Source organism: Crinia signifera, chromosome 6 (genome assembly GCF_055691185.1).
Source record: "Crinia signifera chromosome 6, ASM5569118v1, whole genome shotgun sequence".
In the NCBI taxonomy this organism is placed as follows: Eukaryota; Metazoa; Chordata; class Amphibia; order Anura; family Myobatrachidae; genus Crinia; species Crinia signifera.
The window spans coordinates 261208629-261280717 of record NC_139222.1 but is presented as its reverse complement, the minus strand read 5'-3'; positions in this window follow the sequence as shown (position 1 = coordinate 261280717).

Below are 72089 nucleotides of genomic sequence, written 5' to 3'. Positions count from 1 at the left end.
TATGCCCCCACACAGTGCCAGATATGCCCCCACACAGTGCCAGATATGCCCCCACAGTGACAGAAACACATATGCTGGGGTGAGGGAGGGGGGGGGGGGGGGGGAGAGCGCTTACCCACTCGCTAGCTGCGGGCCGTGCTGCGGCTGGATCAGGTTCTCCAGCCCTCCTGCGCTGGCCGCGGCTTCCAGAACACGGCCGCGGCTACAGGAAAATGGCCGCCGGCCTCCTGCACTGAGAACATGTCCTCAGTGCAGGGGGCCGGCGGCCATTTTCCTGTAGCCGCGGCCGTGTTCTGGAAGCCGCGGCCAGTGCAGGAGGGCTGGAGAAGCTGATCCAGCCGCAGCACGGCCCGCAGCCAGTGGGTGGGTAAGCGGCCCGGGGGGCATATGGCACTCTGCCCCCCGGCCCAGCCCGCCCCTGCATGTCAGCATAATGAATGTTGGCATTTTGAAAATGTCAGGATTTTGAACCCTCTGTGCTGGTGAAACTGGTTCTCAAGATCTACTAACAGTTCCAAAGAACCTGGCTTTAGGCCTTGCACTTAGGCCGCCCCTGGTCCATGTTTTTCAAATCGCCTAGCTGCTGCACAGCTGTAGTCATTACTAACTGTCACATTCCCCAGAACACCTAACTGGTGCACAGCTGTAGTCATTACTGTCACAGTCCACAGACCGCCTAGCTGATGCGCAGCTGTAGTCATTACTAACCATCACATTCCCCAGACCACCTGGCTGGTGCACAGCTGTAGTCTTTACTAACTGTCACATTCCCCAGACCACCTGGCTGCTGCACAGCTGTAGTCATTACTAACTGTCACATTCCCCAGACCACCTAGCTGGTGCACAGATGTAGTCATTACTAACTGTCATATTCCCCAGACCACCTTACTGGTGCGCAGCTGTAGTCATTATTAACCATCACATTCCCCAGACCACCTGGCTGGTGCACAGCTGTAGTCATTACTAACTGTCACATTCCCCAGACCACCTGGCTGCTGCACAGCTGTAGTCATTACTAACTGTCACATTCCCCAGACCACCTAGCTGGTGCACAGCTGTAGTCATTACTGTCACAGTCCCCAGACTGTCTAGCTGGTGCACAGCTGTGGTCATTACTAACTGTCACATTCCTTAGACCACCTAGCTGCTGCTTAGAAGGTGCCAAATAAATAAGTAGATTATGATTGGTTGCACAAAGAACATCTAATCTTCAATAGAACCCTCATCTAAGTAACTAAACCCAGAAGTGTTTGTTATACCTCTGTAGCCATTTTATTTAGTATGACTGTAGTGAGTAATGTTACACTTCTGCAGCTCTCCCGTGTCCTGTGGTGATTTGCTCATAGACCACTTTACATACATGATGTATAATGATTGCCCACGTGATATGTTTTGTGTCATCAAAACATGTCCCCATGTTACAGGAAGGCAAGCATCCATGCAGAATTGTTCTCATTGGTGTACAAGATGTCTCCCCTAATGTGTGTGTCTGCAGTAATATTATTAGTAGCTGTTAAATGTGTGTAATAGTGAAGAATCCACTTTGCTGCAAATGTTTCTTAGCTGCTATCTATCTACCAAATATTCTCTATTTACCAATAATCTACCAAACTGATTGACCACTCACTGTTACTTTCCCGGCTTGACTACTGCAGCCTTCTCATTTTTCTCTCAGGTTCTCAACTCGCTCCACTCTGATCTGTTCTCCGCGTTGCAGCTAGACTCATCTTCCTCTCCCATCTTTCCTCATTCACCACTCACTTCCACCAAAACAAAGTCTACCAGTCCACCACATACACTTGTCTCCAGGTTGCTCGCCTCACCCTTTTACCTCAGCCATGCCTACCTCCTGCTCTCAGGGATCCACCCACATGCTCACCCCTCAGTCTTTTTCATTCTCCCTCTCCCTTAGGTTGTAAACTCCTAGGAGAATGTCAATTAATATTTCCCACTCTCCTATAGGATAATGGGCACTGTCTCTTGTTGCATAGGACAGAATGGACAGTTTTAGTCACAGCAGCAGCATTCTATAAGCAACCTCAGTTCCGCCGTGTGACATCCCAGTTGTCCCAGAAATATTACCAGATAGGAGGGGTACAGATGTCGGTGCCAATTCAGCGGTGTCCCATCTCTACAGCAGAGTCACAGTTATCTCACCTGTCCAGGTATTTTAATCTGAAGGCAACCAATTATGTTGTATGTGGGAGCCCCTAATATGTGGGGGTCCCGGCACAGCCACTCCTATCGCCCCTCCCTTAATCAGGTCCTGCTTCCAGTGACTCTACTACTACTATTAATGCCATCACCATTGGCAGTGGCATAACTATGTAAATTGCGCCCCCCCTGTCGAATTTCACAGTACCCCCCAGATTTTGTCTGCGGTCCCGGCTCCCCTCCTGCCCTGGCTTCTGCTGATGTGAAAATGGACCATCACAAAATGTCCACCCCCATACAGCAGAAAGTTTTAGAGAACTGTCTGCTGTATGGGGGCGGACATTTTATGATGGTCCATTTTCATTTCACCACTGCAAAAGCCAGGGCAGGAGGGGAACCGGGACTGCAGCGCAGACAGGCAAATCTGTGGGTCCCGGCCACAGCACAGCGGCATTATAATAGCCCCGCAGACCCCCGGCACCTGCACTTACACAGCGCCCCCCACGACCGCGGGGTCTGCGGGCCTATTGTTGCGCCGCTGACTATTGGAGAAAGGTTACGCTCACCTTGCTTTCTCACTGTACCGTTCTGTGTATCCCGTACTGTCTTATTGTTGACATATGTACTGCGCCGCGGACCTATCACTTTATAAAGAAAATGTAATAATATTAATAATAATTCTCTAGATAATACATTTTTCAATAGACATCGGAATTACAATCTCAGTCTGTTAGATGGGGAAGATATATATTATTAAGCCAGCCTTCTTTCATCAATTAAGCATAAAGCTTATGAATGTAAATGCTACAGATTCTCGGTAGGAGAGAAGAGTTCAATACTGACAACTTCCCGCTGCTATTTATAAGCATCTTTTGAAGGCTGTGAAATTGAACTAAACCTCACAATTGCTATAAAAGAATCAGAGACCACTTGTTCTGATATACTGCCATTGTAAAAGCAATTAGCTGCACAATGTTTTCTAGAATGATGGGGAAAATGATCCTTCCAAGGGTTTCAATCACTACCTGCATGCGCACAGTTTAAATAAATGACAGTTTGATCTGCTTTGTAAATCTGTATAATACAATTAAAAAAGGCAACACTGGATAAACAAAATACTCCCCTGTAGGAGGCATGGAAAGGAACACAAAATGAATTACAAAATGAAAAAGTTTGAAAAGTCTTTTATGTCGCTGTCCAGAGTGCAGAACTGAAGGTGCATCAAAATCTCTGACCCAGTGTCACCTGTCTCTGGATTATGGGGCACCGCCGCACCTGGAGGGGTACAGCCGGAACTTAATCCTCCCCGCTAGTGCCTAATCCTAACCCCTGTTCCTCAATGCATAAACCTAACCCCCCTCCCCCATCCTAACCCTAACCCCATCTTGTAAGTGCATAAGCCTGACTCCACCTCCCTGCAGACTAATCCTACCCCCCCCCCCCGCGCGAGGCCTAACCTTAAATTCCCCTGTTAGTGCCTAAACGTCATCTTACATTCACCAAGCACATGCAGTTCTTCCAGTATACGTACCAGTTGGGATGCCAGCTGTAAGTATTCCAGCATCGGCATCCTGATCTTTTCTGAACCGGTATTCTAATGGCAGTCATAATACCAGCATCAGTATAATGAATGCCAACATCTTGAACTTGTCACCCACACAGTACTGTACAGTACCCCCCCCCCCTCCCCCAGTTGTCTACCAAACGCCGGCACAAAGGACAAATCATTTGATGTTTACTTACCATTGAATGATCTTTCCTCCTCTCCCTGCCGCTTGCAGTTGCCGCATAACCCAGGAGTCACTCGTCAGCTGTGAGGATTTCAGTGATTTCCGGGCAGGTGCTGATTTCATGAAGGCACCGGGAGTGTGTCAGGCACTCCAGTGTTTCTATGGGTGCACTTAGTGGCAAACGCAGGATTTCTATAGGGGGGTTTCCAATTGCAGTCCACATTCTCCCACTCTCCAGAATATTGGAGTATGAGCGAGAGTCTGTGGGAGCGGTGTTCGATATTAGTGTTAAGGAGCCCATACACACTCCGTTGTCGCCTGCTCCGTTCTGTACTATGCGATGCGCGCTCCCGCGCATCACATAGTACGGTACAAAAAGTATGCGCTGCACATACTTTTTGTACTAGGTACACATCGTATCGGATCGCAGTGCATGCACAATGCACGCACAAGGGATGCGATCCGATACGATGTGTACTTTAAAAGTACAGAACGGAGCTTTAAAACGGACCGTGTATGGGCTCCTTTAGATATTAATACTATATACCATACAGCAACCAGTGTATAAAAAGACAGGTGTGTACATTAATGTCCAGGGATTGTTATTTGGAAGAACCAAATAACGATCCCTGGACAATAATGTAAACACTGGTCTTTTTATACACTGGGTGCTCTATGGAATACAGTATTAATATCTAACATTATAGATGGGCACTACTCTCTGGTCCAGTGCACTGATGGTGGACTCACACACTGCAAACTTTCTAGAAGCTGCTACCACTGGCCATGTGCAGCAGCTCTGTTCACACTATTTCCATTGTTTTCATTTTAGCCACTTGCCAAAAGGAGGGGGGTTTCCCAGCAACCAGAAACCCCCTCCCCACCTGCGTTTGCCTATGGCTCCTACTGTTTTTGTCAATCAGGCTGCCAGCGCAGTGATGACGCACATCTTCACCGCTCCTCGACCACAGAAGCACAAGGAGAGGTACTCCCAGAAGCGTCAGGGGAACAAGCGCGGGCGGAGACAAGGTACACGCCTCTTATGCCTTCAGTGAAGTGAGAGTCTATTGCAGGTATTTTGATAATGGACCATCATCGTAGGCCTATGGTTGTACAGAATGGGTGTGGGTAGTGAGATGCAAGCAGGGTTATCATTGTAGGCTGAGATATTCCCCCGAAAATCCTTATTGGCTGTCAGATCTGCCCCTCTGCCTGTCACTCATGGGTGCGGGCGCCTCGTGAAGCCCCAGTGCTGCAATTCAAGGGTCTTCGAGGAGGGGGTGGTGCTAAATTATGCAATTTGCATCCTTAGCCACGTACCTCCCCAGGAAAACCCCATGAACAGTGGGAAATTAACGCTGCTATGTGGGAGATGCAGGGGGGGGGGGGGGGGCGGTATCTTAGAGGGTTGCCCACCTTTCCGGGGGGGCTGTGAGGTGAGATAGCTGCGGAAATATCGACATAGCGTACAAGTCTAAATCAAGCCCCCTTTTCATTGATTGCTTTTCAAAGAAGCTCAGATGAAAACACATTTTGGAAAAGACTACACTGTGTTTTTGTTTCAGCTCCAACCACATTACCTTTAGCCTACTGGGGATGGAAATGTACAAGGCTTATTCTCATTTTACACAAATATCTCCTTATGATTAGTAGCTTAATGCAGCAGTTTAATGTTCGGCGATATTGACAAAGGAAGATGCCTTGCCGTAAACTGCAGTAATTCAGAACACCATTTATACACAAAGGAGATGGATAATTAAGAACGCTTCCTGCAGAACAGATGAGATCTGCTTTCCTTCATATAAAGTTAAATACGAGCAAAAGTATTTGCACCAGTAATACAGTTACCTACAGGATCTCACTGTATTCTGTAACCAGAATCTGCATTCCTGCGAAATTCTCTAACTGAATAATAATCATGTGAAGTGATATTGGCAACAAATGTTTGATATCTTAGACAAACTATTGCTGAAGAAATTAAATCTACAAATCCGTCAAACAAAAACCATGGTCAGGTTTCACTTAATAACATTAAGCGTCTGATTACTGACTTGGAAGCAACAGAACAGGTACTGCGAATTTTCACCTGGAACAAACCATAGGCGTGATTCAGTTCTGTTTGCTAGGCTGCGTATACTTGCCGCTGATTTCCCTCACTAGCATGGGAGGGGATGTGGACTGTAACACATCCCCTCGCCTGCACCCGAAGAGGAGAGAAATCATTGGATGGATGCTGGCCATCGAATGATTTTTCCTCCATTCGGTAATAAAAGTCAGTCTAAACTGAATCTCATTTCCACCGTTATTGCAGAATACGGCAGCCTCCCACTCCAAGCAGGAAATGCCATGCCTGTATTCCCAGGGGAACACCCAGCATATTTCTGGGGACGCTCGTAAACACTGGAGGGAGCGGGCAATTTATACCCGGCCCGGTTTTCATAGAGGGGCCGGGGACCTGCTCCCCCCTTCTCTGTTGCAGGGAACTGGGAAGTCAGTGAGAGAGGACAGGCTGCCCCTGCAGCACAGCATCTCTCCCTCTCTCAGCACATGCTGCTCAGTGCTGTGTGCTATGGATGCAGTCAAAATGCAGTCGGAATCCCGGCGTTCAGACACCGATGCTGGAATCCCGACCGCCGAAATTCCGAAACTTTCTCCCTCCGTGGGTGTCCACGACACCCATAGAGAGAGAATAAATTAGCGTGCCGATTGTAGCGAGGCACCGGGCCCGCTGCGTGGCGAGCGCTGGCTCCACGTCCCCCCCCCTTGTCCGGGATTTTGGCAGTCGGGATTCCAGCGTTGGGATTTGGAACACCGGGATTCTGACCGCTGGGATTCCATACCAAATCCGTGTGCTGAGTGGGGGAGAAAGGGAGCAGCCTGTCCTCTCTCTGTCTCTCCTCTTTCTCCCTGGTTGACCACCTGTACCTGCTAAATTGTTAAAGTTTTTTTTTTTTTTTACAGGTGAGTGACTCCCCCCACCACCACCACCCTCCGGTGGCCATACCCCATGTTTCAAAGCAAGGAGCTCCCATACATGTATTTTGCTATTTATTCATTGTGCATGTAGGGTAAATACTGCCTGCTTCAGCATGTAGCACACACAGCTTTATGCTGCAGTTCAGATTGGATGCCCCCCCCCCCTTCCTCTCACATCTAAATCTCAATACACATATTACCTCTTCCCCCCCCCCCCCCCCCTGCGGTTCAGTTTTACCTTGGTGCAAGTCATTCTCTTTGTATTATTTTCCAATTATCCCTATACAGTATGTGCAAAAAGGTACTGTAACCCATATCATCTGTTCCAGGGCCACCACAATATTCTTTGGTTGAGGGGCAGGATATCAATTAATATTAGACACCCCAAGCCCACTTAGGGGTAACTGGAATTGCCAACCACACCACTTACCTGATGACACATATAAATAACAAAGTGCAGGAGGGCTGAGGGTCCTGGAGGTGGGTGGAGGACTATAGGGGGGTGGTGGAACAGCCAGAAAGCATACCTCCCCATTACAGCGGACAAACCCACTATTTGGAGACTGTCCCGCTGTCCCTCCTGCAGCTGCCAATGTCACGTGGGCGGACGAGCAGTAGGGGAACTGGAGGTCACCGCTACTCTGTTCTGTGTGGCAGGTTACCTATGTCGGGAGGTACAGTATGCAGGAAGGAGAATATCTGCATCCTGACACTGCTCATAGAAACCTTAGAATGCAGCTGTACTGCGCCCCAAGAATCAGTATACTGACTTTCGCTTCTCAAATTGTTGACCTTCCCCAACATTCCGACCCTCGCGGTCCATTCAGTTGTCAGATCCCATTTTCCAATCTATACTATGAAAATGTCATAAAACAGGCATGTTATAGGTTATTATTTATGTCATAGCACCATTTAAATAAGCACCACTTGAAATAGTGAATTCAGGTATGTGTGGACCAATGGAAGTAAAGTTTTCTTTGGATACAGATACTTCATACCATTTATAGATACCGTCGCCAAATTGACATATGAAGAATTCATAAAGGAGAAATCTGAAGTAGCAAAGAAAATCGCAATGCACTTGTAGAGAACCAAACTGGCTGCACGCTCAGTATTACGATTCGATCATTGTGAAAACATCAGCGTTTCTATAACGGGTGCAGTGTGGGCCTCTCTCAAAACAGGGACACACACTGCACCCGTACATTATATTTACCCCTCTGGAGTCTGGCGTGATTTGCCCACTGGAGATGTCCTTGGGAACAGATGGTTCTGTCCATTTGAGAAGGAATTTGTATTTGCGATTGACCCAGAATATGGCATGGTGATGGCGAGGACACTTCCAAGAAGTGGCCAACGCCCCCCCCCCCCCCCCCCCCCCCCGAAGGCAGGACTGACCAGCCGTCCTGACAAAGAGGGGCAATACCACACAGCGACCACGTGACACCTCACTTGACCGCTGGTCAAGAGCGCATTCTTGCCGATTTTAATTCAATTTATTGAAGCTGAATCAGGTGATAGCCCAAAGGTCAGGTGGCATAGAGGTAGAAAGGGAATAGGGAGGGTGGGATTCCAGACTCAATGAGGAAGTAGCTTCCCAGACTTCTCCTAATATACCCCTCTCTAAACTAACGCCCCTAGGCTACCTGATTGGCTACCACACCTGCCACTCTCTACCTGAGTTTTTTTGGGTAATCTGTTTTCTTCAATAACTTTATTTAAAATATCACTAAATTCACAGGCTCTTAAATGCACTTGTGCCTATGCAGCCCTCATTCAGTGGAGCATTGCAAGGCCCGGCTGGTGGTGAAGGGTTGTACCCAGCAGTCAGAGACTGACTATAGAGTGTGATTATCATTTACTCACTATATATAGAGGTCGGCCCGTCCCGATGTTTGGGGACTGTGCATGCGGATACTCTATGATTCGCATGTGCAGCTCCCCTTTGCGAACGGCTTTGGTGACTTGCATAGTCGCCGTGCCTGACCTTCGGGGCGGGAGAGGACGGCGGCGGGAATGGGGCTCGCCCATGGGAACACCAGTGTTGTATGGCCATCCTCATGAAAGCACTGGCCATTCCCTTGGGTACGCGGGCAGGCCAATGCTTGTCAGGGGCTGTCGGCTGATGTCACCGGATGTTAGCCGCCCGCCCAGTCTCCGTCTAGCCACAGGCAAATTAAAGTCAGTTTTTACTGACTGCTATTGTGAAGGCAGGAGAAATCATTCGATGGTCGGACCATCGGATGGTTTATCCTGCAGCGGAGGCATGCGAGGAGATGTGTTTTCGATACACACATACCCTCTCACGGTACTGAGGGGAATCGGTGACAGAGGGGCATGAATCAGGCCCTTAGTCTTTAGGACAGCACTCTTGGGCTTGTTACAGCCACAGTATATCAGCCCTACAAACCCGCTTACACCAGCTGGACTTACCACGGCTTAGTACATGTCTCCTTCTGCACGGGTATGGATCATAGGATAGACAGCAACTAGTCGACAAGCAATATTTCGACACCATTAGGTCGACATGCATGAAGGTCAACATGACTGAAGGTCGACATGCAGGAAGGTCGACATGCCGGAAGGTCGACATGCAGGAAGGTCGACAGGGCCATTAGGTCGACTTGGGGAAGGTCGACAGTCAATAGGCTGACATGAGCCTTTCACTTTTTTGTCCCAATTGTCGAAACAGTCGACATGGCCATTGAAACCTAGCACCGTGTCCCCTCACATGGCTCGCTATGCTCGGCACACTGTTTTATTCTCCCACCACGCCCTAGTGGATGGTAGGGCATGAAATACCGCCTGTGGTCACATGTTGGCTCAAAAAAACCTTGAAAAAACCCATGTTGACCTTTTTTACTGTCGACCTTCCCCCTGTCGACCTAATGTTTGTGTCGACCTAATGACACGGTTGACCTAACCCATGTTGACCTTCAGTCATGGCGACCTTCCTGCATGTCGACATTCAGTCATGTCGACATTCATGCATATTGACCTAGTCAACTTAATGCTTGTAGACCTGGTTACCATATCCCTTCTACCCAGCCGGAACTTGTGTATTATCACGGCGCCCCCGATTTCCATCGCAGGGCATTGTACGATGAAAAATCGATACCCGATTTCTAATTGTACAGGCACCCAGATGCCTTATTACCATGTTAAATGCCCCCCAGACCCGATTTTTAATGGTATACCCTCCCTCATGGGTCATGAGTATGTGAAATGCCCCCCCCCCCCATTGTTAACGCCACCCCACTATGAACGCCAACCCAAAGCATGGCGAGCGCAGCGGTCCTCCGACCTTTTCATACCCCCACTATCCACGTTGGCGTGGAGTTGATTTTATAAAGTGCGGCGAGCCACCGAGCCCGAAGCGTGGCGAGCGCACCAAGCCCCACGAGGGGACGCGTATACCTGTGAAGTAATGCGCGTGCGCTCGCCGCGCTTCGGGCTCGATGGCTCGCCGCACTTTATAAAATCAACTCCACGCCGACGTGGATAGTGGGGGTATGAAAAGGTCGGAGGACGCGTACCGCCGACCCTCGCGGGCTCGCTGCGCTCGCCATGCTTCGGGTTGCCGTTGATAGTGAGGGGCCGTTAACAATGTGGGGGCATTTTACATATTTATTACCCATCAGGGTGGGTATACAATTAAAAATCGGGTCTGGGGGTGCCATTTAACATGGGACTCAATGGGAAATCGCGTCGCATCGCATGCCATTGTAATGACATGCGATGTGACCCGATTTTAAAATTGTATACTCAGCCCGGGAAAAGGCTGAAATCGGGTCCATCGCATGCCATCGTATACCTTAATTAGTGGTATGCGATGCGATGTGATGGGCGCCGTGATAATACACAAGTACCGCACAGCACGCACCTCACCAGGGCACCCCCCCAACTATTTTCTGGCTGCAAGCTCACCCATCTGGGATCCCATGCTGGCTCTGGTATTCTGTATTGGTGCTCCACCCCTTTCTCTACACCACTACTAGCGCCCCCACCTGTCACTCAGAGGTAAGACTTTCCATTGCCCCTTGGAGTAACACTACTGTGTACGTGCTAAGTCACAGGCAACGACTAACAGAAGCTGAGTGGGCGATTATTTCTGATTTTACTTCTCAGGTGATCCTAAAACATTCCGTAATTACGAATACTTTGAAGTTTTCATGGAAGATCAGACGGGAAGAACCTGCTACTCTGAGAAAAAAATAATTTTACTTCCTCAGCTCTTTCTGTTCTACGATTTCATATCCGTCATTTTTTTATGTTTTTTTTTTATTTGGTACTTTTTATAGGACAATAAATTCCGGTGTCTATTGAAGGAGACGCTGTCAGTTTGAAATATTTAAGCCTTGCGCTACGAATACTCCAAAATCCAACCCAACTCTGAATGATCATAAATAGATCTCCGACATTTAATGTGGTAATTTGATTCTGATTGCATTGCTCTTGAGATGTTATTTGTGACCAATCGAGCGCTGGCTGGCTCACCGGCAATTAATGAGTTAAGGCTTCCGGTATCTGCATTATGGCGCACAATCCGGTTCTCCTGTTCTAATCCGCCTCTGGAGACCAACATCAGATTTATGGGGAAGAGCTGTCTTGTTGTTATTATGATAGGTTATGAGAAGCCTAGTAAAGGATGGCTTTAAAACCTAAGTGATTCAATATTTCCTGTCGGCTGCTAGATTCAAACCAATATTCCCGTTATCTGTCCTTTCACACACTGTAAATAAAGTGCTTTGCTAGAGAACTGGGTTGTTCTTCGTATTAGAGGCCAGAACTTGGAGTATGATTTATTGCTGAGTTATACCCAGTCACAATGGACATTTTCAATCCCCTAAGATTGGCTTAGGCAGGCAAAGGCTGTCGGCTGATCGCATTATGCACCGTATTAACCCTATCAAGTCTGTAGTTACTATAGACAGTATTGGTTCCTCATGCCAGCAGTATGCACAGATTTAGGACTGAAATTTACTGTCAATACAGTCAGTAAAGGTTAATGTTATATATAGTGGTGGTTTTTAACCCCCCCCCCCCCCCCCCTCACACACACCCAATTAAAATCTGCCACTGTCCTCTTACTAAGGACGGGATGTATTAATATACATTGCCGCCCTTCGCCTGACAGCCGCCGCGATGCTGCCGCATATGTACTAACATAAGCGGCTAGCATCGGGTTGCGGTGACGGAGACCCCCGCGATACCTGTGATGTGGTCTGCGGGGGTCTCCGTCACATCCCGGCGGCTGCCAGTGTCCCCCTGCGTCTCCTCCTCCCCCCTGCAGCCGGATGTCCTGCCGGCTGTGACACCTGCTGGGGGAGGAGGAGATCAAAGGAGGACGGGAGGGGGGGGGGCGCGCGGACGGCGATAGAAGCCCATAGGCTTCTATAGGGTACCGCCACCCAGAGGGTGGACCTGCCAGTGAAGGAACCATTCGTTTTGCTACACTGTGGAGATTGTTTTTTTTTTTCGTTTGGGAGAAAATTTTCCCTGCCGGGAAACCACCTGACCGAATATTATAAAAAGGTGCATACAATGGAGTGGTTTTATACGACCTACATAATTAAAGGATCTAAGAATCCGCTCTGAAAAATCAGGCCGAAAAAACCTCCCTACTTTGATTTTACCTTTACTTAAAGGAATACCATTTGCTGTCATTTGCTGTGCAGGCTTAATTATAAAATCTTTGTCTAAACCCTGAAGAAGTCGTTCTGACGAAACGTGTTGGGTTTCAATAAAGAACTTTTTATTCAAACGAAGCTTACATTTTATTTCAGAAAAACAACAGAGAGCTGCTATAAGAAGTGTGATTGGACATCACGTGGTTACAATCTCACTATGGACTGAGTGGTACCAAGTCCAGCGCTCTCCGATAACAACTTTTTTCTTTCTTGTACTTACTATCAGACTTTCACTAACAGGAGAGTCTTATCAGAGTGGCAGCTTACTATATTGAGTCTTAGCGCATAACAGTGGCCATATACTTGACATATTAGGTTATATATAACTCCAGTTCGCTGGTGACTACCTACTGCTGTATATACTGTATAATTCCAGTCTGCTGGTGACGACCTACTGCTGTATATAATTGCACTCCGCTGGTGCTGTCCTGTGGTGTAAAATATTGTATGACTCTACAAAATTAATGGAGAACCAAAATGTGGAGGATAAAATAGGGAAAGATGAAGAGCTGATTCCTCCTAGTTCTGGAGCTGCTGCCACTAGTCATGACATACAGGGCCAGTGCAAGCCCTTTCAGCACCCCAGGCGACCCCTTCCCCCACCCGCTACCCGCCGATGATTGCCGCTGACTTGGGGGGGGGGGGGGAGTAACACACACATGGACGGGCGCCAGTCAGGGGGGGCCGGGGACTGAGGTATATGGCTCACTCCCCTGAATAACTTGGCAGGTGCGTGCAGCTTTCCTCCTCCTGCTCTCCCCGGTGCCGGCAGGACCTTTCCTGCAGCTCATTACTGCCCTCCAGTGGCCGGCGCCCTAGGATAATGCCTAAAGCTGCCTAGTGGTGGTGCCGGCCCTGATGACATAGAACATGAAATGCCATTAACGTCGTCTGCCAAGGCTGATGCCTTGTTGGAGTTTGTCCCGCCCACTTGTGTCACTTATCATAGTCATCTAGCTACCTTGGTGCAACCTTTTGGCCTAAAAACAATATTGTGAGGTGTTCGGAATAGACTGGAAATTAGTGAAAATTAATGTTATTGAGGTCAATAATAGCGTAGGCGCAAAAAAAAACCTATAATTCTGCGATTTTAGTGGTTTTTATGCTTTTTTCAAATAAATCAGGACCCAAAACCCCAAAACAGTAGTTTTGTCAAAACCCATTAGATCCTAAATTCCAAAAGTAATCCAGGACCCAAAACCCAAAAAGCTGAACAGTGGCCGATGCACATCCCTAATAATTGCACATTCCTGAACAGTACTAGAACCCGGCCGGCCTCTCTACTGTCCTGCAAACAGGCCTTGGTAAAGTTGAAAATAATTATGCCGATCATCTCTCGTTGCTGAGGAAGTATCAGCATTGCTGTAATCCTTATTCTGTTACAACTGCGAATATTACCAGGACCAGCGTAGCGACTATAAATGAGCTGGTGTATAATTTTCACGCGAGTCTTACATATTTTCATTTCAGAGATATTTTTTTTACCTAACAAGTGAAATCTTCAAAGCACGGATTACGGCGCGCTGGCGGCGTTATCCTGCTCTAGTACAGATGGATTTGCTGAGTCTATGGAAATCTGCACTATTTTGTTGCTGAGCTGATACACACAACATAATCACATTATGCATAATGGTGCATGAATGGAACACGGGTAAGTATGCTGCTAATACACAGCCGCTACAATTCCAGTACTAGGATAAATCCGCCTTCTGTTCTATTTCCCAGTATAGCACATTATGTGCTGGGCTAATATCACAATGAGGATTTACACTGGGATAGAAGTCAATCAGTGACAGGTATAAATCAGATGTGAACATAATAATTACACTTGCAGTGCATCCGTATTTGCATTGTGTATATAGTTGCAGTTAAGGGTGCCGACAGGTTGGCCGGGCCCAGTTAAAATAAAGGGGGCATGGCCACAGGGAGGGGCATGGCTACTGGAAGGGGGTGTGGCCACACAGCCATTATTAAACTGGGGCTCGGCCGACCTGTCAGTAACCCTGACTGCAACTATATACACAATGTAAAATACGGAAGTGTAAAAAAAAAAAAGTGTGTGGGTGGTGGGAGCCTCCTCACGCACAGAGAAAGAGAGAGGTGATAGGCTGCACCTGTCTCCCTTCTCAGGTCAGCACATGGCACTGAGCAGCATGTGCTGAGCTGGGGAGAGAAGCTGTGCTGTGGTGGCAGCCGGTCATCTCTCTCCCCACTGCTCAGCTCTCTGCAAGGAGGGAGGGGTGAGCTGGATCCCACAGCAGATCTGGGCCAGGGTGAAAAGTACCTGCTCCCCCCCCCCCCCCTTGCATGAGACTGCGCATTTTATTGAACCTTCTGTCAGTCATCTGCAATTTGGGTTTTTCCTGTAATTGATTGCTGCAAGCACAGGAAAATAACAAATTTTGCAGGTAAATCACCCAGTGTATGGGGGGGGGAAGGGTCAGCCTCGGGGGTCCCCCAGATTCTGGAGTTCCTAGGCAGCTGCCCATTGGTGGAGCTGGTCATGGGTGGACAGTGGGTATTCACATTTAGTACAGCTAAGGTGTTGTGTAGACAGGTCAGTCAGTGGCCCCGGGGATGGGCAGATGTTGACTTACGCACATTACGCAATATGTATAGTGACTTACACACATTACGCAATATGTATAGTGACTTACGCACATTACGCAATATGTATAGTGACTTACGCACATTACGCAATATGTATAGTGACTTACGCACATTACGCAATGTGCATATTGACTTACACACATTACGCAATATGCATTTTGTTTTAAGCACATTAATCAGAAAAAAAGAACCTGCAGGTTCACACAAAGGGCCCGATTCAGACCTGCAAATTCCCTGCCCATCCGAACATCGATAAACAGTGCATGTCCACGGTATGCTCTGCGCATGCTTGGGGTCCCCTTGCATACGGACCATGTGAAGGCTCATTCTTCGCTGGCCGAACACTAGGTGATTGACTAGCAGGGGGCGTTCCAGGGTGGATGCAACGTTTCATGGGCGTGTCCACAAAAATGGTGGGTGCCCCCAGAGAAATACTGAGCAAGCCCCAGCGAACACAGGGCCGGTGCATGATGTTGGCGCCCGCCTTTAAATCGCGTCCATACAAGCAGCTGCCAAGTGACTCCTGGGTTAGGCGGTGGCTGCGTGGACGATGTGTGCAACATCCCTTGTGGAGTTGAACTCTCATCTTAGTAAATGTCCCCCTAAGAGCAATAGTAATCAGAACAATTCTAAAACACCTATTTCCCCTAGGCATTGCATAGTACTAAGCTACAATGCTATGGGAAGTAAACATGTGTGCTCTTCTAGGCCTATTAAAAGTTGATAATGATGACCACATCTACAGTATATATATAATTAGGTCATAGGGTAACTGAAAGTCAAAATAATGACTATTTTTCTGGAAAAATAGGTGCAGGAACTCCAGGTCTGGGGGTGGATCAATTAAATAAAAAATAATATATATAATAAAGAGAGGGAGGGAGAGATAGATGTATATATTGTATTTATAAACAAAGGCACTCACAGGTGACTTTAAAATAATACTTATCTTATGGAAAGTACATTTTTAGTTCCTGATGATGTCATATTTAATTAGAGGTTCAGGAACTGAGTTCCTGCTGGTTCCTGCTGAAAAATAGCACTGAGTACACTGTATGTAACCCTACAGGGCAGAAGTACTAAAGCCTTGGAGAGTATAAATATGGAGAGAGATATAGTAGGCAATATCGCCCGCAGGTCTGCGATATTGAGTGTACACACTGAACGATATTGGTTATTGATATCGTTCAGTGAAGTCGGCGGGACCTGCTGGGACATGTGGGTCATTTGGCAATATAGTCAAATTGACCCTGCATGTTCAGCAGACGGGAAGGGTCAGTAACTATGCGTGTGAGCGCACATCATTAACGATACTGAGTGTACTGTACACACTAGATGATATGGTGAAAGATACAATATCCTCTAGTGTGTATGGGGCTTTACTCAGAAGGATGAATAACGATCTGCGGTTGCGCTGTGTCTTTTTACTAGCAGAGCCACCATTGGGCGTCTCAATTCAGATCCCGCATGCTGATTTGCATTTTTTCACAGAGGGTCGCAGCTGTTAGAGCCATAGCGTACATCTCTGATCCAGGCCCGCAGTAAGTAATCTGGAGAGTTTACGTGTCTAACTTTATTCTTGTCAGACAGTTTGACCTTCTATAGCATTTATCTATTACACGAAAACCACGGGGATTAAAATGTATGGATTTCTTGAAGTGCATTCATTATCAAAGGGCATCAGTTTTGTGGCTGCAGCAGATCCATTAACTATATAGAGAAGAGAATATTTGAGACGCTACAAATCCATCAGAATCACCGGATGGAGTACGAACCTGCTTAGTTCTACGTAAAGAAAATAGAGTTCCTAAAACTGTTCTCCACGGTTCGGAGAACAAATGTAAAAAAATTTTAGCAATGATTTAACAATTTTTGGGTTGATTTTTAAACAGATCAAAAACTGAATCTGAACCAAAGCACAATGATAAATAAGAACCAAAACCAAAGCATTGGGTTCCCTGCACATCTCTACATTATATATATATTACTGGTTAAAAGTCCTTCAAAATGATGACTAGGCCCTTATCTGTTCTAATGCTGGTAACACACCAGAACGATATGGCCTCAATTCCCCCATATTTCCCCCAAGTTGGGCATGTTTTGGCGTGTTTTAGAACCCATTTCAACAAGTGTGAATCAGGCCCATGATGCATACTAATAAGATGTGTGACTCACATACAGGGATTTAATGTAATAGGTTTTGAGTTTGCCGGAGGTCCAGATGTTTTTTTTTTTTTAAGGTGGCAATCATTTACAAGCCAAAACTATGCCTAAATAAATTATTACCGATTTAAGAACAAGTCTGAGATCGTCCGCCATCCTGCACCTCTTACTAACTCGGAGCCTATTACATATGCCGCACAACCTCTATACTATAGACATGTGCCTGGCTAATGTAGTGTATACCCCTGTGTATACCAATCAGCAGAAAACATTTAGGAGTGTTAGGAAAAGTTAGCTGTCTGCAGAATGGGAATAGCAAATACTGTATGGCGCTGTTATATTAACAAGTGCTTCCGTAGTCTGAGGTTCCAGCTCTACAAACACCCTGTGTACTAATATAGATAAAGATCTCCTCCAAAACCACTTTAATAATTCCCGGAGATACTTGATCGAATGGCAATTATGTAAAAACATTTGTTCCCGGTGTAGAATTGAATAATAAATCTGCCCTTAAATGTTGAATCAGATTGGCGGATGTGTAGAAGAATAGCATAAAGAAGCGGTTCACAAATATCATTACCCTTTATAGACCGCATACTCACCCCAGTTTATTGGAGGCTCATTACGTCACCAACCCGAGGTGCGGTGTGAAAGGGTAACCTGGGTCGAGCGACCCTGGTCTTGTTCACAGTATGGAGGAGGCAGCTCTTTCAGCTTCAATCGCTGCCTCAGCCCCGCCCTCATGTGACATCACCGACCCGGCATCCAAGGTGGGTTGGATGCTGTGCTTTCAGACCACAAATGTCGGGTCACTCCTGGGACAAACCCGTGTCATAATCCCGATTCTATAAAGCATAAGCTGTTTGGCAGGCATAGAAAGTTAAAGGGGAAGTACAGTATAGGGGAGAGTGGTGACAGTTATTCTTCACTTTGCTTGTGATGGCCAACCGGCCAAACGGTTAATGTAAGCTGTTGCTATTGAACATCAAAGGGTAGGACTTGTATGAAGTGACCAACAGCAATCGTGTCCATTGAAAACAATGAATAGTTCAGTTTAAAATCAATATCGTTTGAGCCATTGATTGGTGCGTACCTATAGCTGCAGTATTATTTCCAATGGTATACAGTCATTACGACTTTTTAGTCATGTCAAATTTTTGACTGAACCATCCCACTGTCGACCTAATGCTTGTGTCAACATTCCGACTCTGTCTACCTCTCCCATGTTGACCTTATTCAGGTGTCGACCTAAGGCCTGTCAACCTTCATCGGATGACCCAATGTATGTCGACCCAATGACCCAAACCCTTTCCAGCAAAATGTTCTTATCTATACACTGTTATCCCAAAAAGAATTTGGGTTAACACAAGTAACGTTACTCTAAAGGGGTTATTCTGTTTGATTCATAAGGCCGTGAATCCGCAGCCTTGCGAGTCCACCAAACCCCGCCTTGCGAATGGTGGCGCGGCCGCCACCCATTCGCATGGTCGATTCGCTCGCAGGGCCTACGAATAGATGTTACACAGTATCGTCCATTCGCAGCCTTGGGGAATCCTCATAAATCATTCGATGGGCGGCGACCATCGAATGATGACGAAGGTGCACGCATATAAAAGTGACTCTCAAGTCACTTATATACTGTATGTGTGGATGCTCGGGAGGAAGTGGATGGGCAACTGACATCCGGTGATGTCATCTGCCCGCCATCCGTGTCATCGGCTCATTAGCATGAGAATACCGAGTGCTCTCATGGGAACGCCCATGAAAATCTGGGCATTCCAATATGCAAATGAGCTGGCCCTCTCTCCGCCCCCCACCTGCACACTTGGGTGCTTGCACCTGCCGAACGCCATGTTCCCGTGAACACATACACCCAGTGTATGCACATGCACAGAAATGACCCTGGGCAAGTGCATATGCAACCATCGATGGCCTTGCGATGATTCTGGTCTGTGCCAAGGATGCAAACATAAAATGGTTCTAGCATTGTCACCGGTTATTTGGGACAGACTGAGGTGTAATTTGGGATAACACAAACTACATCTGTATGCCTGCCAGCAGCAGTGTGTAACTTAAACATCCCTACTCTCCACTTCACTTTAGATCTGGCTCTGGGGAGCAATACGCATCTTCAAATTGGTGAGAATTATCTGAAAACTGGCAGAGATAAATGCAGTACAAGGATGGGATTGATGGTATAAAAGACTGAATTGCACATTTAAATATGCGAGGCCGGGAAAGTGATCTTTTTCTTCAGCAGAATCTTCCTGTGCAGAACAATCCCAAGCCCTGCGGGTCAGCATTGACTGCTTCAGTTCTTGATGGAGGCCATTGTATTATGCAGGTGAGGTCATCCAAGCCTCTTAATCATTACGTTAAAACAATCTGAATCACCCAGGGGCCTGAAATGCAGCCAATCTTGTTCAATTATTCCTTAAACAACTAAGTCAATAAAACTTTAGAGAATTATCACATTAAATAGGTACAGTTAAATAGACTGTACTTAATTGATCTCGGCAATTTCCTGGGCAGTCTTTCCCATTAATATTACATATCTGGGGGACTTACATGAGCTTTCTTTGCAAATTACTTCTACTTATTCCGGACAGTTTCATTGTGTAATATTAATGTTCTAGATTAAAACAGCTCTCTATATTGTAGGCTAAACTCAGGGCAGTATTGCTGGTGACTGGTGCTGGTATTGAGGGCACAAGGCCAAGAGGACAGTTTAGCTACTCATTACTTGTAACTGTAGGCTCCTGGCTCTCTGCTCAATACAGAACTGCAAGTCACAATGCTGCCAGCAGGGTGGCGCCATAGAGATAGAAGACTAGCAGCTGATTGGAGCTGAGCAGATAAGTTTAGGTTGTGAAGAGGCAGGTACAGCACTGGCCTAAGTGGGATGCATACGGATGACCGGCAGACAGGATGCTGGAAGTCAGAACACGACGTTGGCATCTCAATAGATAGATACATATTGAGTTGATGCCCACCCCTGTGGACAGCTGGGAATATGTTTGTAGCTGTGAACACAGGGGAAACACCATTTGCAATCACTCATCATCAAATGCCTTTGCCCCTGTTGACAGCCATTGAGTACAGACGGAGTGCCTCTCATTTGGCGAGTTCCGTCAGAGCCCACCATCGCCCTTTCGCCACTTTCCTGCCACTCCCCCGTCGATGCACGCAGCCCCCCGCAACCCACCCCTCCCCAACCCGGCCCTTCTGCCTGAAGTGGACATGGGAAGGGATTACGGTCCCCGCTGCCAAGAAACGTAGACGTGTGTGCGATGCTTGCGCATCTCCGTCAAATGGAGCGCCTCTCTGCCAGCTCTCTCCGGCGGAGGGGATCTTGCGAGGGCTGGTGCTGAATGAGAGGTGCTCCATCTGTAGCCCTCCCTCCAAAATGTATGTATGTATTGTGGCTGGGGGTGTACAGGAAACTGTCCACCCCCAATACATCACTGTCCACACCCACACGGCTCAGGCCACACCCTCACAGAACTTATCACTGTCCACACCCACATGGCTCAGGCCAAACCCACACAGAGCTTATCACTGTCCACACCCACACGGCTCAGGCCACACCCACGCAGAACTTGTCCCTTTACATTTTCAGCCCATGGCCCTGTGCTGAAGAGTAATGTAGGATCTTAAAATAGATTATTTTTTACTAAAATTCATGTTGAGATGATTTAAAATAACATGTAATTGTGCCCTATTTTTACTCGAGACATTTTTATGGACGTATCCTACAATGAGAGGGGGAGGGAGCAGAAGAGTTGATAAGTGAAATTGTCTGTGGCAGGCTAATAAAATGATAGTATTCAGGAGCAGAGCTAGATGGCTGAGCAATGATTGTACCCTGCTTAGCACTAATGTAACAATAAGTCAGTGGAGCTCCCTGATAGCTGAGTGGAGCAGATATTAACAGCCATTGTCTGCTGCCATTTAAATCTGAATCTCTAATTAATTGCAGATGCTGGTTTTGTAGTCTTTCTCGCATTATCAGGCAGAACATGTTGCTTTGCAAAAAACGAACCCATTCCTGCCATATTGTCCTTCTAGGCATACACGATGCATTTTACACTGATATACTGTAGTGTTAGCTTTTTGGATGAGAGAACACAAGAGGTACATACTGCATGCAATGGTAGGCAAACTGCTAGAATATTATTTGCATTACATGCCACAGATATGGGGACAGGAATGTTGATTCAGTATATTACTATTTGCTCCTTATTCACAGGCGGATGTTAACAGCAGTTTGCTCCCCCCCCCCTTCCCAAGAGCACTATAATGTTATGTAATAAGAACCGAGCCACTGAAATGTGGCATAATAGGAACAGGGGCACTGTATGTCATGGGGCATTATGTTAACTAGTGCACTACTTTGTGTCAGAAAATGAACTAGGGCACTGAAACTGTTGCATAAAGGTGTCTCCCAAGAAGCACTTGGACAAGGGTCTCTTCATTATGTTGCTATGGGGCCCTTAAAGTCCTGGTAACACCCCTGGATAGAGATAACCTCTAGCATTTGGTTTATCCTATTCACACGTGTCCCTGTCCCCAGCTCTCCCCCTTTGTTCTCCTCCTTCTCATGCTTAAATTGTAATGGACCACTCCTGCTGCTTTCACAGCAATAGAAGCAATAGAGACACACAGCCTCTGATCACCCTTCCCATATGTGCTTCTTACTTCCCCTCCCTATATGTGCCACTGCCTCCCTCCCCTAACATGTCTCTTGTCCGTTTTTCATCCTTCCCATGAGTTTTTCTGCCCTATCCCCATAAATCCCTGTACCCCTTCACCATGAGATATTCTTCCCTTCCTTACCATGAGTTCCTCTGCCTCTACTTCCCATTAGTTCCTTTGCCCCCCCCCCCACAAGTTTCTCTGCCCCCATCCACATGAGTTCCTTTTATCCTCCTTCCCATTAAATTCCTCTTCCCCTCCTCCCCATTAGTTCCGCTTTCCATCCTGCCCATGTGTTCATCTTCTCCTCCCCATGAGTTCCTCTTTCCCTCCTCCTCATGAGTTCATCTTCTCCTCCTCACAAGTTTGTCTTCTCCTACCCATGAGTTCATCTTCTCCCCATGAGTTCCTCTTCCCCTCCTCCCCATTAGTTCCTCTTTCCCTACTCCTCATGAGTTCATCTTCTCCTCCTCACCAGTTTGTATTCTCCTACCCATGAGTTCATCTTCTCCCCATGAGTTCCTCTTCCCCTCCTCCCCATTAGTCCCTCTTTCCCTACTCCTCATGAGTTCATCTTCTCCTCCTCACAAGTTTGTATTCTCCTACCCATGAGTTCATCTTCTCCTCCCCATGAGTTCCTCTTTCCCTCCTCCCCATGAGTTTCTCTTCTCCTCCTCATGAATTCCTCTTTCCCTCCTCCCCATGTGTTCATTGTCTCCTCCCCATGAGTTACACTTTCCCTCCTCCCCATGCATTCATCTTCTCTCCCAATGAGTTCTTCTTTCGCTAATCCCCATGAGTTCATCTTCTCATCCTCCTGATGATGTCCAACAATTGGCAGAAGGATGAAATGCATTAAGGCAATACCCTCAACCTCATTGTGGCTTTTAGATCTATATGTGCTAATTTGCCACATACGTACTTGTGGTTATATACATGTTCTTAGCTGAAATTTTGCACGGCAGTATTTGTTATTGGGTCTGACTGTGTACGATATCAATACTCTCAGCCTCCTGGGACATAAAGAATTGGCCAGTCCTGTGTCTTAATTTGATTTGATCAATATTAACGGCATTTATCATTTTTCATGTTTCATTAAATGGTGTCATTGTGTTACACTATTGTGTTTTCTCTCTATTGTCTTTTGTAACATATGTGGCATAATATGTAATAGGCATTACGGTGTGTAGCATAATATGTAATGGGCATTATGGTGTGCGGCATGATATGTAATAAGTATTGCGGTGTGTAGCATAATATGTAATGGGCATTATGGTGTGCAGCATAATATGTAATGGCCATTATGGTGTGCAGCATAATGTGTAATGGGCATTACAGTGTGCATCATAATGTGTAATGGGCATTACGTTGTGCTTAATCCTGGTGGAGTGTTTCTATAGAGGTTCTACCTGGAACAGGGTGTCTAAGGAGCTCTAGCTGGCACTATACTATTATGTGGCCACGCTCCTTCCCCACAAAGCCACACCCTACATTTTTGACTTGCGCCATTGGCACTACCACTACAGGCATTATACACCTTTTTTTCAGGGTGTGCCTTCGGCCCTTGCTGTCTCTTTGTAGAGTATGGGAAGGCACCTTTTTTACTGTGGACTTAGATATTGGCGACCTAATACTTGTGTCGACCTTCCAACACTGCTGACCTCAGCCATGCTGACCTATTTAATGCATCGACACAAGGCATGTCGACCTTCTGCGGTAAAAGCACTTTGCTGGGATTCTCTAAGCCTTGTCTCGGCAAGTGAACGTTGTTAAATCTTTCTCTATCTATCTTTCTCTGTCTATCTACAGTATCTATCTATCTATCTATCTATCTATATATATATACACTTAACATCGGCACTCACCTTTCCTAGTTTTGGGGTGCCCTATGGCTTGTGACCACATTGTTTAAACAGACATTGGATGGGCTCTGCACACACTAAATTAACTGATAATAAATAGTGGAGATTTGGTTCATGAATTGATCAATGCATTTAAGCCTGCAGCCCCCGTCAAGGGACCCCACTGTTCTGCAGGTCCTACCACTATCGCTGAAAATGGCTGCAATACACATAGCTATCACATCAATGTTTGATACCAGGCATGCTATCTGGTCTGAAGCTCACAGCAGACTGTGCTTTTATAGGTGAGCAGCTACCAACACACCTGTCACTAATCATCTAGGGAAATGGTTAACACAAGCTATGGAATCTTAGTTAAAAACAGGGTGCATGAGAGAATGTTACCACAATAAGACTAATTAAAAAATTAATCTAATAAACAATATATACACTTAACATCGGCACTCACCTTTCCTAGTTTTGGGGTGCCCTATGGCTTGTGACCACATTGTTTAAACAGACATTGGATGGGCTCTGCACACACTAAATTAACTGATAATAAATAGTGGAGATTTGGTTCATGAATTGATCAATGCATTTAAGCCTGCAGCCCCCGTCAAGGGACCCCACTGTTCTGCAGGTCCTAGCACTATCGCTCAATATGGCTACAATACACATAGCTATCACATCAATGTTTGAATCCAGGCATGCTATCTGGTCTGAAGCTCACAGCAGACTGTGCTTTTATAGGTGTAAGCCTGACGAAGAGGCTTTAGGCCTCAAAACTGTTGCTAATAAAAGTAACTTCTTTCATCACAAATCCTGGAGTGCCGTGTGATGTTCTACCTCTGGGGGTTCTTCATCTGATCTATGTACATATTCCTGCAAAGGCACCCAGGTGATTGATTACTGCTATTGGAAGTGCCGGGTCGTCCACTCTCTCTCTCTCTCTCTCTCTCTCTCTCTCTCTCTCTCTCTCTCTCTCTCTCTCTATATATATATATATATATATATATATATATATATATATATATATATATATATATAACCCTAGCTACTCTTTACCTTTTTTAGGTCAAGTTCCACCAGTGACCACTAAAGGCCACTGAGGGACCAAATTACTCCTTAACACAATCGCCCTTATTCAGATCTGATCAATGCTCATTCTCTCCATATACTGCAAGTTCGAAACAGATCATTTTGCTTTCACATTCGCCCTTATCCAGATCTGATCGCAGTTCTCAAAATGTGCAAAACCATGTGCGCTGCAGGTGGGGCAGATGTAACGCTCAGAGAGAGTTAGATTTGTGTGAGTTATTTTGTTTCTCTGCAGGGTATATACAGGCTGCATTATTTTTACACTGCAAATTAGATTTCAGTTTCAACACACCCCACCCAAATTTAACTCTCTCTGCACATGTTACATCTGCCCCACCTGCAGTGCACATGGTTTTGCCCATTTTGAGAAAATATTTGTACTGTGATCAGATCTGAATAAGGGCCAATATGAAAGCAAAATGATCTGATTCAAACTTTCTGCATATGGAGAGAAGGATCTGTAAAGACAGAGATTGGAGGTACAGTAGGAGTAGACTAAGCCGCCATTTTGACGGGCTTTAAACTAGTAGCTCCATAATAACCCTTTTCCACTGACTTCACAATCAAACGTGCAAATTTGGTCATTGTAATTGCAATCAACCCAATTCCACGGTCCAGCTCCCAACCAGGATCACCTTGAGACCTTGGAATTTGGCAGCAATTGACCCACAATGTGCCAGGTCACAGTGGAAAAAGGTGTATAAAATAGAGGCTAAACAATGCATGGGGGGAGGGGAAACCATGATAAATAAATAATAAAAACAGTCCTCTATATAATTACTAGCTAATTAGTTCTTAATTGTTGTGTTACGCAGTTGCACTTTAATGGCAATTTCAAAGCACTGCCTTATAGTAAGGGAAATACAGATTGTTCCTTTTTCGTGAGCAGCGCAGGAGTTAAAGTGTTTCCATTTAATCAAATATGCCACCCTTGTATTTTGCCTTTCAGATGATGTTAAAGTAATTTGTTGCCGGTGCCTTTGGGGCATAAACAATCTGTATTCATGAGTGGTGGGAACCAAGGCGAGAGAGAAGCAAGTAAAACACATTTTTAGGAAAAGTGTTGACAATTACAGACTTTCTTTCCTCAGTGCAGAATGATTCTGATGGTTCCACGAAGGAGGTGAGTGCATCTTGCGGACTCCTGATAGGACAGCCTGGCGTTGTATCAGGTAAAGAGTCATCATCTGTATACAATTAGGCTAGCCCTGATTAATTGTATGCAGCAGATGTGGTATAACGGTCCGACAGTCGGGATTCCAACGGTCAGTATACCGACATCGGAATCCCGACTGCCGGTACTCCGACAGGGGTGAGCGCACTGAATCCCCTTGCGGGCTTGTTGGCCCGCCGCAGGTTCTATCCCCCCTATGAGGGTTGTGGACCCCCACGAGGTCCTATAAATTGGGATCCCGGCTGTCAGGCATTTAACAGTGGGGATTCTGATGTTGGTGACCATCAAAATCATAACTGTCGGGAGATCATCCGGCACCCATATGCAGTGACCACTGAAGCTCCTGGGCTGCATACAGTACATGCAGAGATTAATGCAATATATGTGCCGGCTGCAGGTCCCTAGGGATCAGCAGCACTTTGTCTGTCACAGCCACTGCTGTGAGACACAGCATTCAGCTGCTGATTCAGATACAGCATTTAGATGCAGCATTCAGCTTCACTCTCCTTCAAGGCCTCCCTGCACCATGACTCCTGTGAATCCTAGCCAATGGGATTCTGGGGGCAGGCTTAGAAGGAGACCTATGTAGAATACTGAGTCCAGGTTGCTGCTAGGTGCATGGGTGCTGCGCACACAGGGAGGGGATGTCATGCTCGTCATGCCACACCTATCACCATGGCAGACCATCCAATTGGCACCCCTGCTAAATACTGTCTTTTTAGTATTTATGCAAGGAGGGGTCTGGGCACACCTCCTTAAGTTGGGTATGCCCCCTCACAATATCAGGGCCCAGCAGAGCTTTTTCTACTCTGCACCTATAATCCCATTATAGATAAGCCACTGAGTAAGAAGCGGTGACAAATGCATCTTTATTTGTTATACATGCCACAGGATGGCGCTAGACATTGGAATTTTATTTCTACTAAAACAGTATTATAGAGGTTTTCAAATACATGTTTCTGGCCTAATATACAGGTAGTAATAATAATAGTAATAATAATACATCACATTCTAAACAATTTTTTGGGAGAAACTAATACCCCTTTCACACCAGAAATGCAGGGACAAACCCGGGAATTCAGTTCCCGGGACAAGCAGGGACATTCCCGGGTTTGGACCCATTCACACCAGAAAAGTCCCTGCATTTTCTGGTGCGTGAAGGGGGCGGGAAGGAGGCCGGCAGGAGGTGAGGAGGAGGCGGGCAGTCGGCGGGATTGCGGCGGAGTTGGGCAGGAGGTGGGGAGAATACTCACCCCTGTTGCTGGTCCTCTGCGCAGGCCAGAGATCCACACAGGCGGCGGCGAAAATGACGGGACAGGCGGCGGATGAAAATGACGCAGCTCTCCGTCGCCCTCACTGCCGCCGGAGAGCTGCGTCATCATCATCCACCGGCTGTCCCGTCATTTGCGCCCGCCGCCTGCATCAATTCCCGGCCGGACAGGACACCGTGGACCGGCAACCCGGGTAAATATACCCTAACCCATTCACACCAGCCAGGTATCCGGATTGAACCCGGGAACAACCCTGCTACCCAGCAAATTAGCCCGGTAATTTGTCCCAGGTACCTTTCACACCAGAGGTAGTACCGGGTTGTTCCCGGACTCAACCCGGGAATTTAGGCTGGTGTGAAAGGGGTATAAATTAGTTAACTGGTTAAAGACCAGTAGCCCTCTTAGGAACATAACTCAGAGCTGTTTCAGCTATTCTTCCTTTATGTGGCCTTCCGTCGGCCTCTGCTCTGGCCCCAGATAATATGCCCCCTCCAATGCCTATGTACTCTGGGTATAGGGGAGGGGCAGGGCTTAAAGTGGTCCTAGAGAGGTGGTGGAACTAATTTCGATCTGCCACCGAATTACCCCCCCTCTCCCCATTAGGCAGAGGCAGGGCCAGCGGTAGGGTTCTTAGCATCTCCTGCAAACGTTAATTATTTTCTGCTGGAATTATTGTGCAAGGCCAAGGTGGAGATTGATCTAGTCTCACCACGCTATTACAGGTGGTGGAACTCAGTTCCACCCCATCCTCCACCACTTTAACCCCTGGGGCGGAAGAATAATTAGAATGATAATTTACATTGGTAGCCCTAATCTCCAGAGGCTTGATAGCTAGAAGCTCATTGGTTACTATGGCCAACATCTCTACTTCTCCTCTGAAGAAGGTCTGATAAAGTGTGTGGAGATAAAGTACCAACCAAACAGCTCCTAACTGTATTTTCTTCAAACACTGGGCCAGATAGACTGTATTAAGCCTCAACAAGAGATAAAGTGGAGGGTGATAAATATTGATAAATGTTCAGCCAATCATCTCCTAACTGTCATTTCTCAAACCCAACCTGCAACATGACAGTTAGGAGCCGATGGGCTGGTATTTTATCTTAATCCTCTTCATCTCTATCCAAATCTTAGTACATGTAGACCGCCATAGTTACATCTCGAGCTGCAATTGCAGAGGGTGGCAATAAAGAAAATAATGAGGATTTTGACAGTCCCTGACAAGCAAGGGCTCCATTTTTGGATTAATCCCTTACAGCCTATTTCTTGATTAACCACTTGATCGGCAATTTGTCTGTGAGGCTGGTCCTAGAGTGTGGAGGTAAGAATCAGTGGCTGGAGCACTTGGACATACCTGAAAGGAACCTTATAAGAGCAAACGCCTCAGGGTCAGTGGCATAACTATACATTTGTATGCCCCATTGCAAAGGTTTTAAGGGCCCCAATGGTGAACAATCTATATAGCACATGTTATTTTGACAGGTAAGGTGGCCCCTCTCAGCTCTGGGCCCCATAGCAGCTGCATCCCCTGTGGGTGGAGACTCTGCAGAAGTGAGCTGTGTGTGCAAGGAGCAGGTTGTGTGGAGGTGAGCTGTAGGGAGTGTTACACAGGGGGCTTTCCCTGCTGGCTTCCCCAGGGGAGAAAGCTCCCAGGATATGGACTGTGCCTGGGGCACTGAAAGTACTATTATGAAGCTGCTGCCTGCCTGACTGTTTTACCCCTTTTACACCAAAACGCTGGGTCGCACCCGGCTTTTTTAGACCCAGGTTCATGCGACCCGGCGTTAAGTGCCATTTACACCGGGCGGACAGCCCCCCCCCCCCCCCCCCCCCGGAGCTTGGAGATGACAGCGCGATGTCATCTCCAAGCGCCAATCACCGCCGCGTGCCGCCGCCGGACCGGAATGCTGCTGGGGGCAGCCCAGCACTAAGGTAAGCTGCTAGGCTGCCCCCAGTCCCCGCGCACACTCCCCCCGCCGTCGCACAGGAGGTGAATGGATGCCGCACACAGGCATCCGTTCACCTCCCTCCCCCGCCGCCGCTGCTGCTGCTGTCTGCAGGGTATAGCAGACAGCAGCGCCGGCTGTCAGTGACTGTCAGGCTGACAACCCGTCCAACCTGCGGACGCTGCGGTCCGCAGGTTGGACGTTCCCCATTCATGTAAATGGGAGCCGGGTCATCCGACCCGCCGTTCCCATTTACACCGCCCTCTACCCAGGTCCTAGCCGTGTTCTACCAAGGTCAGGACCTGGGTAGAAGTCCCGTGTAAAGGGACACGGCGTTAGGGATTTACACCGCCGAAGATCCGGGTCTGACCCGCCGCTGACCCGGATTTTTCGGTGGTGTAAAAGGGGTATTAGTGAAGCGGGGTAGCCCCGGCCTTTAGATGCTGGGGAGAATGTGCCGGAATCTCCGGGAGAGACAGAGGAGGAGGAGGAGATGCTGACATATGAGAACTATACGCTTAAAGAGCTGCAGTGGCAAAACCTCTCTCTGAACTACAAAATAGCATGTAAGAAGCAGAACAGAAATACTTGTTATTAATGGGAGAAGCCGTTTGTGAAAGCAGAGCTCCTTACACTAACATCCGCCCTGGAAAGGGTTAAAGCTCAGATGGCAGTGAAGAGGTTAAAAGAGAGAAATAAAGTTTATGCCTGTTTCCAGTGAGGATATGGAGAAATTGAGGTGGTTTCCCTGGCCGCGGGGATTGGGGTGGCGTCTCTCGAGATTCAACTGTGACGCAGGCAGGAAAGGGTGCACAGGACACTGAAAATGGGGCAGGTATAGCAATGATTGCTTTTGATGGTGCTGGGCCGGCACCCATATTGTGTGACCCGGCACCCATTCCGTGTGACCCGACACCCATACCGTGTGACCCGGCACCCATTCCGTGTGACCTGACACCCATACCGTGTGACCCGGCACCCATTCCGTGTGACCCGACACCCATACCGTGTGACCCGGCACCCGGGGGCCCCTAGATAGAGGGGAGCCCAGGGGTACTGACCCCTTGTGCCCCCATTATAATCCAGCCCTGAGTTACACCCTTGCTTTGGGTGGATGTCATTTTTCTGTGATCATTTTACAATGTAAACACAACATTAACCTTATGTACCAAACACATGTCACAAATGAGGAAACAAATGCAGTGGCGTAATAACAAATGCTGCTCACGCTTCACTCTAATATGTAACAATCAGTCTAATAGTTGTTATTGTCAGAATCTCTTCTGTCGGCCATTTGACAAAAATTACAGCCAATTAGGATATTTATCAACGTAATTGGAAATAATTACCTCTCCATTATAAACTGTATATTAAAAACTGTCATTTTAATTTGCCTTGCACAAAAGCAATAATCTTAAAATGCTAAAAATAATTTTTACATATAATTGCAGAATTCACAATAAGCCCTGTAACGTCTCTGGTCTTGTTCGTGGTGCATAAAGGGACTAATTTGTGTTTGCATGAAATGAGACATTCAGGCACAATTATTAGTAGATCGCACGCGCCAAGATAACTCTGCGATTTCGCTTATTTTGAGGATTTAAAGTTAAACACAGATTTATTGACCAGAAAAGACCATTCTGGAAAGTAACAAGGAGCGGTGGCAAACATGGTGGAATGACGTGGGTTTTTTTTGGGATGTTTCTCTGCCTTCGGATAAACATAGCACCAGTGTTGCAGCCGCGGACAGTCTGCGCCACCAGGGCCACCGACCGGGGGTGCTGGGCCCCGGCCTCTGGAGGGGCCCCGGCAGCTGCCCACAGCGACAACCCCCGCACACAGCCTCCCCCACCCAGCAGGCCCCCAGCCAGGCATGCACGATACACAGTGCAGCCTCCAGAGCGCCGAGCCTAGGACACAGAGGGGCTCGGCGCTCTGCAGGCTGCACTGTGCACTGCAGTGTGCGCTCCTGAGGAGACGTGGGATGCCGCAGCTAGGTAAGTGTGAATGAAGGTCAGTTCCGGGGAAGGTGGGGTGCGGGGGCGTGGCGGGGGGGGGGAGAGTGCGAGTGCAGGGGGGAGGGGGATGGGCCGGACTGAAGGGCAGTTCCAGGACCCAAAATTACTAGTGGCAGCCCTGTGCGCCACCATAGATGCACTCGAGGAGTGAATGTTCCAAACTGCGTATGTGTAAGCAGCTGCTGAGGACCAGGGCTGCCGCTAGGAGTTTTGGGGCCCGGGACTGATTTTCTGTCCATGCACCCCCAATTGCAAAGTGCAGCCTGCAGAGCGCCGAGCCTAGTACACAAGCCCAGGACACAGAGCTCCATGTCTGTGTCCTGGGCTCGGTGCTCTGCGGGCTGCCCTGTGTGGTGTGCGTACCTGGCTGGCTGGGGAGCCGCAGAGTGGAAGGCAATGTGCAGGCGAGGTGGGAGGGTTACGGGTGACGCTGTGGGCAAAATGAGCTGCCCGGGACAGCTGCGCTCACGGCACCCCCGTCGGCAGCCCTGCTGAGGACATGGATACGGCCCCAGTGGGTATCCGGTCAATGGGTCGACATACTGTAGGTCGGCAGTCAATAGGTTGTCCACTATTGGTCGACATGCAATAGGTCGACATTGACAAAGGTCGACACAAGCAAAAGGTTAACACACCTATAGTCATCACAGGAAAAGGTCGACACAAGTTTCTCCTGATTTTTTTTTCTCAATTTGACTTGTACCAAAATGCTATGGGGGGGGGGGGGGGGGGGCTGAAACTTTTTGGCTTGGGTGGAGCAAATTTTATAGTTACGCCACTGCTGGCGATGCCCCCCGTCGCGGCAACCCCGGCAGGGGGTCTTTAGTGCATCCCCTCACATGTTAGAGAGGGGATTCACAGCGCAAAGATGATCCCTGACTCGTCTGTAGACCCAAACATAAATAAATATGGGGAAATGGGGAGTCTCTGAACCCCCTAAGATGCCTCCCCAAAATATCCGATCGGGTGCCACTAATTGACAGCCCTGATGGGGAAGCTATTGAAGTAAAATTAATTCTTGGCCTATTTAAATAAATAGCCGTCTAAAGTGTGAACTAAGATGACCAGTCCTAGCGGCTTCATGCCTGGTGCTTCCACGTCTGGTTTTGTAATGTGGAGCGGGAGAGGTCATTTGTCCTCATTGCGCTGTACCTGAGTAACAAATATAATATATTCAATCATTTATATTGTCACAGAAGCGTAATGCGGAGCAGCAGTTTTAGGACTGCTCAAAGATTAGCTGGTCCTACGTGGCACATATTTTACTCACGGGGACAATAAATGTTACAGCTTGGTGATGGTTGAAGGTTTCAGCTTGCGAGACAGAGTTGATTACATTAGAATTATATGTGGTACAATGCAGGATACTGATACCTTGGATGAAATCACATTAACTCTTAAAATAACATTAACCCTGTAACAGTCCATGACCTGATTGCATGGAATATCTTAACATTTGAAATAAAGGTGATGACATAGTCAATCATGGTGAAATAGAACAAGGGGGTTATTTGAATTTTGCATAAATCACTGAATTTGACACCATAGTCAGCCATTCACCAATAGGTGTTGAACCATGGGGCCGATTCAGGACCACTGCAGCGGGCCGAATTCGTCCCCGTCCCCGATGGTCAGGGAATATTTACATGTGCAATCCCTGGGAGCAAACGGCTTTGGTGAGTTCCACACTCGCCGAGCCGTTCACTTCATAGTGGGCAGACAGGGGGTGAATGCAGGGGACCGCACAGTGTTTCATGGGCGTGACCACAAAATGCTGGGTGTGCCCAAGTAAATGTTGCAAACACAGGTGTGTCAATGCCTGCTTGGGGCAGGTGGGTGATGTCACATGATGTCAGCACCCGCCCCCATCTTGGTGGATAGGCCAGGCTGACTTTTCTTAGTGAAGGCAGGAGAAATCATTCGATGGTGACCGATAATTAGCGTCCGTTTAGTAAATTAGGAATCGCCATTCTTTTGAATGGTGATTCCTATTCGTATTCTATCGATGGTGTATCCATTCATATTTGTAAATAAAAATACGAATGTGGCATCAATACGAATAGTCGTATTTTCGGGCTAGTAAAACCCGAAAATACGAATGTGTAAAAAAAGGTGTATTTCTGGATACGACTACACCTATTTTTTACAAATTTCCTTTAGTAAATTTCCCCCTTAGTGTCTGCAGATGATGTAATGCCACCATGTGCATTCATCTTCAGGCGCCACCCGCAGTCGCACCATCAGAACTGGCACCACAATGTGGCAGGTGCGGCTGTTCCCTCTGAGCGCGACCTCCAATATAAACCATCTGTGTTCAGAAACACTTTGGCAACGTGCAAATAAGACATGACACTATTGGTGACACTATTTAGCCACCTCCCCAGGGGCGTAACCTCTGGGCTCCAAGCCCTGAAATGGCAACTGCATTTACAGCTGCACCTGTGTGGTTCACGGCAGGATCCAAGTGGGACTGCTGATCTTCCTGCTGCATAGTAAAATGGCTCTCTCCCTCTAGCACAGCAGTTACCAAAATTTTTTCTCCTGTACCCCTTGAGTAGGAGTGGAAGTGAGCGGTTTGCGCAGGTGTAGTGTGCGGTCAGGAATTGGGTCCCTCTGCGTCTGGCCGCTGGCTGTGCACTGTCTCCAGGGTTCCCCTTAACACCTGTACGATTAATGCCACTGCTTCTTCCACCCGTGTCAGGACGGGGCGGGTGATGTCTGAAGGCAGCGCGGGTAGCTGCCACTGGATTGCTGGTCGGCCAAAAGCATGAGGAGACGCGAGGACGGAACTGGAAGTGACACTATGTGGTTCATCTCTTTGGCAATAGGAGGCTTCTTCTGGCAAGTACCCAAAACCAGTCTGCAAGTACCCCAGGTTTGGAATCAATAGGGGACAGGCCAGCTTCAGCCTGGAAATGCTCAGCCCGCTCTGCCGCTGCTGCTGGACTGTGAGATGGGACCTCAGACGCTGATTCTGCCTCTTGCAGATGAATAAATCTTGGTCCCTGTTGACCGGCAGAGAGCATCTATTTAATTCTGTAAGGTGTATAAAACCATATTTGGTTTACGTATTTTTTAAGGAGGCGACATCAAACTCCAACTTCCCTCCAGTTGACTGGGGTGAGTTTACGCTCCTACACCTCTCAGTAACCACCCAGGAACGCCCAGCATTTTCATGAATATTGGCAGTGCACATGACTCTGAATCGGGCCATAAGTTTCTAGACACATTATTTTAAACATAGAAAAAGGCTAATGGTGCCAAGAAGGAGGGAACTCTTTCCCTGAGCCCGGACCATAACAGGCAGCAGCGTGGTGCTTCAGGAAGGACTGCTACTACAGCTGCCTCTCTCCCAAGCCCAGCACCAGGCTGTTATGTGCTAGGCTGTGGAGAGATTCTGCTATAGCAGCAGTCAGTCCTCTTGCTCCCTTTGTGATGCGTGGTGGCAGAAGGGGGAGCGATTGCACTTGACACCCCACTCTAACATCCGCCCCATCTGCCCCTGGTTGACCATCAACTGGTGCCCAGCATAGTCTATTTTTTTTTTTTTTGCACAGAGGGCATAGATATACCTCCCAGTGTTGGCCAGCGACAATGTCGGGGAGAGCGAGCGACAGTGTCAGGGAGAGCGAGTGACAGTGTCGGGAAGAGTGGGTAAGCGACATTGTCAGGGAGAGCGAGAGACAGTGTCGGGAAGAGTGGGTGAGCGACAGTGTCAGGGAGAGCGAGTGACAGTGTCGGTAAAGTGGGTGAGCAACAGTGTTGGGTAGAGCCAGTGACAGTGTCGGTAAAGTGGGTGAGAGACAGTGACGGGGAAAGCAGAAGTGTTGGGGAGAGCCAGCGAGTGTCATTGTCAGAGAGAGTGAGCAACAGTGTCGGAGAGAGCGGGTAAGTGCCACTGTCAACATGGACCCCCAATTAATGTAACGCCTAAGCACAGGGCCGGTGCAAGCCCCCCGCCCGCCCCAGGCAAAAAAAACGCGCGCCGCCCGCCCGCCCACCCGCCTGCCGGGGGGGGGGGTGGGGTGGCGGGCGATACTGCGGTGGGCGATTCACCCCCCCCCACCCGGAACGCAGGTGGTGCTGCTGCACAGAAATCTCCTTGGCGGGGAGCGGGCGGCGCGGGGGGAGTAGCTTAGTAGTTTCATGTTCATGGCACGGGCGGGATGGGAGCGGGCGGCGCGAGCAGCGTTTTTTTATAACACGGGGATAGGAGAGAGGAGAGGGGAGCGGGCGGCGCGGGGGGAGTAGCTTAGTAGTTTTATGTTCATGGCACGGGCGGGATGGGAGCGGGCGGCGCGAGCAGCGTTTTTTTATAACACGGGGATAGGAGAGAGGAGAGGGGAGCGGGCGGCGCGGGGGGAGCAGCATTATTTCATGCCACGGGCGGGATGGGAGCGGGGAGCGGGGGGAGGAAGGATGAAGAATCACAGACTTACCTGCTCCCTGCTCCCTGCTTTCGGGTACCTCGGCGGCTCACTACCGCCCTCCAGCGGCCGGCGCCCTAGGCAAATGCCTAGTTCTGCCTAGTGGTGGCGCCGGCCCTGCCTAAGCATGCCATTCTTCGGGCTCGTTGCCTCCCTGTGCTCCGCACACTACTACAGTATATTCACCCTCTATCCCGACAAGGATGGTGCAGTAAGAACAAGGAGGTTTAAAAAAAATCATAGTCAACTCATGTTGACCTTGTCATGAATCTATTTTTTTTTGTCGACCTTTGACCATATTGAACTTTTGACCCTGTTGACCTATGGCATGTTGACCTATCGGGGTAGACCTATTGACTCTCTATCTAGACACTGCACACATTGTCAGGAAGAGGGAGAGAGTGGAAAGAGACAGGGAGAGAGTGTCCACAGGGAGGGCGAGAAAGAAACAAGAAAGAGTGTTAGAGACAGAGGGTGGAGAGAGAGGGGGGGGAGCACTACCTAACCCCGCAGCAGAGGTACCTAATGGGGCATGCACTTCACAGCATTAAATCCAGACCCCTAAATACCCACCAATCACGGGACTCTGAGCCGGACAGGTACTGTAGCTCCTGCTCCTGGGAGAGAGAAATGGAGTTACAGTATGCTATTAGCAAGGGAGCTTTTGAGGCAGCTGCTGCCTGGGTGCAGAGGGAGCTGCGGGCCCTCAGATCAGCTCAGGCCCCATAGCAGCTGCACCCTTGGTAGTGATGCAACTGGGTGAGAGATATCAATTACACTGATCATGCCCACACCTTGGACCTGTTCTTGACTGAGGAACTAAGAGTGTCCCCCTGTGCCGGTCGGTGCAGCTTTGCAGCGCATAAACAATAGGCTTTTTGAAGCTTTTCTTTTCTGAAGGGGGTGAGGCTACACTCTGTAATTAGACCTTGCCACCTACATTACCAGGGCCCAGACAGGCTGTCTATGTCCTTGGTCACTTCCTGCTCCTTCAAACTTTTTATACCAGTTTTTTTTAGCAGATGGTGTTATCTTCATAAAGCAAGTGTAGTCCATTACTGTAAGACATGCAGCCAGCGGCTCTTTCAAACTACAAGTAGAGCATCTGAGGACGCAGGTTTGGATGACCTGGGACACCATTGGCTGGCTGAGTAAACCATGAAGTCACACCAACCAGCCATTGCAAATCTGTTACTCAGACAAATAAATCTCTGTCAAAAGACAGAGGTCCTGGCCTTAGCACTCACACAGAACTGAGCCGACGCACCACCGCAGTACCTCCATGTGTTTGGGTCATTGCTCTGTCAGTTTGTGTCATTGCACTGTCAGCCTTTGCCTAATAGTCACAGTTATGAGGTAAATTGACTTTAAATGACAACATAAACTATTTAAATCCATAAATTATAATGAAGGAACAGGAACAGCTTTAGATTTCAGGACTTATTTTTGACCATTTTTTATGAAACCTAAAACTAAATCAATCAAGGTGGTTCTTACTTCTTCACCTACACCAAAGTACGGTGGTTTTCACTCATCTATATTGATTAGTTGAACTCATATAAATTAAGCTAAACTTAATTTGGAAAGACCGGCTGAAAATGTTAGAGAAATTGAGAAAGTCGGACAGCCGGAGATAAACAACAAAAAGTTTGTCGATTTCTTAGGAGACATCAACATTTTCTTTTTGCCGTTAATATATCTGGCGATGATAATACCTCTGTGCCTCGTATAAAAATGAAAAGTTTTCTCCGTTTCAGCACAACCGATAGCCTCACATAATAGTTGAGCGGGGCGGCTGACAGCAGATATATCTCCAAACTTGCCTGGAGCAATTGATTTAAATTGACTTCTTTAGAACATTGTGGTTATCTCTTGTGGAGGTTCCCTTGAAAAAGTTCACAGCTAACATTGTTGAGCTTTCAGTGTCAGAGATATCTACCGGAAGCATATGCTGAATGTTGGGATACTTTCTCGTGTACAGTGACTGCCAGTAGATGGATTTGGGCAGAGAACAAAAACAAGCCTGGTATTTTAAACTAATAATACAGTATTGGAGCTGTGATGGTTTCTTGCAGTATCGAGAAGATGTATCCTGAGGAGTTCTGGGAGCTTTGGGATATTTGCAGAAATATTTCTGAATTCCAAAATGAAACAGCGGACAGCTTTAGCCACTGCAGGGAAGGGGAAAGTGTACATGGTTGGTGCTATGATATTTCATAGATACAAATAAAGAAAAGCAGCCAGGCATGTAAATAGCCAAAAGCTTCAATGGATTACAGTTATATTTAAAAATATAGGTCTGTAACAGACTTGCCTTCTTTTATTGTTTCCTCTGCTGTTCACAGTCCTCTCTGTGCCCCTTGCTATACTGCCCGCAGTCACCCTGTGCCCCTGCTATCATGCTCGCCCTCTACAGCTCACAGTCACCCAAGCCAATATAACCTGTACATATGTTATTCTCAGTGGTTGAAGAGGGGGGGTGGGATGAAACGGAGTACCACCACCTATAATGGTAAGGGGAACTAGTTCCATCTCCACCACAGCTCTCCTCATTATCTGCATATGAAAAGCCTGTCCTAGCAGCTTCATTTTCGGATGGCATATGTGATGTCATGACCTCACTGCTGGTGAAGTGAAGAAGAGCGACTAAGAGGAGCAAGCCCTGTACATGCTTAAACCAGGTGAATGGGAGCTGGTGGGACACAGCGCATGGAGCTGCATTGGTGAAAGAGAAAGATATGTGTATAAAGGGCACTACTGTAGGTGTCATGTATATGCAGGGCACTACTGTGGACATTATGTGTATAAGGGGCACTACTATGACCATTATGTCTATAAGGGGCACTACTGTGGGCACTGTGTATAATGTGTATAAACATATTGTGAGCATTATGTTTAATGGGCACTACTACTGTACCACTAGAGTATTAGTCTGTAGCATAACTTGAATAAGGAGCTGCACTGTGTGTCATAATGTGAATAAGGGTCCATTATATTTGTTGTAATATGAATCAGGGGCACTACATATGATTGTGCTACTGTGTAGTGTAATTTGAATTGGGGGTGATATTATGTGTGACCATGCCCCTTCCTTGTATAACCACTGTCCCTTTATAAAGTATGAGAGGTAGTGCAGAAATATATAGTTTGCAAGGGGTGCTGAAAACCCTGACATTGTCCCGGGGTCTGTCTTATTGGGAAGGGGGATGTCAGAGGAAGAGGACAGGAGTTCCCGGGAACCTTATCACTGACTGTTATGCCACTAACTCACAGCATTACTTTGGCGCATTGTTGGTGCAAGACTAACCTGATATCATGCATGCAAATGGAGCAGACTCTCACAGGTACATGGTGATGTGCATGGTCAGATCCCTCTCTGCAACCTAAGAAAGAGAGAGCCAACACCATTTGTAGATGGCAGTGGGGGTGGGGTGAGAAGGACACGTGCCCTAGGCCAGTGGTTCCCAAACTGTGGGCCCCACACTTGCAGGGGTGCCCTGGGTTTGTGGTAGAGAACCAATTAACTTATTTATGGTCAATGATAATAGGTAAACCCAGTGCTCCCAAAAAATGTGAACAAGCAGAAGTGAATACTGTCCCTCACCACATAACCGAACATAGAAGCACAATTTAATTAATTGTATTTACTTATTATGACACTTTTGGTCTCAGGGGTGCCAAGACAAATTTCCGATACTCTACGGTAACGTGATTTGTAAAAGTTTGGGAACCTCTGCCCTATTTCCAAAACGGTCAACCACTGAAGGTTGACACCTGAAATAAATCGACATGGCTAAGGTCGACAGGGTCAGGAGGTTGACACAAGCATTAGGTCGATATTGGGAAGGTCAGTAGCCAATAGGTCAACATGAGTTCTTTTCACATTTTTTTTTGGCCCTGAAGGTCAACACCGTCGACATGGACACCGTCTAAGTGTACCACGTCCCCTTGCATGGCTTGCTGCGCTTGGCACACTATTTTATTATCCCACCACGCTATAATGGCTGGTAGGGCATGAAAAAACGCTTGTCGGCACATGTTGGCTCAAAAAAAAGTGAAAAACTCATGTCGACTTTTTTGACTGTTGACATTCCATTATCGACCTAATGCTTGGGTCGACCTTCCAACCCCGTCGACCTTAGACACCTAGACCTATTTCAGGTGTCGACCTAAGGCCTGTCGACATTCTGTGGTCGACGCACTGCATGTCAACCTTAATAATGTCAACTGTATGCCGTTCCCCTCTGCGCTTCCAGCAGCATAATTTAGGGACTGCCTTGCTGTAAATACTGCGCTTTCTCCAAGTTTTTTACTCATTTTGAAGGTGCGGAGATATAGCCTATATTGGATGATTTGTGTTCTATTACATGCCGCCTGAGTTTTTAAGCCCTAAAGGTGTCTAAACCTAACTTTATTCTAGAATATCATTTCCTTCTAAATTATAACAACATAGAAATCTGAAACTGCGCTTATCATAGCCTGGGCTTCAGAAATAATTTCCGTCCTTCACTTATCTGATTTATAATGCATTTGTTCCTTTCCCAAAAGTAATGCTTTCTCTTTTAAGACAAATAACTAAATTTCTACCCTGGGCTCCACAAGTGTAACATTTTTCAAACAATTTCATTCTATTTGATTCAGCATCAGTGATTCTATCAGATTTGATTGAACTTACAATCTTTTTTCCCTACTTGGAGATATCCATGTAAATATTTATTGGGAGACACGGGGCTGTGATTTATTCAGATTACTGAAACAAGAACAAGAGCGGTCGCATTGAGCTGCCATTTTCTAGAATTATTTCTGTTTAGACTAAAAATACAAACCAGGTGTACGATTTCCCTTTTGTTTATTCTACGTGTTTGTTTTTTTCCTTGGCGTTATAGGATAGTTTAGTGGTTCCACTAGGGTGAACTAAACTTCAATTATTATGCAACACGCCGTGTATTGAAACAAATTTGTTTAGCAATGTTATTTTCCACTCTTCGTGTTTGTACAGCAACTCAGCCTTGAATTGTCATTTGTATTTGCACATTTATTACATATTAAGAGCTAGTAAATTGGAGCATATATGTGTGTGTGTGTGTGTTTGTGTGTGTGTGTTCTTGATTAAAAAGAAAGACAAACTGGGCCAAATGTAATAGAGAATCAGAAAGTCAGAGATTTTGGGAGAGTTTTCCCTTTTTTTTTAAAGCGGCAATCAATTGCATTGCAAAATCAACCTGGTTTTGCAGTGTAATTGCCGTTATAAAAACGGGCAGCTATCACGAGTAAAGATCGATGGTCATTATCAGAGTATCTAATAAGCGGCCATTTTTATTTGCGGAAAACCACAAACTCCTCAGAATCAGCCCCTAAGCAGCCAATACAGGTCCAAATACATGTGTCCTGCTACATCTATTCGCATTGGAGCATTCACTCACCAGCCTTTATTCAAGTCTATGGTATAGCGAGAGCTATGTCATCACATTCTTGTTTGCGACGTAGGCAAGGATGTAAGAAGACACATCTGTAGGACCCTACATAGAAAATGCATGAGAAGAAAGGACAGTGCTCAGATTCAAATTGTATAACCGGTAATATATATTAGTTTTCAGGACAAATTTAAAGAGCCATTAAAACAGGAGTGGCCAAACCGGTCCTCGAGATCTACCAATTGTCCACATTTTCTGAATCACCTAGCTGGTGCACAGGTGTAGCCCATACACATGCCGATATGTGTGCTGTGAGATTTGTACTTTATTTGTGCCGTGCGATTTTGATGCTTGAAGGGGAATGTGACGTGATGCGATTTACTGTACTGTGCGGGTGCGATGCGTTGCGATTTTAGCCTCTCTTTTTTGAGTTTTTAGTTAAGTAATGGACATCGCATCGCATGTACTACAAAAGTGATACGATGCGATGCAATGTAGCATAAAAAGTACTGCCTGCAGATACTTTTCGTGCTATACAATATTGTACCCGCGGGGACGCGCATTGCATCACATCCCCACAGGTACACGGTGCAATTCTATCCAATGCGATGCATTGTGAACTTTAAAAGTTAAAAATGCATGCGATAATCGCAGCGTGTATGGGCACCTTAACTGTCCTATTCCCCAGACCACCTAGCTGGTGCACAGGTGTAATCATTACTGTCACATTTCCCAGACCACCTAGCTGGTGCACAGCTGCAGTCATTACTAACTGCCACATTCCTCAGATCCAGGGCCGTCTTTTCGTATGGGCTTAATGGGCACTTGCGCTGGGGCCCCAGGTGTATAAGGGCCATAGGCTGATAACTGAGGGTCCCCTTTTTCCAGGGATACCAGAATTTTGAAAATCGGCCCTGGGGAACTGGAGATATCTAACTTCAAAGCAGCAGTCCACATCAGACCTGTTAATTGCACTTCCCAGTCATATTTCTCAGGTTCTCTCTGACTTAGAGTTTTTCTGAGAGTATATTCCAAAAGCTGGGACTCTCCCCTTTCTGTGGACACTAGTGGCTTGCGTATATCATGCCCAGAACCAGTGATATCAGCCTTCCAGCAGCCGGTCCCTGCTGCAGCTCCAAACGTCTGGTGAACAGTTTTATATTTTTGTCAATGGATTGCTCTGGCTCCTGATCTCTGATTCCCAACTCCCCAGCACCTCCTGAAAGTTGGGACTCTAGGTTTTTATACTATTAAAGGCTAAGAAATCTATTTCCAGATAATGGTGATATCTGCAGTCAAACAAGCTGCCCTTCCACCGGAAAATGACGAATATTAAGCCCACTTCATTATCCAACCCTCCCCTGCGTATAAAACACCCCCTACCTCCCTGGAAGTCATTTACAAGGGACCCTTCATTCAGCTCAGTGCTCCCTTCCACACGTTAGTGTTCTCCCTCCCACCACCTGTGCAGTAAAGGAGTAATTAGCAGAAGTTATATGTTGAATGGAAGATAGAGCACCCCTGCCACCCGTAGGACATCAAAGCTGCTGCTGATAGCACCTCCCACCCCTAGGAGGGGAGAATGGGTAAGGGCCCCAGTGCATTGCTTTGCCCAGGGGCCCACACTGCTGTTAAGATGGCCCTGCCCAGATCACCTGGCTGGTGCACAGCTGTAGTCATTACTAACTGTCACATTCCCCAGGTCACCTAGCTGGTGCACAGCTGTAGTCATTACTAACTGCCACATTTTCATACATGCTGCATTCATTCCTACTATAGATCCACAGATTGCCTGATATACACAAAATGTTGTTAGATATTGAGGATAGGTTTGGCCATCCCTGCATTAAAAGTATGAATATAATTCAGTGATCTCCAACCTTAATCGGGCGTGAGCTACTGTAAAAAAAAAAAAAAAAAGAAAGAAACCGGACAAGCCACTAAAATAGCAGTTTAAAAGATCTGCCTAATAACCAAAAATTGTGCCTTACACATTATACCACACACTGTAATTTCCCTGACACATTATGTCACAGCCCCCAATGCCCCTGATACTATGCTGCATGCCATAATGCCCCTGCACAATATACTGCACAAATGCCCCTAACACATTATGCCACACACCGCAATTCCTCTGACATATTATGCCGCACACTACAATGCCCGATACTATGCTGCACACACTGTAATGTCAGTGACACACTATGCTGCACACTCTAATGCCCCTGACACACTATGCTGCACACTGTAATACCCCTGACACACTATGCTGCAAACTGTAATACCGCTGACACACAATGCTGCACCAGGCTTGCCTACCCTCCCGGAATTGCCGGGTTGCTCCCGAAAATCGGGTCCCCCTCCCGGCCCCCCGGGAAGGTCGGCAATCCTCCTGCTTTTGCCTGGCAGCCCACGCACCCCCCTTTCTTACCGCACTATTTACAGTTTTTCACAGGTCCGCAGCAAGGGACGTGCCCTGACCTAAAGATCCGGCTGTCCTCTCCGGGCTTCTCCCGGAGAGGCTTCTCGAAAAGTCGGCAAGTATGCACTGCACACTGTAATGCCCCTGACACGTGCATACCTCCCAACTTTGCCAGCAGACACAGAGGAGACCTCTAGCAGCTGGAGCGATGCGGGGTAAGGAGGTGGCTGTCTTCTCCAGCACTCCCTATCCTCCTCATTCACCACCCCCCCCCCTGGCATTGAACCTGCGCACCCTCCTTCTAGCTAGCTGTTGTCCCCCCTCCTACTGTCCTGGCTGGCTAACTGCATGTTACCAGGGCAGGCGACAGGGGGGGTCAAGGGGGACACCTGTACCGGGCCCCAAGCTTGTGAGGGGCCCCAAAGTTCTGACGGGCTGTAAGCATAGCTGCGGCAGTGCCTAGAAATGGTTTATAAAGGCACCCACCTGGATTCCTGTCAGGGTACTTACCCAGACACCCCTCCAGTATTAGTGAATATTAATTGTGTCTTTGGTAATAATAAAAAACACATTCAATAAGCGGTATACTAAAAATGTTCTGCTCAAGGGGGCGTTGTTAGGGGGCCCCAGAAATATCAGTTTACCGGGCCCCAAGATTTCTGTTGCCGGCCCTGCATGTTACTCCCCTTCCCCAGCACTGTGCCTGCCCCCCTCCCCTGGCTGGTGGGGTCCCACTGCATCCACTGGGCTGGCTGTTACCTTTTTCCTATGAGCCTATGGCCAGCTCTGGAGTCATAGGAGTGCGGGGGAAGGCTGTGGTGATGGAATGCTGGGGACGGCTTCGGCAGCGGGCTGAGAGCAGTGGTGGAGGGGTGTGGATCGTATTGTCGACCCGACTTAGGTCGACACCATTGGGTCGACAGGGTTCTAGGTCGACATGGGTGAAGGTCGACATGTGTCTAGGTTGACATGGGACAATGTCGACATGGGTTTAGGTCGACAAATGTGTTCGGTCGAAATGCGTTAGATTGACAGGCCGCAAGATAGACATGGGTTTTATCACTGTATTTTTACCTGGATGTCGACACAGTCGACATGAACACAGTTGGAAGTCAACCGCAGCCTCTCGCAACGTTCTCTTCGCTCGCGATGCTTCAGGAACGGTGCCTCGCTGCGCTCGGCACACTATTTTATTCTCCCTCCACTCTGTAGTGGATGGTAGGGCATGAAACACCACCTGTCGGCACATGTCGGCTCAAAAAAACAGTGAAAAACCCCACGTCGACCTCGTGACCTGTCGAACTAACCCATGTCGACCTAATGCATTTGTTGACCTAAAACCATGTTGACGTTGTCCCATGTCGACTTAGACACCTGTCGACCTTCATCCATGTCGACCTAGAACCCTGTCGACCTTGTTGCTTGTCGACCCAACTGTGTCAACCTAATGACTGTCGACCTAAGTCGAGTTGACAATATGACCGTATCCCGTGGTCGAGCCACCCGGATTGCTTCGGCGACATACCGGTATCTCGTGAGCAATGGGTTAGTGACCACTGATATAATTTCTATAGAGGAATCTAAAATGAAACTAAATTAATGTGGATTGCTACGATGAAAATGGCAGAATCCTATAGTATAGAACTGGGTGAAGTGATAAGATGCAAAAACAGATTTTAGAAGAATACTCCAGTTGCTAAAAGCTGAAAAAAGTAATTAGAATTCATAAGGATTTATACTGAAGATAGGAGATAGCTAATATCCACAACCAACTCATACGCTGTGAATATTATCATATAATGTCTTGCCTTCGGCATATATATTACATCCATCTCATTTCTATGTTCACATGTATCTGTGTCAATTAAGCTCATAGTAATTTTGAACTTCTCAGGATCCTGCAGTAGCTTCTCAGTGCATTCTGGGTAGAGGACACTGAAGGCATCCATTAAACATCCTAGCATCTTATGTGTGTGTACCTCTAGCATGTTAAACCTTCAACTTAACTTAACATTAAACCTGAAATAAAGACTCAGAGACATAGGTTTGGCAGAAATTGTTAGCTGATTTATTATTTGAAATATTTAAGCTACTTTGATCTGTTTAAACTAATTTAAATAAATGGTGGCCAAGAAAGGACGGCTACTAAACTAAACTCCACCCCCAAACACTGCATACGTAATCAAAACTATGGTACTTGTGTATTATCTGGGCGCCCAATTTTTTCATTGCATGCCACTACATAAGGCATGCGATGCAATGTGATTTTTCATTGTAAAGACCCAATTTTTAATTGTATAGACACCCATGGGTGATTTCATACCCCCACTATCCAACTATGCATGGAGTTGACTTTATAATAGTGTGGCGAGCGCAGCAAGCCACCGAGCACGAAGCGTGGCGAGCGGACGCGGATTACTTTACATGTATTCTGCGTCCCCTCGAGAAGCTCACTGCGCTCGCCACACTATATGTAATCAATTCCATGCGTAGTTGGATAGTGGGGGTATGAAATCACCCATGGGTGACTATTCAATTAAAAATTGGGTCTTTACAATGAAAAATCACATTGCATGAATTGTATGCCACTATATTGCATTCGATGCGATGCAATGAAAAAAATTGCACCCAGATATTACACAAGTACCAAAACTACCCTACCAAGCGGTATCCACTCGACCTACTGCATTGACTACCACCCGAGCGGGTGATCGTGCGAAAGGCCTAAGTCAATGAATAGGCGAGCGCACCGAAAACAATCTATATACATTGAATCAACAGGTAATGAAGGCTAAAAACTATTAACCTGCCGTTCTTTGGGGCCTATCAGCCAACGTGATTAAAACCCAAAGAATAAAAAACCTTTTCGTCCGTTAACACAAGGGAAGGGAGGGAGGGAAAATTCAGCAGGAAAGAAAGGAAGACTCCTCCCCTTCCTGCCCTAATGTTCAGCTAACTCTGCCAATCCCAGTAACCTTATTGGAGCCCCGAGTCACATGCTTCCCAAGGGTTACACACACAGGCTTGGAAGTTTAACCCATTCCATGCCTATTGCTGGCATTACATTAATCTTCTAGTTCCAATATTATCTTAGCCAGAGATGGACATATATCCTCCCACCAGCACAGCATCAATGGATTTTCATTTCTATGTCTCCTCATTGCTGTCACTTCTAATCTGTTTTGTTATCTTTTGATTGCATTATATTTACGTACATTGTAAGTGCATTTACTGTTGTTTGTGTTACAGTTTCACCAGCCGGAGCGATACTGCCCTCATGGTATACAGCTGTCGCGTTAGACCAGGAATCTTGATTATTTTAGGAATAGATCACATACAGATGTGCCCAGCCCTATATCACACATAGGCCTGATTCTGACTGACTCGCTAAGCAGCGTAAATTCGCTGCCACCTGCCAAGCGAGGCAACCCCGCCCCACCGCCTGAACATCCCCGCCGCTTTGCATATGAATGTTTTGTAAATCATTTGCCAAATCGAATTATTTTTTTGCCTGTTCGCAAATATAAGTCAGTCTCGACTAACCTATATTTGCGCTGTCTGGTCTGAGAGTGGTAGGCAGCTGCCTGTCTGCGTTCGCATGGGGACATCCAGCCTTTTCCTGGGCGCACCCAGCATTTTCACTGGTATGCCCCCATGTCCCTATGCCAATGCCCCCTGTCTGCCTCCATACCCCCCCCCCCCCCAGCAGCCCCACACAAGTGCAAACATCGGTCCCCAGTGTAAAAACGCTGGGGAACGATCAGCTCAAAATTACCCCCATAATCACCTGCTGCACGCTCATGCATTGGGGCAGCAATGTGCAGCCTGCCCCTATTTATCACTGCGGGCATACACTCCGTGCTGCCATATTGAAGTGGATGCGTACGCTCATGCCCGTGGACTTCTCAGAGTTTCTATGCACTTCAAACGAGTCACATTTATCCAGGGCCGGTGCAAGGCACCGGAGCGCCCCAGGCGAGTCGGGGTGGGGGCGCCCCGGTGCCGGGGGGAGGGAGGGGGGGGTGGTACCTTTGTAAAAAAAAATTGCTGCCCCGGCGTCCCTGCAGTGCTGGGGCGGTCATGGCAGTCATGTCCATGCCATAGGGGTACCTGCGGCGCCGTCATGTGTATAAAGCTGGCTGCGGCCGGCTCGGTCCCTGTAGTGAATAGCAAATAACTAGCGCTTCCCGTGCCGCCGCGCGCATAGTGCAGCCAGCTTTATACACATGACGGCGCCGCAGGTACCCCTACGGCACGGACACCCCTGACCGCCCCAGCACTGCAGGGACGCCGGGGTAGCATTTTTTTTACACAGTTCGCTGGGGGTGAGGGGCGAACTGCCGCTCTCCAGGTGCCGGCGCCCTAGGCAAATGCCTAGAGCTGCCTAGTGGTGGCGCCGGCCCTGCATTTATCAATACCGATTGATTTAACCCAATGGGTTATATAATTAATGACATCGTAATGTGCTATAACCTATATCCTAAAAAATTTACCATGCAATTGTCGGATGTTTAGAAGAAAACTCTACAATGCAATAACATTACTGATCGCTGTATCATAATAGGTGACATCACAGTGAGCTGTATCCTATTGGTCCAATTTACTAGCTGTTCGGAAGTATAATAGTCTCGATTTATTGCCATTAGAGACTAGTATACTAAAAGATTAGGCGCTTAACAAAAATGAATAAAAATAAGTGTTCTAACGATCACTTTAATAAATCTATATAAATCGTATATAAATAGCAGCGGGTAATTTGACAGATCTCTGGACACCTGTCAATCAATGGTCACTTAAAAAGGGGATCACTCAAGACATGGAAAGGTAATTACCTGTGCTTAATATAATGGTGGGCTTTTTATGCGGGCTGACATGAAAGAAAACACTCAAAGAATTCAAAAAATAGTAACATTTTTTTATACAGAAAAATGTTTAGTATGACCGGTCATCAATCACAGGTAATTGAGGCTAACAAGATGTCATTAGTGCCCACGTTGGGTTCAGTTTAAAAAGGTTTATAAATGGAACTCTTTGAGGGTCTTTGTTGACCACAAGACAAACAGATTAATATATAGCCCTAAATATATTTAGGAGAGATGTCTGAAACTTTGAAAAGAGTGAAGTAGTGAGCCAATGGAGAAGATGCCCATGGCAACCAAGGTAACATCTCCGTAAGACCCCCCCCCCCCCCCAAAAAAAAAAAATTTGCCCAGCTCCCTGAAGTGGAGACGGGCAGGGTCCCGCCGCCCAGATACTGCGACATGTGTGCGTGTGAGACACACGCGCGTCCCATTCTGATGGAGTCCCTCCCCGCCAGCGCTCGCCAGCGGGGACGTTCTCCTTCTCTGTAGTACCATTCTTGTGTGCCAGCATCATTAAGACTTAACAGATACAAAAAGAAAGACAGAAAGGTTTACAAAAAAAAATTGTGAGGAACAATAAAGTTTTTTTTTTTATTTGTAGTTTATTTGTACAGTTCGATTAAAAATGAATATAAAAGTATCGGTCAATGTGGGTATTTAGTTACTCTTCTGTTAGTTGTTTCCATTCTGAATGCTAAAACCTGGTTCTCCCAATGCAATTACCGATAGGGAAGGAAAGCCGTTACAGGGTGTCACCTGTAAATAAGTAACAACATTCACTCTTTCACAGAGTTCCACACAATAAAGGTGCTCTTATTTCTCCAGCCAGAGAACCTGCCATCTGTTCTGAACAGATCACTTTCTCAGTCCCTTGGTGTTAGTCAATTTAACTTAAAAATGGAGAAGATTATTAGGCACACCGCACAGCACTGCAGGCTGAGAGCAAACACTATTTGTTGCAGACAATAATCTGAGGAATCTACTCGCTAATGCCTGATTGCCTCAGAGAATGTCTCTGACTCAATGCTTTACTTTATCTATAGATTACACCATTAGTAGCTGATATATTGTATAGAGGTTGATATGTTGTATAGCTGGTATTCTAAATACTGAAATATTCCAAAAACGGTTTTCCCAAACCAAAGATGGCAGCTGGGTCCAGGAATCGTGGGTCTTTGGAGGCACAAAGAGAGATCGGTACAGCCTGCAGCGGAGTCACCCACTACCCCACAGAGACAGGTCATGAGGCGGGAAAGTCAGACAAGCAGCACCAGAAACAGGAGCTGAAACAGTCAATGAGGCCAAAACCCAAGGTGGCGCCTGAAACGAGAAAACTGCAGTCAGTGTCAGTGTGAGGCTAGAACCACTTTGTTTTGTGAATTTTCCCATCATGCATTGGGTGATATACATTTATCTGGAGGGGGGATATAAGTCTGCCCGGACTTTGGCGAGCGAAACGAGCCCACGAGGGTACAATCCAGCTGCAATAAAATAACCTACACCTGTGTAAAATACAAATAATAAAAAAAAACTCTGTGAGGGCATCTAACTACTGTACTTCCGCCCTCACCTAACATCACATCCTACCCACAAAACAGAAGTGGATCTAGACATGACAGTAGACAAGTATGCCAAGGACCTCCCTTTCCAAATTATTGTAAAATACGAAAAAAATCCAAAATGCTTCTTGTCCCAAGAATTTTACATGTTGGAGACTTAATTCATACATAAATAACCTCAATGTCCGGACTAGTGGGACTATTTATGAAGTGGTGAAGAGCACAAATGCCGTTGTAAAGTCCAGCAAACGGTTTTGTCACTGCTATTATGTATAACTCCAGAGGAATCTATGACACTGGGCGAGATGCTCTATTCTCTGCCGCCAGTGACCTGCCCCCTCCGCAACGATACTAATTGCATCTGCTCTAACATATGTGATTAGCACAGCCATGGGCAGCTCTTGTGATAACAGCTGCCCGTTATGAAGCAGCTGGTGGAGGGTGAGCGGGTCCTCAGCGGCTCCTCCTCCCTTCCTTACCCGGCGCTGCTGCGGGGCGGGCTCTCCTCCTTCTCCCTGTACCCAGCAGAGGATGTACAATGCAGAGGCGGTCACTGGTCCGGTCAGCACAGCACTGTGCTGCCCGGACACAGATGAGAAGGGGTCGGCGGTGGTCCATGGGGGGTATGTGCGGGGCGGCGGGGGTCTGTGCGGGGTGGTGATGGGTCGCGTTTAGAAGCCCATAGGCTTCTTTGGGGTATCGCCGGCTTTGGATATGTTTTTCCTGCATATCAAAATGTGGTATTAACCACATTTTTGCGTTAGAGCATCTCGCCCACTACCTGCTATGTCGCAAACTGTCAACATCTCCATAACTGCCTCAAACAAAGAGGCTAATTAAAGGTTCAAGGCACCCCTAAGCACAATATTATTGGCCTCCTTCTTCCCACCTTCACAACTGTCCACAGACTCCATGGTCACAAGCAGTTGGGCCTAGCTGCAGAACCACCAAGCAGCAGGGACATATGACTCTGCAGAGACATCGTGATAGATGCCTATGATAGTGTCTCTGCCGGCTGGAGGGTCCCCTTATTTGTAGCCCAGCCCCAGCAGACAGAAATGAGACAAGTAGTCCCAACCTCTCCAGCGCTTCCTGTAAACAAATCACTGCCTGCAAGCTCCACTATTCTTGGTGATAGATAAGGCATACCTCCCAACTGTCCCACATACCTCGGGAACGTCCCAGTTTTTGGGGATGTTCACGCTTCCTTCCCTTGGCTGGCAGTGTCCCACAGTGGGGGGGGGGGGCAGTTGGGAGTCCCCCCTGCAATCCGGTGAATAAACACTGCAGAGTCTATTCCCACAGCAGAGAGGCTGGGGGTTGGCCAGCAGCTTACAGAGCTGCTGGTCAGGACCCCAGGGGAGGGGCCTTGCAAAAATGATGCGATTTTTGATGCTTGCTGTGGCAAGCCACACCCCTATTTTCAGGCGCACGCCTTTGGCGTACACAGCTGTCCCTTCTCCCTGAAGTGAAAAGATGGGAGGTATGGATAAGGAAAAGGGGTCAATGGCCAGGGCCGGCTCTACCACTAGGCAGCTTTAGGCAGCTGCCTAGGGCGCCGGGATCTGGGGGGCGCCGCCAGGTCTGCAAATCACAAAATAAAGGATGTCTATGAGGATCCTTGCTGTACTTAATGCAGGTGATGGCTGTGGAACTTCTAAGACCTCACCTCTATACTTTCCCTTGAGTCATACTTCCTACATTGCTGCCCCCTCTTTGTTGTACTCTGTTGTGGGTGGCAAAGGGGAGGATGCAGAGGACCTCCAGGAAAAGCAGGGGACATGGCCACCTTCCCAGGGGAGGGGGGGGGGGAGAGGGGGTCACGGGGATTGGATGACCACATGATCTAACCACATGATATTTTTTTTGGGGGGGGGGGGAATTAGGTTGAAGTTTTGCCTAGGGTGCCGAGAAGCCTTGCACCGGCCCTGTCAATGGCTCTTATGCAGAGGAGGCATGGTGACCCGCACAGCAGGGGCCTATTAAGAGAGAAGGGGCCCACTCCTCTAGTTGGCAGCACAGTGAATCTGTCAACGCTAGGGTTACAAGGAGGCCTTAGTGCTGTACCATAGTCCAGTGTGCATGCACAGGTCTCTGGTGAAGGGGTATGGTGGCCATTTTACTGACTATTTGCCATGCAAATGGGCGCCACACAATTTTCCCACTGATTTCTGCAGTATTTACAAAATGGCTGTAGGATAAGTTTTAGAATCTGATTGGTTGCTATGGGCAACATCATATCTTCAATAGAACCTCCATTGCAGCATAATTGCATTCATGGAATCTGCATAGTGTTGTCCCTGTCCCCTCCATAAATACCCACAATTCCCAGTATCACATTCCCCATCCTGGCCACTTCATGTATAAGTGGGTGGGATGCAGTAGATGAGCCATACATTCTTGCGGGTGGTCCAGTGGACTACGGTATAAAAATGGTAACCTCCCAGGCCTTTCTGAATAGTAGGTAAGTATCCCCTAAGCCACGGTATGCGGTATGGACTTTTGCACACGCAAGTACAGTATAACTACACACAAGCAACACATGTCCTGTGCACATCTCTGGAACATAATTACACTGATTGAAGGTAATTGCTGGATTACTGAGGTGACATCACTGTGACAAAGCTGTCTGAGACTTAAGCACAAAGCTTAAAAAAATGAAAAGATATGTAAAAGCAAATAATGAAATTCAGTAACTGCCTAAGCGGAGAAATTCTCTGCTGACCTCAACCTACAAATCAGTAGCTGAACTGCGCCAACTGTAATTGTCAGGTAATATGAGGACATGCAGAACATCAGGTATTGCTAATTGCAGAAAATGTTTATTCTAGCAAAGCTGGGCCAGATCTGCAAGACGAGGAAAGTGCAACTACGCCTGATATCAGTGTCCAGTGCTGATCTCCAACACCATAAAGCCTCCCACACATTAGGCCGACCTGTCCTAAGGACAAGTCGGACCTAATTCTCCTGTGAAGCGCTCGGCAACTCCCCGGGAGGATCACAGGGAGCTGAAGGGCGGTAAGGTGCAGTGGGGCGGGTGCAGCAGTGGCCAGGAGCAGTGGGGCGGGCGGCGGGTGCAGCCAATCAGCGGCCGCCTGGATGAGAGGCCGGCCAGTCATTTGACACATTATTTGAAAATTCTGATAGCCGCCGCTGCCCGCCCACTTCCGGAGGTCGGACGTCATCGTACATGCTGCACGCCCGACCTCCTGTTCTGGTCTGATGCACACGGGACCGCGCATCGGATTGGATCAAATGTCACACAGATGCGATTTTGGGCCGATTTCACCTGATTTATCGTCCCAAAGTGCCGAAATCCGGTGAAATCGGCCCAAAATCGCATAGTGTATGGGCACTCGACACCTGATACTATTGTGGCTTGTACCTTTCTGCAGCATGAGATCAAGGACGGAATGGGACTGTGAAGCAGTCCTGGCAAGTCACCGTGCGTGCGTGACGGTACGGTTACGGTATAGTGGATTGACAGTGCCTAGGCCAACACCTGAAAATTGTCGACATACCATAGGTCGACATTGACAGAAGGTCGACACAAGCTTAATGTCAACATGATCATGGTTGACACTCAAAAGGTTGACACAAGTTTTCACGGTTTTTATTGTCTAAGTTGACATATGTTGACACGGGCACCGTATAAGTGTACTGCGTCCCCTCCCATGGCTCACACTATTATATTCTCACTCTATGCCCACTTGGATTGTAAAGTATGAACCAAGTGGGTCTACACCCAAAAAATGTCGACATTAAGCTTGTATCGATCGTCTGCCAATGAGGACCTGTCGACAGCGGCGTAACTATAGCACCGCAGCCCCCGCCACCCGGGGGGGGGCGCTGTGCATGTGGGGGCGCTGGGGGCTGCGGTGCTATAGTTAAACCCCCCCTCAATCCCCCACAGACTTACCTATAGCGCTGGTCCCGGCGGCTCCGTTCTTCTGCTGAGGACCACCAGAAAATGGCCGCCCCCATATAGCACACTGTTCTCTGAAACTGTCTGCTGTATGGGGGTGGCCATTTTCTGGTGGTCCTCAGCAGAAGAACGGAGCCGCCGGGACCAGCGCTATTGGTAAGTCTGCGGGGGATTGAGGGGGGGTTTGCATGGGCGGCGGGGTAGGGGTGCTCGGCGGGGCGGCGACGGGGGGGGGGACGCCCCCCCCTAACGGCGGGGGGGCGCCCAAAACGTAGCTACGCCACTGCCTGTCGACCTAGTCACCGTCAACCATTAGTGGTCGACGTAGACATTAAAATGAACTAGATCACTACTATAGGGCATACAATTAACAATTGCTGCAGAGGGGCATCTCTGTGCGCATTGGGGCAGGTGCCCCTTCAACTCTACTTAACACTGACCGACAGATCTAGTAGCCTTCTGCCTGTAATATTATAACTGTATCACCGTTTTCTAGTTCCTATTGTAGCGTAAATATATCACGGTTACTGTGATGCTATAATGATCAAAGAGAGATTGGCACACGGTAACTCTCTTCCCTGGCTCATCTCGCTTTGATAACCTCATTCAGCCACAAGGGTTCTAAGCTTTACTGCTGAACTATATCATGGTTTCAGGGAGATGGATGTACGTAGCGGAGATTGATCTGGTTTAGTGATTTGCAGAGATGAGATATCCCTAGCGGAACACAGACTGTTCTCCTAGATGTACACATAATGCACAGATGCCAAGATAAAACCTTTAAGGCTTTATAAAAATAAAAAAAAGCATGATACTCGCTATAGTTTTCAGGCCATACAAACAAGGCCAATGTGTGCGCACACGCATACAGTATATGTAGTGCTGTCAACTGCGGAACCCCCAGAATGAAGAAAAGGGGAGGTGAGGGGGGAGGCCATGCCCCTTTCCTCCAAAGCCATGCCCATTCCACTGAAGCCACATCCCCCTTTTTTTAAAGAAGTTTTTTGTATTGACTTGTTATTGAATCTATTTAGCCTCTGCAGACCAGTACTTGGTAGAAACTCAGATTGTTGTAATTGCAGCTTTCAGGGATGGATTTAAGCAGGGCCGGATTAACAATGGGCCTGATGGACCCATTTTGTAGCTGAGGGCCAGGGCTTTCCAATGAGCCCAGCCCCGCGTCGCTAGCCCCCCGGGAACCGGAGATACCGCTAGGCAAACCTGGAACGTTTTCCCCATAGGATAACATGGGACCCTCTAATTCCAACCTCCACCCGGTTCCAACGCTGCCAGTTCCCCCTCCGGCATCACATTTCTAAAATGTAATTTCATGGTTGTTCATGTTGTTTGAGGACAGATTTTTCTGGAACCAAACAGTCCAGTTTCACGGGACCAAAATCATTCGAAGCCTACATGTAAATGGGTCAGTTGGTTCCGAAGATATAGCTCGTTGTTAAAAGGGGGCGGGGGTGGTTTTCTCTCCCCCTCACACCAGAAAATGCAGGGACTAGGCTGGTGCAAAGGGGCCAGTCCGGGAATGTCCCTGCATGATCCTGGGACCATATTCCCGGGTAAGTCCCTGCATTTTCTGGTGTCAAAAGGGATATTATTTCAAATAGACGGGACATGCAGTGCTCTGAATACAGCCGGGCAGCCCCCTGCTCTCTGCCTGGCTGTCAATAGCTGTAATTTCTGCCCGGCAGCAGCTGTCCCCCAGTTACCGCGAGCATGTATTCCCCTTGGCAATGAGCATGTAATCCCACATGGCAACGTGCATGGAACCCCTGGCAATGAACATGTAGGTAAGTCACAATTATGTAGCATCATTTTTAATAGACAGTATGGTGTTTGACATAATACGTAATGGAGATTAGGGTGTGAGGCTTATCATGTAATGGGCATTATGGTGTAAATTTTTAATGTGCGCCTTTGGCGCGCAATGCCCCTATTTACAGTATGAAGCATATTGTGCATTATTGCTCAATCTGTTTGGTATAGTGCAGGCATGTCCAAACTATAGACATAGCTGTTGTGAAACTACAAGTCCCATTATGCATTGCCACAGTTTTGCTATTAGGGAATGCTAAAACTATGTCAAGGCATGCTGGGATGTGTAGTTTCACAACAGTTGGAGGGCCACTGTTTGGACATGATTGGTATGGCTCAATCCATGTGGCAAAATGTGAATTTTGCCTTAATCTGTGTGGCATAATGTGAATTTTGGCTCAATCTGTGTGAATTTTGGCTAATTCCATGTGGCATAATGTGTAAGAGGCAAGTACAGTATAAGGGGGTTACTATTGTGTGTCATGATTTGTATAAGGGGTATATGGTGTGGTAAACTTAGATGACCACATAAAAGGTGCTGAAATGTTGTCTACCAAGTTTCGGCTTTCAGTATTTTTTTTATGACGTGAGTGCCGCCTCACCCTGCAAGTATTTTAGGACATCGGCATCCTGCGGGTTCACCTTTGGAGGGTACCCTTCAATATATCTCCCTGCATTTTTCCTATGCCAGCCCCCTGCCTTTTCCAAGCATATATAATTAGTTGAAAGTAGTTACACAAATACAGACACACCCAGTGAGCAGACCACCCAACCAGAACACTATCCACACCCCCCACATTATAGGTGCTGGCCACAACCCCTATTATTGCGCATAATAGGCCCTTGATCATTTTCAGCTCCAGGCCCATTTAGACCTTAATCTGGCTCTGGATTTAAGTGATAGGCCGCCCATAGGCACAACCCACCACGACCCGCCAAACACCTTCCTGCGATATGCGGACCCCCCAGCGACCCCCCTCCTGTAATTCGCGGACCCCCCCCCCAATGACCCCCCTCCCGCGATTCGCGGACCTCGTGACCCCCCTCCCCCACTATTCACACCCCTCGCGACCCCCCTCCCGCGATTAGCGGAACCCCCACGACCCCCCTTCCGTGAGAAGGGGGATGCTGCCCTCAGTAGGCACCGCCCACAGGCACATGCCTCATGTGCCTAGTGGGAAATCTGGCCCTGACAGCTTTATGGGGGGATTACGTTTTAACAAATGTGCTAACAGCGCACCTAACATTTCTGAAGCAGGTGTGTCCGGACCTTTCAGGGTTGTAGCAACGGTAGCGTGACTTCACACACAGCCACTGCGACCCCAAATGTGGCCGGCCTGGCTTCGCAGCAGGGGGCAGGCGGTAATGTGTGAGCTCATCGCTGTATAACGAAGCGCTCGCACAATGGCCCTTATTCAGGTTCATTCGTTCGCATGCACACACGCACGCAGTGTTACACTTGATAACAGCACGTACGCATCTTGCAGAGTCACGCCTATAGGGCTTGCGAACTCATGCGTTCGCACCCATACTAAAAGGGTGTGGCCTTTCATTGCGTGCAATTAAAACTGCTCGCACGCGCCAACACATTTTCACACGCACCCAATGTGCGTGCGAACATGCTCTTGTCCCTAATATATATGTTGCATATGTGAGTTGACACATGTCGACTAATGTTAACAGTGCAAACATGCTACACATGGCAGAGTGAAAATGTACATAAAGGTATGTTATATAAGGGCAATTAATAAATGTGTTAAGTGCATTTGCATTTGTGGCCTACAATTCACCTTACCATAATAATTTAAATGTGTCTGCTAACACTTGTTTGGTTTTGTGATGCAAACGGAAGTGGATCAGAGTTACTGTAAATGATTGTCACAATCAACCAATAATTGGTCACAATGGTGTTCAGGTGCTATTGATTTCCCCATTTCGCTACTGTGTTTTAAGCGTACGAATGAGCAGTTCACAAGAAGTATGTTGTGCGAAACTGAAAACCTGCTTTGAGCTTGCGAAAGTTTTGGAGTTTGTGTGGGAACAATTCCTGTTGCAGTCATGCGAAAGCAAACCCACCACTCGAAGTGAACGCCCACGTGTACGCCCATGTGTACGCCCAGTTTTGCTCATTATACTGGACGCGCCCATACAAACGCCCACATCACGCCTACTGGCTAAACCTTCGCTCGGACGACAGAAACCGCTTGGAAGATTGCTTGCGAATAGGAATTTCGCAGTTTGCACATGCGCATTGTGTACACTGCACATGCGCAATGGGAGCAGTTGGGTGATACATGCGAATTCGCATGCGAACGTGTCAATGTGAATAAGGGCCAATGTACTATAAGCCAACTCTGCCCTGGGGCCCACCTACTGTACAACTATCCTGCCCCTTATAGTTCAGTTAAAGCAGTGGTTTATTTATAATACTGTAGGTGCAATACGTGTGGCGCACAGGCCACTGAGTCCCAGGGGGGCCAACATCGCACACACTGCACCCATTCTTCAGTACTTACCTTCTGGAGTCCTGCAATGGTTGCCACAACAAGCGGTGAATGCTCAGACTCTATTGCAAGTGGGCGCTGGGCAGGCGCTGCTCCTGGCATAGAGGAGGGGCCAGGCCAGAGGAGGCTGCACACTGACCTCCTCTCTTAAAGCGCCACTGAGTTTAAGTTTAATATCAATACTGATTAGACCACAGCCTCCACAGCAGAGTGAAAGCAAGACAGACAGTAAGTAAGTAAGCACATAAATCAAATAATAATGCACGCATCAATGCTATGATTTATCTGTTTCATTTTTCATCAGTCTGTGATGATTCATCTTTACCTGTAAGAGATCCTGAAAGCCACATCTCGGGCTGACAGCAGCAAATCACAAGACACAGCGCAGTTTGGAAATTGAATGTCAGAAGCGCTTACAATATAGATATCTCATTGATATAATTGCTTTCTGCAGCAAATTTCACAAACAATAAAAACTGTGAAGACAAACATTCCAGTCAGCGTGGCTTTAATTTATCTCTGCTATTTAGGACAATTACAAAATTATATTGCTTCACCTCCTCATCCGCTTTCTGCAACTATTGGCAAAGTTTCTTTATAACTCTGTCTACGTGGGACGATTCCGCGCAATCAGTAATTTAGGCGGGAAACATTGTAGTCATGGGATCCTGAATAGAACCTTATAATTTGTCTTTGACATATCCCTGCCTTCTAGCAGTCCTGATTTCCACATGATTATGCTAGAGATGAGCAGTCCGGATTCCCCGGAATCCGAACCACTCCTAACTCAGATGGCTCGACGCCCTGCGAGCCGCACTCGTGAGTTTCCGGTGTTGTTCGGAAACCTGAGTGCGATGAAAGCGGCAATCTGGCGTCCGATTCTCGCGACAATTTGGCACTATTTCACAGTCACGCTTCCACAAGCTGCGCACAGCTCTGCAGTTCAGGGGTGTAGACATTGTGTAAAGGGGTGTTGTGCTTACAGAGGGGTGTTGTGCAGAGGGATACAGTGCAGAGGGGTGTTGTTGTGCTAGTGCAGTGCAGAGGGGTTTTGTTGTGCTTGTGCAGTGCAGATGGGTGTTTGTGCAGTTCAGAGGGGGTGTTGTGCAGTACAGTGGGGTTTGTGTTGGGTTATATACTTACAGTATATCTTGTACTGCTCATGTGTTAGGCAGGCTGTCAGTCAGTGTAGTGGGGTACAGTACACAGGCAGGCTGTCAGTCAGCTTTTAATTATAATTTTTTTAATTGTGTGGTGTGGTGCACTGCAATCCAATACACCATATACTACTGTCAGAACAAGTTTCGTGTGTGATTGTTTTGCCTCCATGGACAAGCCCCGTCCATTAAAAAAAAATACAAAATAAAAATAAATGTTGCTTTTCTTAATTTTTTTGCTGTCTACTGGACCCCAATAGTATACACCAAGTTCCTTGTGTTATTGTTCTGTGTCCACACAGCGTTATACAAGCTGCGCATTAAAAATAAATTAATGAAAGTTAAAAAATCCAAATCAATTTTTCTCTTCTTTATTCATTTTTTGTGTGTACTGCACCCCAATAGTATACACCATAAGTTCTGTGTGTGATTGTTCTGCCTCCACGCAGCGTTATACAAGCTGCACATTACAAAAAATAACAGTAAAAATGTGCTGCACTGCAATCCAATACACCATATACTACATTCAGAACAAGTTCCGTGTGTGATTGTTCTGCCTCCATGGCCACACAGTGTTATACAAGGCCCGTCCATAAAAAAATATATATATACAATAAAAAAATACAATATATAAATCAATTTTTCTCTTCTTTATTCATTGTTTGTGTGTACTGCACCCATATTGTACTGTCAGAAGTTTTGTGTATAATTGTTCTCCATCCACGCAGCTGCGCATTAAAAACAAATTAAGGTATTAAAGTAAAAAATCCAAATCAATTGTTCTCTTCTTTATTCATTGTTTGTGTGTACTGCACCCATAGTATACTGTCAGAAGTTCTGTGTGTAATTGTTCAGCCTCCACGCAGTGTTATACAAGCTGCGAATTAAAAAAAAAAATAGAAAAAACAATTTTGCTCTTCTTTGTTGTTTGTGTGTACTGCACCCCAATACACCACACTGATACTGTCAGAAGTTCTGTGTGTTAATAACCAGCCAGCTTGCTGCAGACCTTGGCCTAAATTGAATGAAAACAACATTGTGAGCTGTTACGTGGTCAACATTGTGTGGAAAGGGCTGGAAATTAATGTTATTGAGGTTAATATTACTCTAGGGACAAAAAAAATAAAATAACGTGATTTTTTGACCATTTAAAAAAAAAATACAAATACAAAGTCTTTCACCACTGTTTGACAAAGCCAAATTTAAATCCCGGCGACATATCCAAATCTAAATCTTCAGCCCCGGCACTTATCTCCATATTATGCCACATATTCTGGTTCTAATGTGGTTCTATATGCTTCTTATTAATTATCCACTGGACTACACATGAAATCTGATGGCAGCTCCATCTGTACATACAGTATGCCCATACCAGTTGTCGACAGCAGTAGCGCTGCCTATAGATAATAACCACACCAGTTGTCAGCAGTAGTATGCCCACAAGTTACTCACCTAGTCCAGTCTGGCAGTTCATCCTCTCTTGCTTCCTTTTTTCTTCAGACATTCTCCCCCTGTAGCTCAGCTCCTTATGTCCTGTGTAGTCACGCCCCCTCCATTTGAGAAGCACCGCCCCTTTTCAGTCCCCGCCGATGAAATGCTGATTAGGAGACAGGAGAGAGCTCTATGCCTCTGGTGCTACTGCCTGTCATGCATTGTGACAGGTGCAGTAGCAGCCATAGAGGAGAGGACAGCAGGGGATGTAGAGCAGGGAGAACACCTCTCCTGCCCGGTGCCTCCTTGCTCTGCATCCTCTGCTGAGCGGGTAGCACCGGCCCTGTCTGTAACTGCCACATGGACGGTGGGATAAGCCAACAACGGGGAGTGGCGTGCATATAAGCATTCGCTACCTTGCTCGGACGGATCTCAGCCTTTTCGCTCAGAGACTGAGCGTGTTTCCCCGATCGTAAGAGGAAGCGTCCGTCCGAGCACGGTGGCGTATGCTTCACCTATATGGTCCTGCAAATATTCCCTTTGAAGTAACCTGACAATTACCCAATTAACATAAGTGTGATTTTTTAATTGCTTTCTATTACCTAATTCTGCTACCTTAATTAATCTACAATTGACCCCTCATTACATTTATATTTCGTCTGTTCTAATGTGCCACTTTCCTCACTATGTCCCGTCCCCCCTCAATGTTTGTTGTTTATATTAAATGTATGTGGGTGTTTGTGTGTATGCTGTCAATAATGGGAATAATTAATATGTTCCTAATTATGTACATGTCTCGCTACCCTAATGATATGTGTTATTTAACGGCGGCGGACTGAAAGCACATGGGCTTAAAAGCTTGAGTATTCATGGAAATGTAGATTCTGTTGCAGCCACAGCTTCTGTGTCCTAATAGCTCAATTTTGGCACTGGAAAGTTCTGATTAGGGAGGCCAATCCCAGGATCGGCGGGATCCCGGGATTTTGGCCTAAAATCATCGGGATTTGAATCCCAGGATTGAACCTTCTAATCTTCTATTACCCAATGCAAAAATGTACTTTTTGTTTAAAACCGGGCAGCGCTGAGCACCTTAGAATATGGCTCAGACGCTGGGGAGTTGGGACAGTGTGCTGAGTCTTTCAGGCATGGCGGCGCCCAGGCTGCGCAGCGTGACCCCCTGACATCACGTCACACTGCGCAGCCTGGCCGCCGCTATGCCTGTCAGACTCAGCACAATGTCCTAAACCCGGACAGACACCCAGCCACCCGCCCGCCAGAGATAGTCACGGTCCTGCTACTGTCTGTCACCACTGCCGCAGTAAGTGACAGGGCAGCGCAGGGGGGTTGGGGAGGATTGGTGGGGGGGGTTAGGCTTAGAAAAATTTTAGGGACATTTGGGGGAGGGGGCTTTTTTTTATTAGGGAGGCCAATCCCGGGAATCCCACGATTGAGCATTTTTCAATCCCGAATCCCTGGATTGAAAAAATGTCCCGGGATTGGCATCCCTAGTTCTGATGCAGGGGCCTGCTGTGTTGACCACAGCTACCGTTGCCCCTAGACATGAGCCTGACATGCCCTTATGGGATCTTACCACTGGAATCACAGTAGTTGGGCTAGGAAGAACTTAGCTGACCAACTATGGGTCCAGCCCTTTGATTTGCATCTAGAAGCATATTGTAAATACAGTAGTAAATTAGGAAATTTGCTTTATTCGTTATCAATACCCTCATCTTCCTACTGACATATTGTACCTGTACAGACCAATCTTGCAGCTGTCCGCATCTAAAAACAAGTCAGTCATTGCATAGGCATCAAAAAGCTACATCTGATAGCTCGCAACCATCTAATAACCTCAATTCGATGGGAAAAGTGCTTCTATCGGATCAGGAACGTTTGATGGTTACTAACCCATAGGTTTCCAATGTTCCTCTCGAGTCCCTACATGCACAGTTGCAAGCAATCATTTGATGTAGTACAATTAAGTAAAACAATAAAAGTACATGAGAAGGGATTGTTTTGTTAGTAGTAGACTGATAACAGACTATACTGCAATTGTGTACCTGTCCGCATTGATTAACAAGTGGCATATTTCATTCCGATACTCTAACTTCAGTATTTACATTCTTTATTTCCGTTTAATGGCTGTTTGAGTTTGCCAAGTATTCTTTAGATCCTAATTGTGCTTCCTGCTGACACCAGGCTATGCGCGGTATACGGGAACTTCTTTCATGAAACTGCTGCTCTAAGCAGTGGATACAGTACTTTCATTCTATCACTATTTGATCTGGCTCATGCTGTTATGAGAACGGACAATTCCCCATTCTTTATATTTACCATTAGTAAGGTACTGACTTCAAGGCTTCGATTTCTGCAGGTGGGTAAATTAGCAAACTCGAAAAAGAAAATATGCCTATTAAAAATGGATCATTTCTTTCATAATACCAGTGTTTGGAGAAACAGAAGGTCCTTTTTTCTATGCTTTGTTATTCCTATGTGAGAAGCTGTGATCTAGAATAATAATAATAAAAAAAAGCTCCTATCTGTCATTTTCCAAACCCAGACTCTGGGACATGACAGTTAGGAGCTGATTGGCTGGTTGTTTATTACTCTCCGTTGTATTACTTTTAAAAGCTTGATACATCTGGCCCATAAAGAGAACAGAGATACAGGGTTTGATTTACGAAACCTTGAAGGCAGGGCCGGTGCCACCACTGGGCAGCTCGAGGCATTTGCCTAGGGCGCCGGCCACTGGAGGGCACCAGTGTGCAGCAGGGACTGGAGCAGAGAGGTGAGTGGCACCGGCGGCCTTCGATACCCCCTCCCCCTCCCCGGGGAAATGACACGGCGGCCTGACATCACCCTACACCCCCTGCCAAGTGCCCTCCACCCACCCCAGAACGACGCGGCGGCCTGCCGCCACAATCACCGGCATCTCCCCCCCATGTATCCGAGGGTGGGTGAGCACCGGAGCGCCTCCCCCTCCCCCCCCCCCCCTTCCCCAGAATATCACTCATTTTGGCACATATTTTACATTATATCGCCCAGGTGTGTATGGCTCCAAGAGGCGCTCCCCTGCTGGTCATAAACCACCTCTGTCCTATGTGCATGTACAGACGAGGGAGCTGATCGTTAATGACGGCCATTCTGCAGAACACACCTTGTGCTTTCTGCCAACTAGACGTAGGGGTTTATTCTGATTGACTTGGTCCCCTGCGCATTCATACGGGGGAACGATTTTTGGCGACTGCGCATGAACATAGGTTTTCATGCGCATGTGCAGCCACTGTATGCGAGCACTGACAGAAGGTCTGGCGTGGGATTCGCCAATGAAAACACCCAGCGAATCATGGAAATTCTCTGATAACACAGGTGCGAGGGCAGCCGGCACTGTGGGAGCGGCAGCTGGTGTTTGGTCCACACGCAACGCTGCAAAATTTGCAGCATTGCGTGTGGACCAGAATAAGGCCCATAATGCAAAGTTCTAGTACTACTCAGAAAGAAGAGCAATTAGCTGCCTGTGGTGGGTTCTAGTCCTCAGCACCCTAGGGTTGTTGTATCCAAAGCAGCTGTATATTATTATCTCTATATGTTACCACCAGTACTTTACACTGTGGGGCAGATTTATTACACTCGGTGAAGTGATAGTGTCTGGTTTTTATCACCGACCAATCAGCTCCTAACTGTTTAGTTACAGGCTTGGAGCGGGATGTTGTAAATCTCGCCGCCCCCCTTCACCGGACATCGCATTATTAATAACGGCATATGCTGTAACATGTGCTGTTATTAACGCAAGGGACAGCTCTTGCGATAAGAGCTGTCCCTTGCGATGCGGTGCTGGCACTGGACTTCCGGGTCTGTGACCCGGGAGTCCATCTGCGCATTCGCAGACCCCGGCGCCGGCCGCAGGGCACGCTGGGAGGGATCCGTGACGGATCCTCAAACAGCGCTGCAGTAAGAAGCCCATAGCTCTGCGGAGAGACAGTACAGCATACAGAATACAGCATACAGAAATGAGGTAAAAACCCCGATAACGGGGTTTTTACCGCATTTCTGTGATAGAGAATCTCCCCCTTGGTTTGAAAAATGACAGGTAGGAACTGACTGACCGGTGATAAAAACAGACACTTTGGGGGAAATTTACTTTAGGAAATTTGTAAAAAAAATAGGTGTATTTATATCCAGAAATACACTTATTTTTGACATTTACAATCCCCAAAATATGGCAATTCGTAGTCGTATTGATGTGCTATCACTTCATCGAGCTTAATAAATCTACCCCTCAATGTTTACCAAATGAACCTTCTTAACAATTCAAACAAACACATCACTCACTCCATGACGTCAATTTAGTCAACAACCAATTAGCCAACTAATATATTACCGTAATAGCAAATTCCAGAAGATTTTAGCAATAACACCAGTAACAGATCACAAGGGAGCATTGATAGTAGCCCTGGGCATTATGGGAAGGACCATTGTAAGGCTACTCGACACTCAAGGCAAAACTTCAGCCAAATGCCCCGCCCCAACCCACACTGGGCCTAATTCAGACCTGATCGATAGTACAAATTTGGGTACTTATGTAATATCTGGGCTTCCGTTTTTCTTATGAGACCGCGTCCCCTTGCGGGGCTCGCTGCGCTCGCCACGCTTCGGGCACGGTGGCTCGCTGTGCTCGCCACACTATATAAAATCAACTCCATGCGTAGTTGGATAGTAGGGGTATGAAAAAATGGGGTGCATTTAACATGGGAGCCCAGATAATACATAAGTACCCAAATTTGTTCTCAATATGGACAAAGCTTTGCAGCACTGCCGGTGTTTCTGTGCAGGGTAAATACTGGCTGCTCATTTTTACACTCTACCCAAATCTACCTCTCTGCACATGTTACATCTGCCCCACCTGCAGTGCACATGGTTTTGCCCATTTTGCAGATGTTCTTTCTGTCGATAGCAACCACCCCACGGGTTGTTTTGTGCATTATGAAGCGATCCAGATTTGTTATTAAAGAACCAGAAGTGCTTCAGTGGTTGATTAGGCACTGAAGATGTTTGCCTAACCCGACCACTATCTTTATGGAGGAATAATTAAAAGGTGCGGGTGTGACAAGATACAGGAGAATGGCTTTATAGCTCTGATACGTGCATGGCTGTTCTTTCATTATATTGGATTGGGCGGGGGGGGGGGGACAAGCAATCTCCAGGCAATGTAGCCTGAAACGTCCTAGAGCATTTCCTCATTAAGGGAAACGTTCTACATCGTTTTGATATCACGGTTCCATGTGTACACCGACACATCCTAATAGAAAAATCTTTTTTTTTTTTAAATTCTGCTAGAATGTAAGATTGAACCGGCTTTGAACGGTCTTACTTCTAATGTCATGTACATGCTTGAGTGTCCACGCAAATTAGTATATCAGGAAGCCCAAGAGACAATTGAAGCTTAGAATTCTTGGACATCATTCTGACAGTTCATTATTAAAATGTAAAGCTCTCAAAAAAAAAGAGACTCATCATAGGGGAGGGGCTATTTCCCCGTTGAGAAATGTTTTCAATATTTGCTTTAAATACCACCATACCGCCTGGGTTATATATGAGACTTTTAAGATCCCTGCCTTCATTAATTAATATTGGTAGAATGCGGTAGGGTGGCCTCTCCCCCTGTGCACATGACCAGGGCCGCCGAGAGGAGGGGGTGGGTACTAATTACCCAAGCCCGGGCTTCCTGGAGGGGTCCGGCGGGGGCCCTGGTCTGACCCCCCCTTTCCCCCTCCGTCCCTCCTGGGCAGCAGCAGCAGCACACACCTACAGCTTGTGCTACGCTCACAGCAGGCTCTGCATGAGCGTCTCATCTGACAGCGTGAAAGCTCATGCTGAGCCTGCTGTCAGCACAGCACATGCTGTAGGTATGTGCTGCTGCTGAGGGAGGGGGGGGGCAATACCAACAACCCCCCCCCCCCCCCCCCCCCTCAACTTTAGACTGTTTTTTTCACCATGTATTCCATGTATTCTGCTGCACTCGCCACACTATATAAAATCAACTCCACGCCAACGTGGATAGTGGGGGTATAAAAAGGTCGGAGGACGCGTACCGCCGCCCAATCGGGCTCGCTGCGCTCGCCACGCTGGTATCATCAGGGGCCTTGGGCATAAGAAAATCAATAGTAAAATGCAATAGCCATCTTTAACAACAGACATTTTTTGGGGTCCATGGCCAGCCACACTGCGCTGCACACTGGGACCATGCCCTAACTATCGGGGCAGTTGCTACAGTGTGTTTACGTAGGCTGGATAGGACAAGGGCCCTCATTCTGGCACTTGCAGCCTGTACGCTCCCCACTGCTGCAAGTGCCTTGGAGACTATGCAAGTCTCCGAGGGGGCCCGCAGTGAAGACCTCCATATGTGCTTATACACTTATGCGCTTGCCAAGATCTTCGACATCGGGGTGAACCGATTAGAAGCCTCTTATGTATGGGGACAGAAAGTCCAACTTTTTGTATGGAAATATCTATTCTCATGCTGTATGTACTGTAGTGCTATTATTATTCATTGTGCATATGTGGGGGTGACATTCTATGGGATGCGATTTGCGTTTTTTGGCGTTAATTAGACCACAAAATGGCGATATCGCATTTTTCCGTCAAATCGACAATTTAATGGGATGTGCTAAGGGACTGAAATCGCATATTATGTGCGTTAAGGCATGCGGACCAAAAGTGCGAGATTAATTCGCATTTTTATCGCATCCAGATGTTTTCGTATAGAAAAGTATACAACTCGCTTATTTAATGCTATGCGCATTTGCAAATCGCACTTTTTAGGTGTCTAATTATCGCACTTATTTCAGACCAGGTTCTGTTTGGCGATTTGGGCCAGAACTCATTTTGGTCAAGTGCACACATGGTTAATTTCACCACAGGTGCCCTCATTTTCACTCACAAACACCCCTACATAAACCCCAACATCATTAAGGACACCTGTGAGGGTTTGAGACATGGAGATTTTGCAGAGTGGTTTGGAGTTGCTTATCTGGGATATGGCCCATTTGGAGGAGCTGCGCAGGAGGGAGGAAGCTGCGCACCAGATCCAGGTAGCCCCCCGACTACTGCGTACCCCACGTATGTATCGTGCTCGCCTGTACCTGGACTCCCTCTCGGATCAACAGGTTGTGGGGATGGTTACGCTGAACCGCATTAACCTGTTGGACTTATATGAGCAGGTGAGAGATGATTTGGACCCTTTGGGGGGAGCCAACTATGCAGTGTCTGGCCAGCACAAATTAATGTGTGCCCTCTACTATTTGGCCACAGGCTCCACTCAGTCTGTGACCTCATGGGCCTTGGGGGTATCACCGGCCACTTTCTCTAAGCATTTTACTCAAGTGTTACTTGCTTTAAAGAAGTTGTGCCGGACATACATCAGCAGCCGTTACTTCTCTGGTAAGCACATGTGCCCTGTACTCCATAATGTACCTGTGCTGTAAGTGTACTCATAAACAAATTATTGACCAATACCACATTTAACCTAATACAAAGTGCCCAACGGATGCACATGGTGGTGCTGACCTATCCCTTGCTGCTATCTAGCTTGTAAGTACATTTGATACATGTATGAATGAAGTTTGCAGTCAAACATGGCTCACTGGTGTTGTGGAACTACATGTGCCAGCATGCCCTGACACACTACAACCATTACAGTCCAAACCATGAGTGTCAGAGCCTGCTGGAATATGTAGATCCACAACCTTTGCCAGCCAAGGAGTTACCCCACACTACTTTAGTGAAATCCCATTGTCATATACCATTACAATATGTTATAATTCACACATTAATTGGTTTTTAGAAAAAGACACAAACACAATGGTATGCGGTTAGACATTTTTACTTCTGTCTACTTTTTCTGAAGCAATCTGCATTTTGGCAGGTGAAAAATAACAACTGTGGGGGCATGGTACAAGATGTTTGGGATTTGACAAAATTAACAAACATATATATCAGCTACCTTCTCCCAGCATCAGGCACCCCTACACCACTTCTAGACCCTGCACCAAGCCCACCACGGGTCCTAACACTCCGACGGGGTGGGGAAGTGGGGGAGCCACTTATTGGGGTGCTGGATACACTGCTGAGGGTTGATGCTGCGCCACCTCCCACATTGGCTTCCTGCTGCTGTATTTGGGCCTGCATAGCTAGTAAGGCATTGGTCTGCGCTGTGCATGATTGGGTTAGTGCTGTGATACTTTGCGCCAGGCTGCCAATATGCCTATTCTGTTCCCTTACAGCAGCAGTTTGTTCTGCAAAACGGGTGTCACTGCTGTTAGCAATGCGCACATGAGTGCCTACACCTACCCGTACACTACGTGCAATTTTGCGTAACTGAAGGAAGGTGTCACGCATGTACCCCTGGATATTACCTATTTGGAGGCTTTGGGAGGCCATGAATTCTAACTGTTTGTCCTTGAAATTAACCAAGGAGTTAGCTACTTGGGAAGCAGAAGCTGCTGTATGGGGTGTGTGGGTGGGTGGGGGTGGGTTGGCAGACACCCCACTTAGGGGAAGATCACTCTGTGATGAGGTCTGTATTTCTTCCTCTGCCGCAAAGGTGTCGACCGGATCAAGAATGATGTCCATTTCGTCTAACACCATTATTGAAGAATCTGTTTGGTTGGACCCTAGTTGTATAGCACCTGTGGATACAGATGAAGAGGTAAGTACTGATGCATATATAGGCCACACTGTCGTCTATACTGTTTTACATAGGGCTAGAGATGCTGGACGCACATACATAGGGGTGTTATGTACTTACACATGTACCCCGATACAGCATGTAACATTCACATTAATAGTATGTCACATGCCTAGCTCAGATGACATTCATTTCCGTTGCAATGTAGCAACAGGAGTTGAATGTGGTATGAGATATTGTTGAGGTGACATGGGTGTGTGTACTGTATGTGTAATGGCGTTTTTTTGGATCATTTACCTGCTTCCGCAGATTCTGCACCAACGGGCCTTCTTGTCTTGGATGCGTGAGCACTTCGGGATGGGCAATCTGTGCAAGGAAAGATGGGCAGGCATTATGGACCTTGCAATGGCTAAGCATTTTCTGGAAACATGCATTGAAATGACAATAATGGACAATACCCTTTGGATACGGACTGCATTATTTCTTCACCACCTTTTTTTTGGTTTAAACCAAAATATTATTTTTTAAGATTATTATTAAACTATTGTACACATGACAACTATTGGATAATCTGTGGTATGTAGTCATGGCAGCTAAACCACCAGTACACCTCTGGGTTTTTGGCCACATACATGTTAGGCTGCTAGAAAGAATGTTACAGTGTTAATCAATATGAGCAGTTGTGGAACTACAAGGCCCAGCATTATCAGCAATTTAAAAGTAGGAGTAGGCAATTTCTTGTGCATGACCTTGCTGGGCTATGTAGTTCAACAGCAGCACTTTACTTAGCATAACAATACAAGTGAACATTACAGTTATAATACATAAGGCGTCTATACATTTATTTGGCTTGAAACTCTAACACACGCTTTAAGCTAGCTTAACTAAAAATAACTCACGCTGACACAATAAAGACACGGACACCGTAACAATTAGATTTAAAGGTCATAAGTATATTTATTAATGTGGTATGACCCTCTCGTAAAGGGCTGGCAATAAGGCGCCACGGAATGCCCAGCTCTAGTCACATCTCAAAATGGCGGCGACTTAAACGCCCCAACTGATTGATATTAAATATGGGAACGACTGAGACGGCCCATCTGACTAAGGCACAACCTAACGCTGGGAAGTCTCACCACCCCCGCTCTGGCCGGTGTGGACACTCCGCTGATGGAGTGCCCACCGCGCCCCCCCGCAAAGGCAGGACACCCTGCCGTCTTTCCAGGGGGCAGTGCCTCCCAGCGCCCTCTCATGCCACAAGTGACCGTTGGACCGTGACGCCCTACCGCCTTAGCTGAAATAATGGTAAATGTACCAATGAATTGACTATAAATTGAAATGCCGAAGGCAAGGGAGGGTGGGTGGGGCTGAAGAAATTCTGCAAGAGGAAGTACCCCTGTAAGGACCTGCCTATATATACCCCTCTCCCTAAGCTCACGCCCCCCCCCTCCAGTTCACCCAAAGGCTAATTAAACAAAACTGAAACCAACTTTAAACACACTAGCAGTCATTAACTCTTTCCTGCCAACCCAAAAAATGTAAGCCTCTTAAGCACGCTCTGGCTTAGGCAGCCCTTGCTTAATCTTGGCATGTATGTTTAACATTGCATGGAGTCACACTTACCAGCTCTGGATGGCGTTTGCGGCCTATCGGTATCCGCCACGTGCATGCCAGGCAGGACATCAGGAGGTATGATGCGCTTCAGCTTCACCTCATATGAATTGTAGCACACACTGGTGGGGCTTCCTCCTCCAGTCCTGGTGGCCTCCTCCAACTCCATGGCCATTTTATTTTTCAACTGCCTTTTGATGTCGTTAAATCTCTTTTTCACATTGCGGACCAGGCGCTTGTGCTGACTGACAGCGTTCACCGCCTGGGTGATGTCCTTCCACATAGCCCTTTTGCACTGTGCAGTGGTCTTGTGGTGAGATTTGCCAAGCAAACGCTCAAACACTGGCAGGATAGCCCGGACAAGTGCTGCATTTTCCTCATATGAAAAGCGGACCTTTCGGCCACTTTTTGTGCGGCCAGCTTCCACCTCCTCCTCCTCCTCTTCATTTTCAACTCCAGCCATGTACCCCTCCTCCTCCATGCCAGTGTCTTCCTCCTCCTCACCACCATCTTCCTCCACCTCTGACATGTGGCCCTCCTGCAGCTGGTGTGGGGTATGGTCAAGGTCCTGGCTGTAGGATGGGGATGCCAGCGGATCCTCCACCTCCTCCTGCTGGGGCTGGACGCCCAGGGCCTGGTGTGGGGCTGCCCTTGCTGTGGCCATGCTGCCTGCCACACTGCTGCCTCTCCCACTTGGCTGGCTGCTGCCACTGGTCCCTCTGCCACTGCTCCCTCTGCCACTGCTCCCTCTGCCACTGCTTCCTCTGCCACTCCTCACTCTGCCACTGCTCCGTCTGCCACTCCTCACTCTGCCACCAACACCTCTTCCTCTACTCACACTGCCACTGCTCCTCTCCATGCTCCTTACTTCCTATCAAAGAGTGAAATGGCGCCAGTGCCC